The 71,557-nt window shown below is 39.8% G+C and overlaps 4 protein-coding genes across 12 annotated transcripts in view; 2 read left to right on the forward strand and 2 right to left on the reverse strand.

Annotated features, from left to right (window-relative positions):
* The window catches only part of LOC104904289 (protein disulfide isomerase pTAC5, chloroplastic), an 8,986-nt gene extending 6,639 nt beyond the window's left edge, over positions 1-2,347 (reverse strand). For 7 of the 8 annotated variants that reach the window (XM_048636002.2, XM_048636003.2, XM_048636004.2 and 4 more), the window contains exons 1-6: positions 1,611-2,347; positions 1,419-1,514; positions 1,201-1,293; positions 555-789; positions 121-158; positions 1-37 (exon numbers count right to left, since the gene is read on the reverse strand). The exon at positions 1-37 is cut by the window's left edge. In XM_048636002.2, coding sequence (XP_048491959.1) covers positions 1-37; positions 121-158; positions 555-789; positions 1,201-1,293; positions 1,419-1,514; positions 1,611-2,243 — 1,132 coding nt within the window. In that variant the 5' untranslated portion in view covers positions 2,244-2,347. The remainder of the gene's footprint in view (positions 38-120; positions 159-554; positions 790-1,200; positions 1,294-1,418; positions 1,515-1,610) is intronic. The other variant, XM_010692502.4, reaches the window with a different exon arrangement.
* Positions 2,348-7,674: 5,327 nt separating this feature from the next.
* LOC104904290 (hypothetical protein) lies at positions 7,675-15,072 on the forward strand. 2 transcript variants are annotated; one of them, XM_057391899.1, is made up of 11 exons: positions 7,675-7,844; positions 7,950-8,035; positions 9,943-10,048; positions 10,852-10,974; positions 11,217-11,282; positions 11,376-11,492; positions 11,819-11,893; positions 12,180-12,282; positions 12,948-12,995; positions 14,523-14,644; positions 14,755-15,072. In XM_057391899.1, exons 1-11 carry the CDS (start codon positions 7,770-7,772, stop codon positions 14,851-14,853), a joined length of 1,020 nt encoding a protein of 339 aa, XP_057247882.1. In that variant the 5' UTR covers positions 7,675-7,769; the 3' UTR covers positions 14,854-15,072. The 2 variants fall into 2 exon arrangements, with proteins under 2 accessions (XP_057247882.1, XP_010690806.1); XM_010692504.4 differs by having other exon boundaries at positions 7,676-7,844; positions 10,876-10,974.
* Positions 15,073-22,796: 7,724 nt separating this feature from the next.
* LOC104904291 (coatomer subunit alpha-1) lies at positions 22,797-30,729 on the forward strand. Its single transcript, XM_010692505.4, has 4 exons — positions 22,797-23,025; positions 23,613-23,846; positions 24,570-25,064; positions 27,381-30,729. Exons 2-4 carry the CDS (start codon positions 23,639-23,641, stop codon positions 30,338-30,340), a joined length of 3,663 nt encoding a protein of 1,220 aa, XP_010690807.1. The 5' UTR covers positions 22,797-23,025; positions 23,613-23,638; the 3' UTR covers positions 30,341-30,729.
* A 28,235-nt stretch (positions 30,730-58,964) lies between these two features.
* LOC104904292 (CRM-domain containing factor CFM9, mitochondrial) lies at positions 58,965-67,264 on the reverse strand. Its single transcript, XM_010692506.4, has 3 exons — positions 66,731-67,264; positions 61,214-61,615; positions 58,965-60,700 (listed from the first exon to the last, which is right to left on the reverse strand). Exons 1-3 carry the CDS (start codon positions 67,085-67,087, stop codon positions 59,516-59,518), a joined length of 1,944 nt encoding a protein of 647 aa, XP_010690808.1. The 5' UTR covers positions 67,088-67,264; the 3' UTR covers positions 58,965-59,515.
* Between the last annotated feature and the right edge of the window lie 4,293 nt (positions 67,265-71,557).

Consider the following 71,557-nt stretch of genomic DNA (forward strand, 5'->3'; position numbering starts at 1 on the left):
GGCATTTTGCTCCTTCTTCCACCCAATCCAGAAACTGCTGTCATGTTTCTGAACATTAGATCTAAAATAATAATAACTTATAATAACAATAAATAAAAAATAGTGAAATTCCAAACAAACCTGTTCTTCAATATGTGGATCCCCAGTTCCATCACACTCTGTGGCAAAAAGTTTACTAGTTTCAGCTAAAAACATTAGTAACAAGCAAAACTTCGTACTTCAATCACAAAACTATAAGAAAACTTTTGCGCAGCAATTTATCTTGTAAGTTAAGCAGGCAGCAATAGTCCCACATCTTCAAATCTAGCCTCTAATTAGGCTAGTTGAGATTGTGCAGCTTGTACTGACTAAGAAAAACGTTGAGAAGTCAAAACTCATCTACTAATTGAGTAATTGTCATCAAGTAATTGACTCTGACAGGAGGAAACATATTCCAACTTCTGTCATTCAACGATCCTCGAAATTGTTAGGAAGAACTTTAGACATTCAACTCTCGGGACCTGTTATTTCAAAAGAAAATATATATTGTTAATGAACTTGTAGAATCTACATACCCATGCACAGTAGACGACCCTCTCCTCGACAAAGAAGGCATTTTGGAGCAGAAGATTGAGCCTTGACTCCACTGCCTGATTTATCAGTTCCTCTATTTAGCCTTGAAGGCTCCTCCCACCGATTCTCACCAAGAAGGAATACTCGGTTCTCAGGTACTTCAGCATCAGCTGGTACTTTCTTCACAACTGTCTGCTGAACTTCCTTCACGTTAGTAAGAACGCCGTTTCCTTCACCCTTTCACCAAAGATACCAAATGATGGATTCAGCTGATTGCATTCACATAAAATATTATAGCTCAAACTCAACATGCACACAATCACCAGAAGAACTCGAAGAAAACCCATAGCCTTTATTTAATAACTGATGAATCAGAAAACAACTGCAAATCTCTTGTTGAAAAATAAGGAGCCACAATACATAGAAGATAATGTTGAATTCTTATTCTTTACTACACTTCAATAAGGAATCAACGCACGCACAGGCACAAACTTCTAGTATAAACATAAAACTAAATGTCTCATTCTTCAAATATGCGGCATGAAAGGAGTGATCAGCTGACAACTGTGGCATATCTCAGAACATAATCCAAATGCAGAAGCAACATTTTATAAGAAAGCAAGTCATAAATCATAATATAACACGCACTTTCGGTTTAGAACTTTGAATTTCCTGAGACGAATACAATTGTTCAAGAAGCTCGGGAGTCATCATTCCGTCTTCGCGAATGCCTATTGAGGCCTGTCAATCCAAAATCAATACAATATAAGCATCAAAAAATGTTCTCCAAACAAAACCGAACATCATTTAGGAAATTTATTAATGTTTTTGGCACAAAAGTGGATAAAATAGATGAAGCAACATACTTGCCAAGTTTTAACAGCTCTTTCAGTACCACTAGAGAAGCTACAAAACTCCATATCCTCCTCTCCAGAATAAAATCCTAAACTCATCAATGCTTCCTGCCATATTTACACAATTTTCATCAAAATCTAACAAATTACACTTCAAAAATAGAGAAATTCAGAACAAAATTAGGTTAGAGAGAGAAAACAAACCTGTAAAGCGCGAACTTCTTCTCCTTCAGCTCCCATTCTCAAACTCGAACTCGAACTTAAACTTGAAGTTGCATTTCGTACCGGCTCTTTTTTCTCCTCCTCGAATTCCATAGAATTGACAGAAGGAATTTCATCAATGGAATCCAAACTCGTTACATCCGACTCTGAATTCGAAATCGTGTCAGAAAACTCGACAATCGAACTCTTAGCTTCCAAAAGCGCCGCCATTTTTGTTAGCGTCACCTCAAAATCGGCGGAATTGCTGCGATTTTCACGAAGACTATCTAATTCCGATTGTAAATGTTGAATTTGAAGCGATAATTCGGATATTTGGCGTAATAGAGACTGACGTTCGGTATTCCAGCGAGCTTCTTCGCGAAGCCATCGTTGTTCTTCTCGTAGCCATCTCTGCTCTTCGCGAAGCCATCGTTGTTCTTCTGCTTCGTGAAAATCGCCATTGTTAGGTTTTGATGATGCTTGACATGCGCATAATCTGCGACGATGATGAGGAGGAGGAGGAGAGAGAATTGGATTTCTGCAACTAATGCGAAACTTTGTTTGATTATTGGTGTGATTGTGGAAGTAAGAATGACTGGTAATGGTGTAGAAGTTGCTAGATATTATTACCGCCATTTCCTATGTTTTTTTTTCAGATATAGTAACTACTACGCCATAAACGAGTGAGCGCGGAGTCTTGAGTATCTACAAAAGAAATATCTGTTGCAACTTCTCTAAAATATCTTTTGTCAACTAATAACGGTCTTTTCTTTCTCCAACATAAAGATAAATAATGAAATAGTGTACTTTTTTTTTGAGGGAAAAAAAAAAAAAAAAAAGTACACTATTTCATTATTTATCTTTATGAAATAGTGTACTTAAATGTTAAACATTATTCTAAAATTTCTTACAATCTACCCCGGTTCATCATTTTCAACTTTATCTTTCTTTTTCTTTTTTTCTCTTTTCCCAAACCACCACCAACCCGATTACCACAACCTCCAACCCCACCGCCAGCACCGACCTGAAATTTTTTTAATTAATGAGCGGTGCATTAGTCCCGAGGACGTGTAAAATCGTGATTTATAGCCTTCAATTTTGCCGTTTCAGGGCTCCTCCGGGCCCAGTCATATTTTTCACCCAAAACCTTCCTATGGGTGCAGAACGACTTATAAAGCATCCCGGGTTCTTTGCACCATCTGAATTGCCCAGAATGCGACCAAACGACCCATTCATTATTTGTCGTGTAGCCACGAAATGACCCGAAATGGTCGTAAAAATTGTTCTTATATCCGTTCAAAGTCGTGGAAGTCCTTAATATACCATCCCAAGTCACCTCGAGGCATCCCACGACATTCGGTGCACGTGTTCCGACGACATCTAAACGCGTGACTTATAGCCTCTAATTTTGGCCGTTTTCGGGCTCCTCCGGATCCGGTCATATTTTTCACCGAAAATATTCCTATGGGGTGCGGCACGACTTATAATGCATCCCGGGTGCTTCGCACCATCTGAATTGCCCCATGTTGCCACCAAACGACCCATCTAATATTTTGTCGTGCAACCACGTAATGACCCCGAAACAGTCTTAAAAGCTGTTCTTATGCCCGTTCAAAGCCGTGAGAGTCCTTAATATACCATCCCATGTCCCATCAAGGAATCATACGACATTCGATGGACGGGTCCCAGCGACGTGTGAAAGCGTGACTTATAGCCTTTAATTTTGACCATTTTACGACTCCTCCGGGCCCGATCATATTTTTCACCGAAAACCTTCCTATGGGGTGCGGCACGGCTTATAATGCATCTCGGGTGCTTTGCACCATCTAAATTGCCCCATAATGCCACCAAACGACCCATTCATTATTTTATCGTGCAGCCACGAAATGACCTCGAAATGGTTGTAAAAACTGTTCTTATACCGGTTCAAAGCCGTGGAAGCCCTTAATATACCATCCCAAGTCACCTCGAGGCATCTTACGGCATTCGGTGCACGTGTCCCGGTGACATCTAAAAGCGTGACTCAAAGCCTTTAATTTTGACCGTTTTCGGGCTCCTCTGCACCAAGTCATATTTTTCGCCGAAAACATTTATATGGGGTGCGGCACGACTTATAATGCATCACGGGTGCTTCGCACCATCTGAATTGCCCCATGTTGCCACCAAACGACCCATCTATTATTTTGTCGTGCAATCACGTAATGACCCCGAAACGGTCTTAAAAGATGTTCTTAAGCTCGTTCAAAGCCGTGGGAGTCCTTAATATACCATCTCATGTCCCCTCGAGAAAAACCAACGACATTCGGTGCACAAGTCCTGGGGACGTTTAAAATCATGACTTATAGCCTTCAATTTTGACCGCTTCAGAGCTCCTCCGGGTCCGGTCATATTTTTCACCCAAAACCTTTTTTTGGGGTGCAGCATGACTTATAATGCATCCCCGGTTTTTCGCACCATCTGAATTTACCCAGAATGCCACCAAACGACCCATGTATTATTTTGTGGTGCAGCAAGGGATTGACCTCGAACGGTCGTAAAAATTGTCCTTATGCCGCTTCAAAGCTGTGGGAGTTCTTAATATACCATCCCATGTCCCCTCGAGCCATCTCACGACATTCGGTGCACGTGTCACAGCGATATCTAAAAGCGTGACTTATAACCTTCAATTTTGACCATTTTCGGGCCCCTTTGGACCCGGTCATTATTTTGCGCCGAAAACATTCCTATGGGGTGCGTCACGACTTATAATGCATCCCGGGTGCTTCGCACCATCTGAATTGACCCATATTGCCACTAAACGACCTGTTACGTAGTGTAATACTAGTAATTAAATATCACAGCTCCCAATGATAGGTTCTAAAACTGGAGACTTGTGCAACAATGATTGGCTCAAATCCCAATGCAAACTTCTGACCAGCAACCTGCAAAAAAGGGGACCCACCCTGGAGGTTTGGGTGGTATTTCCCCTCCGATGCTTAATCAGATATCAGGGATGTGAAGGAACTTTTAGAGAGAGAAAGTAGAGAGAGAGAAGAATTTATGGCAGAATAACAGTACTATGCTCTGAAAAACGTACCTTTCACCCTGAAATCAAGGACTATTTATACTGTTTGAGATGGCTGTTGTACCTTGATGTCACCCTAATTTGGGAGCATCTGATTGCTAAGCAATAATATCAGGACACGTGGCAAGCGCTGATTGGTTAGTACATTTTACCTTTTAGCTTTATCAGGCTTTACTTTAGTGGGCCTAAGTACGATCTTAGGGCCATAAGGGAGCTTTTCAGTACACCTTTTCCTCAAAAAGGTGTACTTTAGCCCATGGAACCTGCAGGCCTTTGTACTTTCCTTGGCCTAAACAGATGCCACATGTAGGGCTGAGATAGCGCCACGTGCCGTAAGGGTAGCCATTGATTCTTAGGCTACAACACGACCCATCTATTATTTTGCCGTGCAACCACGTAATGACCCCAAAACGGTCTTAAAAGTTGTTCTTATGTCCGTTCAAAGTCGTGGGAGTCCTTAATATACCATCTGTCCCCTCTAGGAATCCAACGACATTAGGTGCACAAGTCATGGAGATGTTTAAAAACGTGACTTATAGCCTTTAATTTTGACCGCTTCAGGGCTCCTCCGGGTCTGGTCATATTTTTCACCCATTTTTTTTTTTGGAGTGCGTCACGACTTATAATGTATCCCCGTTTTTTCGCACCATCTGAATTACCCAGAATGCCACCAAATTAAACGACCCATTTATTATTTTGTGGTGCAGCAAGGGATTGACCTCGAAACGATCGTAAAAGTTGTTCTTATGCCGCTTCAAAGCCGTGGGAGTTCTTAATATATCATCCCATGTCCCCTCGAACCATCCCACGACATTCGGTGCACGGGTCACGGCGAAAAAGCGTGACTTATAACTTTCAATTTTGACCGTTTTCGGGCTCCTCCGGACTCGGTCATATTTTTCGCCAGAAACATTCCTATGGGGTGCAACACGACTTATCATGCATCCCAGGTGCTTCGCACCATCTGAATTGACCCATATTGCCACCAAATGACCCATCTATTATTTGTCGTGCAACCACGTAATGACCCTGAAACGGTCTTAAAAGTTATTCTTATGTCCGTTCAAAGTCGTGGGAGTCCTTAATATACCATCCCATGTCCCCTCGAGGAATCGCACGACATATGATGCACGGATCCCAACGACGTGTGAAAGTTTGACTCATAACTTTCAATTTTGACCGTTTTAGGGCTCCTCCGGGCCCGGTCATATTTTCGCCGAAAACCTTCCTATGGGTGTGGCACGACTTATAATGCATTTCGGGTGCTTTGCACCATCTAAATTGCCCCCATAATTCCACAAAACGACCCATTTATTATTTTGTCGTGGAGCCTCGAAATGTCCCCGAAATAGTTGTAAAAGTTGTTATACCTTTTCAAAGTCGTGGGAGTCCTTAATATATCATCCCATGTCACCTCGATGCATCCCACGACATTTATTGCACTATTCCCGTGGACGTCTAAAAGCGTGATTTATATCCTTCAATTTTGACCGTTTTAGGGTTTCTCCGGGCCCGGTTATTTTTTTCGCCAAAAACTTTCATATGGAATGCGACACGACTTATAATGTATCCCGGGTGCTTCGCACCTTCTGAATTGCCCAGATTGCCATCAAACGACCCATCTATTATTTTGTCGTGCAGCCACATAATGACCCAAAACGGTCTTAAAAGCTGTTCTTATGTCCGTTCAAAGCCGTGAGAGTCCTTAATATAACCATCCCATGTCCTCTCGAGAAATCCCACGACATTCGGTGCACAAGTCTCGAGAATGTTTAATAGCGTGACTTATAGCCTTCAATTGTTACTGTTTGAGAGCTCCTCCGGGCCCAATCATATTTTTCACCCAAAACCTTTTTTTGGGCTGCGACACGACTAATAATGCATCTCAGATTTTTTGTACCATCTGAATTACCCAGAATGCCACCAAACGACCCATATATTATTCGGATTTTTCACCATATACCCTAATTTTTTTTTATTCACCATATAGCCTCGATATTTTCAAAATTCACCGTATACCCCTCAATTTCTTGATAATTGACCATGTGCCCTTAATGATTAACGATTATTGATTTTTTAATCATTAAGATTTGATTTCATTACATCCTTAGTATAAAATATATTATAAAATTACATATTTAGGACGCTAGTAAGAAAATTTAAGGTGTAGAAATATAGAATAGCCAAAGGCCTTGTTTGGCAAATAGAGTTTAGAGTTTAGCTGTTAGAGTTTTAACTTTTTGTTTAGCAGATTTGACTGCTGATTTGTTAACTTTTTACTATAAATGTGTATCGTAATACTTAAGTGATTGCTAAAAGCTTATTGCCATTTTTTTGAGTGAAATGACATTTATAGACATTTTAATACAATGTGTAATACTCCCTCCGTCCCATAATATAAGTCTTGTTTCCTTATAAGGTGTCCCAAAATATAAGTCTTATTTCTATTTTCAATCAATAATTATACCCAAATACCCTCATGAAAATAGTTTAATTCCCAAAATGTCATCATAATTTCAGCTTCCAATGCACCTTATTAATGACAAAATGAAATCTTTTACCTCATTAAACTCCTCTACACATTAAATCATGCAACATTAAATGATAGTTTTTATTTTTGTTAAAAAGAAAAAAGCAATGTAAGTGTTTATCAATAAAAATAATTTTTTTTATTCAAATAAAACAAGATTCCATTTAACCTTAATTCCCGCGTAAAAACAGAATCAGGACTTATATTATGGGACGGAGGGAGTAGTATAACTAGAGACAAAAAGCCATTGAACATATTTCTACCAATCCTCTAAAGAAAAAGCTCATATTAGGAGCTTTTTCATTTTGAGAGTTTTCATTCCAAAACTCTCTCTAAAACTCTATTTTATCAAACACTCCTTTTTAAAATTTTTAACTAGTCAAAACTCTAAAAATGATCGAAAGCTTTCTTTTTCCTTCCAAATCTTTAATTGTCAAACACCCCAAAATCCGAAAAGAAAAGAGGCCAAGGCCCATCGGCCATACGCCTCAAAAACAAACTTTGCCTGCACCACTCAAAATATTTTGGCCATTGCTCCCCTCCCTCTCTCTCCTCTGCTTTCTCTCTAATGGCGTCATCCATTGCAGTGGCTACTTCCTGCTCTACCAGCATTTCTTCTTCCCATTATTGCTCTTTTTCACAGGTTTATCCGTCTCTCACTTATTAAAGATATTTGCTTAATTTCTTCCTGAACTTATCTTTATATATTTTTTTTTATTTGTGTGTGGGAAATTGGCGGGAATTATAGCATAACTTAGGACAAACATGGAAGCTTGGCACAATCAGATTGTATAAGATGATGAAGCATTTCCCTCCTACATCATTCAATCAAAGGTAATTTCATTTTTCCTATAATTTCACCTTTTGTTGTTCAATTCCCTTTATTCATTTTTAATTGGGTATCTGTTATTACGGATGTGAGAAAGAACAAATAATGAATATAGAAAAGCAATAAACAACACACATATTTACTTGGTTCGCTAACTATGGGTTGGCTACGTCCACGGGCACAAAGATAGAATAGTTTTATTGAGATGAGAAAAATCTAAATTACACATGTAATTAATGATTAATTTATAGTATAAACAAACTAGGTTTAAAACCTATTTATACCCCGTTTAAGAAAAGATATTTCGCGTCAAAGCAGCTCATCGCCTGATTGGGCGGCCTATTTTCCCAAACCCCGGATGTACTAAGGTCTGTTCGGGCGACCCTCGCCCGGTAGTAGGGTGCGTTCTCTTCAACTTATTGGCCCTGAACTTATCTGAACTGAATTTATTGAACTTGAACTGAACTGAATTTATTGAACTTGAATTGAACTGATTGGAACTTATTAAACCTGATTGTACCTGATTCAACTTATTGGACCTGATTGAACCTGATTGGAACTTATTGGACCTGATTGAAACTTATTGACCTTATTGGACTTGATTGAAACTTATTAGACCTGAATGGAACTTATTGCACCTGATTGGAACTTATTGGACCTTATTAGACCTGATTGGAACTTATTGCACCTGATTGGAACTTATTGGACCTTATTAGACCTGATTGGAACTTATTGCCCTGATTGGACATGATTGCAACTTATCTGAACTTATTGGACCCGAAACTTAATTATTTAAGTTGAAGAGAACACACCCATAGTTTGGTACCTACGCCCATCGGACGAACCCGCCCGACCTCATCGGGGGCCCTGCAATTAGCCCTTGTTCCGCCCGATCGGGCGGCCCTGCGAACAACTCCCTTGACGAATATTACCAGATTCAAGGCGTAATTCCTGCCGTATATTAGAAGGGTCAATAAACAGAAAATTTGATCTGTTAGAATTATGATTGAATTATGTGGGATATGAGGAACTATATATGTGGTTGGTTTATTTAAGACTACGTTTGGTGGGGGCGTAAAATATTTTCCTCGGAAACTGTTTCCCTCTATTTTCAATTTTACATTATTTGGTTTACAAAGGAGTGTAAACCTATTTTCCCTAGAGTAAAATTGTTCTCTCAGTTCCTTTAAAATAAAAAAATTTGTTCCACCAATGAAGAGAAAACTGTTTTCCTTTCTATTCCTTATCGCTCTTGTACACTCCTCTCCTTACTCCTTACTTTCCCTTTTAGTTTCCTTTCGTTTCATCATTTTTGTTAGATGGAACAAGACACCGGAAAACTGATTTTGAAATTGTGTTTTTCATTGTTTATATTTTTTTTTATGAAAATCATTATACATTGAAAAAGTTTTATACCTGACCAAATGGAGCCTAAATTCATTGGAGTTAAAGCAACACTTTTCCTATAATGATTTCTTTTGGTGGGTGGGTGGGTTGGAGAAATACCTAAATTATACCTTTTGAACATTTTTCTGTTTAGAACAATTTTTGGTGGTATATTCAGCAAAAATAATTATAAAAGGTAGTATATTTATAAAACAAGTAGTATATAAAAAACTAAAAACCCAAGATATGACTTGATTGTAGGTATATTATCACAATGATGTTTTTGGTTCCAATTCACTACTTCATTAAATAATTGTACTACTCTTTTTATGATATGAACAAAAAAATGTGTAGAACGGTTCTAAATCGGGCAAAGCTCGGTTGGAGAAATATGTAGGTGAAATATTCTGTACATTGAAGTTTTTTGCCCTTTTTATTAGGGTATAAGAGAGTTGTAGTTTTGTACTTGTTGGATGGGTGATCATTTTCATGGATAAAGGCCTTGTTTTGGGTATATTTAAAACAGGAGAAATTTGGTCTGTGCAGTCAGTCAAGGTGCTGAGGAAGCATTCAAGAAGACAGTTGAAGTTGACAGGTTTATTGATACGTTAAGGGATGCCAACCCGAAAGAAGTGAGTGTTATTTGCATTTTTTGTTGTTTGGCTTACTTTTATGCACAAATTGCTTGTTCTTTTTGTGGCTTTCAAGGTAGTTTTATGTTCAACTCAGTTTTTTTGCGTGAAACCCGAACATCAGCAAATGCTTGCTGGACCATAGCCTAATGATCATGATCGAAGTGCCTCCTAGCGACATTGATAAATCAGCTAACTGTCTGATAGATGAATTAACAGTCAATATACTCAAGCGTACATGATATTTCAGGCATGTTATATTTATAGTTTAATGGGGATCTTATTGTTTGCAGGGTCAAGAGAGGTCAAGATGTATCATGTATGTAGCCTTCTACTAGTTTGTGGAGTTTGATAGAGAATCTGAACCATGTTACTTGCACTGGGGAACATGTGTCAGACACAGATATTTTCAAGTGTCTATTTTACAATTAGAAAAGTTCCATGATTCTGGCAAATGAAGTGTCAAAGTGTCAATACTCATAATGAAGTGTCAAGGATCTGAGACAGACACTTAGTAGAATGAAGAGTTTGAGTATCATAGGTCTGAGTTAAGCAGAGAAGCTCTTTCTGATTTTTCTATAATTTTTGGTCATCTGTGATTTATAAAAGAGGTTATTTGATGTAAGCGTACTGCAGAAGCTTTAACAAAAATGTCTTACAAGTTTCACCAACTCACACCTAATGTGCATACTTTTGAACTGATTTGTTTTTAGGTCATTGTTCTGTTGCATGCAGAGTTGTGTTTCTACCAGTGAAGCAGCATTTCGTGTGTTTCCCCCTGTTAATAAGTTTTATTTCCGTAGCTGATACTGTTCATTATACAACAGTTACCCCAGCTTGTTGTTGAAAATCTTCTTGCTTTCAACGAGGGTTTCTGGATTCGTCTTGCTGCCAGAACCGACACCTGCAAATCAGAGGATGATAAAGCATGGTTTCTTTCATGACTGTCATTCTTTTACGAGTGAGGCTAAATGGAGAATAGTTTCGTGAACATGTGAGAGGGGGGCAATTTGGTGGATCTACTTGGTCTGGGCCCCACACCAATAACTCTCGCTTGTGAACCCACATTCTTCATTTAGTTTTCTTCTTCTTTTATTGTTTTGACCTGAGAATTTAGTGCCGGATTTCTTCATCCATTTTTGATTTGGCTTTGTTTGCATATATGCAGAAAGACTACGAAGAATTGGCGGCTACACTAATGAGCACAGTTGACCGTCTTGTTCATAAAACCAATGTACTGTCTTCGTTTAACCAAGATACTCTCTGATTTTCCTCTAATCAACTTTTCCCGATTCATGATCTTATGGTTGTTATTCTTTTTGTGAAGGAAAAAATTGATTCAGCTACTGATGTTCTAAAATCAATTCTGAAACATGTGGTGGATGAGGATGAAGAGATTACCTGGCCACCTAGAGATCCCCAAGCTCTAACTTTGATGGAACAGGCAAGTTCATCACTTCTTCATCTTCTTGTACTCTGGATCCTAATCTAGGCTCAGTCTGCTTGAGGCTTAACAGTTCCTATATCATTGTCATTTCTGAGAACTGTTTTACATCATATCCGCAATGACATACTTAAATTATACATGATGATGAAGTTATATTGTTCGGGATTGTTCTTTGTCATACTAATTTCTGCAGCATTGATTTTAAAGTCATCTGGCAGCTTGGGTCAGTAAAGTTTAATTTGAGTTTTTAGACATTGATTGTCCACTGTATATGCTTCTTTGAGGAGATTTATATAAAGGAGTTGCTTGTATATGATCATCAGGAGTTGAATCAAAGAGAGCAAGAAGGATATTTGGATGAAGGGTTCCTTTCAGAAGTCAATGCACAACTCCGGCAAGTGAGTATTCTTTTTGATGTACTCGTATTGGATGGTTGAGAATTGCATCTTGTTTTATGTCTAAGTAAATCCTAATCAACCAATATGATAGAATTCACTATAAGGACTAGTAATTATGTAATCTCAGCGGTTCCATCTTGCCACTGAGGCCACCTTCTAAGGTATGGCATGACCTGCAAATATCATGAGGTGTATCAAAACGTGACTGGTTGAAAATTTTCTCTACCTATACATTGCAAATGTCAAGAAAGCTGTGGATACTGAAGCCATTCATCTATTGTTGTAGGCAAAAGAAGACGGGGACAAGCCTGGACTTGTGGCTATGCTGCAGAAAGTTTTGCAACTCTATGCCTCTAGACTTCTTTCTAAACGTAGTTATGCAAAGAAAGGTGTAGTATCCTCCCCAGTCCCCTCCCTCCGTACACAAATACACTCCCAATCAATTAATGTTTTTTTTGGTTGAGGATTAATCTTCCATGGTCATCAGTTTATTTGCTGAAAAATTGTGAACGGTAATCCTGTACTCTGATTTTTTTTCTAAAATGACCCTCACTTATCAGGCATTCTCTTAATAAACTCTAAACTTCAAAAAAGCACTCTAGAAAACTATGGTAACCTTGGAGATATCTTGTTGTAAATTAGGATTTATTTGGAAAAGTTGGTGTAGTACTAGTACAGGTTACTCTAGATAATTTTTCTTACTGTTATATCCATAACAACAAATGAATGTCTGACACTCTGACTCAGGACTTGATGCTTTTACAGTTTTACATGATGTGGATACAAAAGAAATCCTCAATTCAGTTACTTAGTTTAGGAAGTTCTAATCTTTTTGATGAGTTCTGGAGAAATAGTAGTAGTAATCTTAACTTCTAAGGACTAGCTCAATTGTTACTTACTTTGTTATTTTGTATTGGCGACCCGGTACTTTGTGAATAGAATCTCCATCCACATTCCTTGCAATTGGCTTGCATGAAGGCACTGGATGAAGAAGTTAGTGAATAATTTCATGCTTATAATCATGAGTAATTGGAGTATATGTGTTATTGTACAGGTAATGAGATCTTGAAGACAGAGCAATTTCTTGAGACTGTTATAAAAGGTAACTTTTTTTATTTTAACATTGTTGGTGCCTTTCTATGATGTTTTTTTTTGGCGCATTTCTAAGATGTTGCTCAACTGTTCTGTCTTTGCATCGAACTATTGCCATATTCATGTTGAGGGAGATCTATGATATCTTACTTCTTATTGGAAATATTAAGTTGTTAACCGTGTATGGTTCGGGAAAATGTGGATCAGCAACTATCCCAAGCAAGTGGAGACTCTCCTACTCCCAGGGAAAAAAGAAAAGAAGTGAGCTCACTTCTTAAAAAAAAGTGAATAGAATTTGCCATCTTGCACTGCAGCCTAACTCGCTGTTACTCCAGCCATGATAAGCGGACTTGATTGGACACTCATTGGCACTTTAGCTAACGTAGAATGAAATACCTTCACTGTGGCTAATGCAGATGACATTTTGAACATTTGCCTTCTTGGTGGCACACTTTTGAACATTAACCTTGTCAAGACACTCTAGTTAAGCATACCAATTTTTACCTCTGTGAAAAGGACTTAGTCTTGTAAGAATGAGGGGATGTGATTGAGTATTTGGCTCACAAATCGCACTTCTGATATTCACTTTTACCACCCATAATCCTGTTTTTTTAATTTGCTAGCAGAGTTCATCTGTATTTTGTCTGGTTAACTACATCATAGAACTATGCTTGCCTGTTCTCTTAAGCTATTTATGTCTACTCCTATGCTATAATATTCTTGGCCTATGGTTGCAGCACTCGTGGATTTGCATCATGTGCTCTTGCACGTAAAAGGAGTCTTTTAGAGCTTCTTTCTGTAGTAGTGTGAAATAATTTTGGGGTGCTGAAATAATTTGTCATATATAATTACATCTTGGATTCCGAATTTTCCTTCCATGGTGAAGTGAGAATTGAGAAACATTTGCATAACATTAACTGACTGTTAAGTAGGCAGTAATAAATGGTGGTAGGGGATAATGATATAAAAGATTTTGTGAAGAAAGTTCACGTAGATGTACATTTTTTATTTTTTATTTTTATTTTTTGTTTGCACCTGGTTCACCCTTCGTGCTACATCCGGATTGAGGCCAAGTTCGGGGTGGTTAGGTTCCATTCCTCTCCCAAGGGTGTTGCGGGGATTCGAACACGGGTCCGTCCTACCAAAGCCAGTCCCCATCACCACTGGGCCAACACTTACTTGGTAGATGTAGTCATGTAGATGTATATGATAATGCTTTTCTATCCTCAAATACCTGTTTAGCTTCAAAAAAGTTCATTACCATTTTAGAGGTGGCATTGATAAAAAATTTGTGAAGTTTCACCTATTTAGGGTTGAAATTTTGTTACCATGAATATGGTATCAGACAATCTTTTCAAGATTACATATAAATTCATCATCATTACCATTACCACCATTTGCTACTTGCTTCCACACGGGCAGCAAGACTCTGATGGTTAATCAGCACATTTCACTTTTTTGGTGCTGCTATTATTTTTCTTTGATCTCTCTCTTTGCTGCTGCTTAGAGCTTTCATGACACACCTGAACTTATGCAGCTCCTGAAAATGAATGGAATGCGCTACTACTTAATGGTTTATCAATTGCAAAAGGAGATGTTTCACCAGAGGACTTCTTTGCCGTGATTAAGAAACGAATAGAACGAGTTTTAATTCGAACAGTAAGTAAAAAACTATTAAGCATCTCTCTTCTTTTCTAATCTCTTCCTCCCTTGTTTTATTTCAAATGCATTTTTAGATTTCTACTATCAACCATTGTTCCTATGTTCAGGAAGGAGGATCTTACCAACAGCGTATACTTACCGAGTACCTTAAAGGTATACAGTCAAGAGCCGAGGAAATCGTACAGGCCCTTCAGGGAAACCCGTAAATGAGATTGTCCAAGTCACGACTCACGAGTTTGCTGCGTTTTGGAAAGATTTTTTGTGCACCAGAAATTGTTACCACAGGATGTTACAGATAATGAAGAACTCTTATCAAGTTGAGTCCCCTCTACTCAGTTGACATTTGAGGAGCCAGCTCTTTCAATACTAGATGCTTTTCCATATGTATCACTCTCATTATTGTTTGCTGTTGCTGTTTTTCTGCATAGACTTGTTACTCCCACTCTTAAAATGACAACGGAGAAAATGTGCATTAATTAAAATGAATCTCACTTCTTAACTTAAAGGAGTACGAATCCAGCAACATGCATCCTTTCTCCGCGCTTTAAGGGCCCGATCCATTAGATTGGACTAAGAAACCATGAGGGTTGAGGACTTTGAGGTTACCAAAAACTCGATACTACTACTATTACCCTAAATTTCATCACATCGTAGTGATTATCTCCATGAAAAGGAACTTGTTTCACATGCTATAGCCTATTTGTATAAAACTATACTGTCTTATAAGTTTCTCTTGAATTTTCAACCGATTTTCTTGTCCATTTTAATCTTTACTCTCATTATAGTCCTCTTCATTCTCCACGTAACACCTGCGATGCACAAAGCCACAAACTATGTAAAAAGATAAAAGAGAAGAATGCACTGCTCAGGGAAAATTATCTTCATCCTTCTACATAACAAATAGAAGGAAATGGGAAGACTTTTTTCAGAATGTAAATTTTCTTCAAAACCTGGCCTTCGAATTTTGTGATAGGCCTTCCTTTTAACTATTATAGTTATGTAATTACAAAAGGATGAGGAGTTAGCTTATGTGGTAGAGCGTTCCCCTCTGATCTCTGAGGTCAGGGGTTCGATTCTTACCTCAACATTATGTTGGGATATTTCCTTAGCATGCTTTGCATGCTTTACCAGCCAATGTGCTGGTAGTTCCTACATGGCTAGTAGCCTTTGTACGGGTTAGCCCTTGGGCTAACTTAATTTCCTAATTAAAAAAAAAAAATAGTTATGTAATTACAAAGAACCAGATAAAGACTTGTCAAGTCTTGAGCAATTTGCCATAAAGTAAGTAGTACTCTCTCCGTTTTTTTTTTCCACTACATTGTTGCTTTGGAAATGAAGACATTAAATTTGACCAGTTATTTTGATTATTTTATAAGTGAAAATATAGTCATGTGTGGTCTTGTTAGATTTGTTTCGACGTGTAGATTCATAATATCAAATCTTCATAATTTTTACTTCAACAAAATAAGAGATAAAGGGTTAAATCATGCCTTAAAAATCATGCACAACAATATAGCAAATAAAAAAAGCAGAGGTAGTATATGTGAGCCATGGATGATACAAACAACCAAAGCGACATCGGTTCGTTTTGATTGTAAAAGATATGTTATCAATTTATATGTTTGTAAGTACAACGTTGGTTCATTTGAGTGTAGGAGGTACTATGTTATCGAAATTATTTATATTTATATGTTTATACATAAAAAATCTTGGCTTAACAATAAATTTGAGATCATACAAGAGTCTAAAATTGGTACAGTTGTCATGCAAACACTATGGTCCGCTTGGTTAATGGTCATAGATGGTGGTAATGGTAAATTGGTAATGTAATTTAGTGTAAATTTGTAAAGAAGTTTCCATGTCAATGATCATGGTAATAAAACATCATAATAAAATATGGGTTTCCCTATATAAATTTTCGTTACCTCCCAATACCACCTTCCCAAGTGGTACTGGATAGTAATGAAATTTTGAAAGTTTTGGGATCAATTAGCATTATCATATCCATGGTAATGATGTGAGATTTCTTTTACAAATTTACACTATAATGCATTGTCATTACCACCATTTATGACATCTAACCTAACAAGATGTAAGTGTCTAAACTTTATTTCAATCAAACCAAAATAATTATAAACTACTATTTTTATCAAGAAATATTTTGACCTTAGAATTAGGTTGTTGGCTAATTGGCTTTGTCATTAATGACACGAACTCCTATCTTCCTCCAAAAATCAAGTCAATATTATACTCAATAAGATCCCATAATATATAAAAAAAAGAAATAAAGTATTGCTTTTATGGGAATGATCAAAGTAATGTACATAGTTGTTTTTAGTTTAATCAAAATAATCTACCCCCGTCATCTAAAATTGAACATAAATACTTGGAAGCAATGAAATTCTTATGGTTACATCATTGTTATTTTTTTTTGATCTAATATGGATACTCCCCATACTCTCTCTCTCTAAATCCTCTGCCTTCTCTCTAAACACAAAACCCCAATCTCATCTAACCCTAGGAACTCGCCGGAGCTCCGGCGCCGCATAGGTCTCCGGCGGGATCTCCGGCGAGTTCCTTTTTCAATTTATTTTCAGTTTTCTTCGTGGATTCGCATCATTCGACCGCCCTTCGTAGTCGTTCGGTCGAGTAACTTTTCCGGCTGCCTTCGGTTTTCCCCTCCCCTTCTTAGTGGTCTGTTTTCGGTAGTTTTGGGTTCCCCCTCCCCCATCCCCGTATTAGCCGTTATTGTCTCCCCTCCCCTTTTTCGTAGTCGGTTTCGTCAAGTCCGGGCTCCCCCTCCCCCATCCCCGTTAGTGTTAGCGGTTAACGATTCCCCTCCCCCTTCCTTGCTTAGTGTTTTAATAGCTTAGATCTGGGCTCCCCCTCCCCCTTCCCTGTGGTACCGGTAAGTGTCTCCCCTCCCCTTCCCCTGGTTAATTTTTCTTAGTATAGTCTGGGCTTCCCCCTCCCCATCCCCACTTTAGTGTCCGTTGGGCTTCCCCTATCCCCTTCCCCTACTTAACTGTTTAGGTGTCCCCCGTCCCTCTAGTAAATTGAGTCAGTGTCCCCCTTCCCCTTTTCACTTACTATTCTGTTTGTTGTGTGTCTTGCAGTTTTCTGAAGTTTAATCGGAGTTGATAACGGCGTAGAATTATGTTTTGGGATTATATCCTTTGTCTTGTTTATGTTCCTAGTTTAAGTTTTAGTTTAGGTCTTTTCAGATCCAGTTTTGAATTGGTAGGAGATCAAGTATTGGGTAAAATGAGAGGTAATGGTTCCAGTAATCTTGGTTTGGTTCGATCTTCTAGAGTAGAGAGGCCGTGGTGGGATCTTCGGATCCTCTTTTTGGGTGAATTATTTTATTATAATTCACACCAAGTTCTTGTGATGACTTCCATAGTCATCACACTCAAAAATTGCATCTTGTGGGAGGCCCCCCAATCTAATTTGGGGCAAGTTTCGACCTCCACCCCCTTAGAGTTTCAGTCTCGTGAGACTAAACTCTCAGTACCCTCTAAACAGGGTCAGAAGTTACCAATGGACGTAGCTTCTTGGTTTCTTTTTTCGGATCCGCGGCAATCTACTTCGGAAGATCGTATGGGTGTCGTCTCTCATCAGATTTCCGTTCATTTTGTGTCTTCTTCATCAAGACTTTGTCCCCAATTCCTCCTATCATTGTTTATGCTATTCTTAAGTCAGCCTGGATATGTAATAAGTTACTCATGTTCCTTAGAATATGTACACAAAGAAGCTCTTCTAGCTTCTTTTTGTCGTTTTTTATGTCCGGTTGTAATACCGCTAGGATGTAATTTCTCTTTTATTTAATGCAAATTTTACCCGTTGTCAAAAAAAAAAAAAAAAAAAAAAAAAAAAAAAAAAATTCTTATGGTTATAATATTCTCGAGTAGGATGTTTGATTATTTTCATAATTCTATATCATCATATATGTATGTTTCTTTGTGACTCAAATCTTGGGATTCATCCTATTTGTTTCTTTTCTTTTGAAAAAAAATATGTGTTTTTTTTTTAAAATCAACAACAAATGGTTTCTTTTCTTAAAAACATAAAATAAGGTAAAAAAATAAATGCTCCAAATAGTTTTTTTTTTTTACTCTTGGAAACCTTTCTTCCCCTCAAGAAATCCACAGCTGGCAAAAGCCAAAAGGAGATACTACTATATATATTGACTTGTTTCTTCCCATGTTCTTTATTGAATCTTGCAGAATCTACGCCGTTGACAGGATTTCCCCCGTCCCCAGCTTTGCTTGACATTGAAGACTTTATAATGGCAAGTTGGCAACATCCAACCGTCGAATTACACTGACTCCAGCGACTAAGATTAAACTTTTTAATAAAGAACCTAGTGATCCACCTAGTATAGCAGAAGTATTACTCACTCGAGTTTAGGGATGAAAATGGATGGTGGATCATTCATTATCCGCTTAACTCAGTTAATTAAGCGGGTAAAAACTCGAAATAAATGGATGAAAAGCAAGTGGCGGGTGAAGTGAGTGATGGATGCAGGTTGGACGCGAGTGAGATTGAGTTCATCTGTCACCCGACTCATCACCCGTTTAACACCCAATCATCCATATTATCAATTACTCATGTTTTTTTACTTGGTAAAATTTTTTAGTTCAATTTTGAATAGATATGTATATTATGGCATAATTTTTTGTAAAAATTGTTATATATCTCATCACACGTTAATCACCCGACCCACCCGTTCAGCTGTTGGATGACGGATGGATGGAGGCAGGTGATCGTTTATGCGGGTGATGGATGGATGCGGGTGACGCTCCACCCATTCCGAACACGATCCATTTCCATCCCTTTTTGGGTTTCTATTGTTTGCCTCAATTTTCAAAAAAGAAAAGGAAAAATTGATGGTAGAGTGGTAGTAGATTAAACTTTCTAGGATTTTTTGTCCCAAATTATATTTCACTTTCAAAAAAAATTTGCGACAAACTACCTTATTAAAAAATTATTAGCGCAAACTACTTTACTTTTACCATTTTGTTGTTGATATCTACCTAATGTTGGTTTTCGGCGTTGACTTGTTTTTTCAGTTTAAAATTGCGGGAGAAAAACAAAATTAACCTTAGGAAATTGCTTGAGATTCGAGGAGAGAGAGGGTGATTGTTTCAGTTTTAGTTTAAGGGCCTGTTCTCCCCAGCTTATTTTCAGTTCAGTTCAGTTCAGTTCAGCTCTAATAAGTTCAGTTCAGTTCAGTTCAGCTCCAATAAGTTCAGTTCAGTTCAGTTCAGTTCAGCTCTAATAAGTTCAGTTCAGTTCAGTTCAGATCAGTTCAGTTCAGTTCAGTTCAGTTCAGCTCTATTCTTTTATAACCATTTTGTTAAATATTATTATTATTATGTTGGTATAATTTATTTTACTAATTACTATTATTATTATTATTATTATTATTATTTAAATATATATCATTACTATTAAGTATTATTATTATTATTATTATTATTGTTGTTGTTGTTGTTTCTATATATTTTTTTTATTATAGCTTTACTAATTATTATTACTATTATTATTAGGAGGAACATGGTTTAGGTCAAAGCACAAATAAACCCACTTTTTTTAGCCCATAAACCAATCAAATCGCGTCAAGACGGTTTATGACGTAATTTAACCCAATCATTATTTTTATTACTAAATATTTTTAAATTATTAAATCTAATTATTAAAATAGTAATATTAATTTACTTCTTAGATATTATTGTTATTATATATCATCGTCAAGTATTAATATATTAATACAAATAATATAAAATAATTATTATTAATTATCATTACTATCATTAATTATTATTATTATTAATTTATGATTATTAATATTATTTATTTATAACTATCATTTAAAGATATTCAAAATACTACTATTATTATTATTCATTATTATTACTTATCATTATAATTATTATTTAATATTCATATTATTATTGTTTAAAATATTATTTATATATTTATTACATTCAATTTATTTCAATGTAATATAATTCAATTCAATTTAATTCAATTCAATTCAATTCAATTCAATTCAGTTCAGTTCAGTTCAGTTCAGTTCAGTTCAGTTCAGTTCAGTTCAGTTCAGCTCTGATAAGTTCAGTTCAGTTCAGTTCAGCTCCAATAAGTTCAGTTCAGTTCAGTTCAGCTTTGATAAGTTCAGTTCAGTTCAGTTCAGTTCAGTTCAGCTGTTTTATGCCGAAGAGAACAGGCCCTAAGTAGTAGAAGAGAGATTTAACGGTAGACTGGTGGTACAAAGTGTCGACATAGATAAATGAGACAAAAAGCGCACAGGAAAATGAAAAAAACGAAAAAAAATGTTTGAATAGGTCAAGTGATATTGTGTGACATTAAAAAAACTGGAAAAAAAAGTCACCGCCAAAAAAAAGACATAAGGTAGATGTCAAAAGGTATTTAGAAGCTAATCATGGTGCCATAAATAAGCCTCATGTGTATATTATGTTCAACCTATTCATCCTGTATAATGTAGATATATCTATTAACCAAATATGTCCTCTCATATCTAGATGGGACGAGGCTACTTGACAATTGCTTAGCTCTTGGACTAACTAGGGTATTTACATAGCTCCACTTAGGAATTTAGGATCCACAACTTCTTATTGTTTCTTTTTCTAACTAAATTATAGCTATATGTTTTTTTATCCATGTGAAGGTATTTTGTTACTATTGTTCTTTACATCATATCTTTTTGTTTCTCATACAGAATCACAAAAACCTCCTTGCCATATTATTCATTCATCTTCACGATATTTTAGAATATGCATGTCAGATTGTCGACTTGTTATACACCACTGATTTATTTGTACATGGAAAATAAATTGGCAAACTAAGTAAATTTAGATAGTAAATGACAAAAAAAGAAAATGTGACCGAAAATAAAGGTATTTTGCTAACTATTGCTCTTTACATCATATCTTTTTGTTTCTCATACACTTTCAAACAACCTATACCTCCTTGTTGTAACCTTCCTTATCTTCAAAATATTTGTATCATTTTTTATAAAATTGGTATCAGTTAACTGATTATATTTTTTTAGAATTTATTAAACCAATATTATTCTTCCTCCTCTTTCTCTATCGTCCTTCCTTCCCTCTGCCTCCTCCTCTACCATCCCCGAAATCCCTTTCCCTCCCTTACACCAGTCTCCACTTCTCTATAGCAAAAGCCCATATCCACGACTTGGGCTTCGATTGGGTCTCAGCCTACCAATATTGATGGTTTACCCGGTTGCAGATGATATTTTTATGATTTGAAGAAGAAAACAAACATAAAATACTAAATCAAACTCAATTGAAGGTAAATCCTAAATAGAAGAAACTGTAATTACTAACATAAGAATAAGTCGAAATTAAAACAAAATATTGAAGGAAAATACTAGTGATATGTTCAAATGCAATTTGACCAACCAAATATTGAGCTTCTTTAGAAGATTTGGAGAAATAGTGTGAAGTCTATACACTCATCGGTTGCAATGTCGGTGGTTTCGGGGCATAGAATGGTTGGGCGGGGGAAGGGAGAGGAGGGGTTTTCAGGGCAAGGGAGAAGGTTTTCGACGGCGATGGAGGAGGTGGCGGTGCAAAGGAGGATGTTTAAAGGGCGGGAGAGAGGGAGACAATGCAGGGGGGTGGCGAGTCCGGATCCTCTAGAGTTTTAGTGAAACTCTACAAGGTGGAGTTGTATCTGAGCTATTTATTTTAAAATCAAGGGCTCATATTGGTGGAAGGAAAAGATTTAGGGCTGAATTTTGATTAGAAAAAATAGGGGGATTTTGGAAAGAGAATATATGAGCCCTTGATTTTTTATTCAATGGTTGATATTATTCAAACTCTATGTTATAGAGTTATTTTACAACTTTAGAGGATCCAAGGGGTGGCAAGAGTGGTGGTTTCAAAGGTTTACTTATTAGCATGTTAGGTGAGATCATTCCTGTACAGCACCAGTTAAAGTCAGGACTGAAATTACGGAACATCCATAGTTAAATTGTTCCTGTTAAAACTTTTTTTTTAACTTGTAACATTGGAGAATGACATAAGAATTTAAGCAAGGATATATATATAAAAAAAAAGAATTTAAGACAAGAGAGATTAAAATTTTTCACCCAATTACACCCCTCTCATCTCTCAAATTGAACACAGAAGTGACCAGTGAGTTGTGAAGGCAGATCTACGGGACTGCTGAAAAGGGGAAAAATAAATACAAAAACCCTCCTTTCTCTATATTTTCTCTCTCCTAAAATCCCCAATTATTTTATCTCTCTTGTTCATCTGTCGATTTTGGATGCAAATCGAGGGCTTCACTTGATCTAGCCCTCATTTCCTAATTTATCAGATCTGAAGGTAATTTTCTGCAATCTCTGTCCTTTTATCCGATCCTTTCTTCGAATTCGATCTGTTTCGAATTAGATTATATAAGTTGTCGATTGATTTCGTTGGTTTTGATTTGATTTCGATTTGATCTAGTGTGAGCATTTTATGAAATTAGGTCATTTCTCAATTCGATCAGATTTTCTGTTCAATTCTGATTTATACTGAGAAACTTTGCTTAGAATGCTTTAATAAGTAACAGATTGAGGAATTGGAGAAACTACAGTGCACCAGGTGTGGTTCTTTTAATGTTGTTTGTAGGTTACGGTTAAGTATTTTTTTTTTTTGCTGTAATCATTTGCCTTTTTCCGTTGATTTGTTTTTTTTTTTTTTTAAATTTTTGTTGATGAGGTTGAAATCAGGTATTATTTGAAAATGTTGGACCAAATTCAGGATGCTAAGCAGCAGGAGTTTGGCATTTCTAAGTTTTGACATGTTTGAGTAATTAGTGAAGTACTAATTATGTTGAAATTCTGATGTTTTGATTGATAATAATATCATCAGGATACTTGAGCTTAGTTGCACCCTATTTGTTGTAATAAGGGTATGATTGTTTGCAGGGAGCAAGATTGTGAATTTTTGAGAGATGTTGACGAAGTTTGAGACAAAGAGTAATAGGGTCAAGGGACTCAGTTTTCATACAAAGAGGCCATGGATCTTGGCGAGTCTTCACAGTGGTGTGATCCAGTTATGGGATTACAGAATGGGTACACTTATTGATCGATTTGATGAGCATGATGGCCCTGTTCGTGGTGTTCATTTCCATAAATCTCAGCCACTGTTTGTGTCAGGAGGTATACAATCATTTTACTCACTTTGTTTGTTTTTATTTGCGCGGCGTTGAATAGCATTGTGACCTTGATGCCGTTGAAGAGGCTTGTTTGCTCGTTGGTGTTTTTAAAGTAAACCCATACTATACATTTTCGGAGTATGCTACATCTACCCCTAACCCCAGTGGGTAATCCACCCACTAAGTGATAGACATTCAAGAAATTATGTTTTATAGTAGAGTTGGATACTTGGATGCCACTATCCAGTGGGTGTTTACACACTCTATATATATTTTTCCCTACTTTCCGTGTCCAAAACGAATTGTCACATCTACTTTTTTTCTGGGATGTACGGAGATTATAATCCCCTTTTTCCAAGATAGTACCCCCTTTAGTTGTAAATAATGGTTCCACTTTGACTTTCACAAAAATCTAACACACAACATTGACCATTGATATTTTTAAACTCACTGGGAAAGAGAGAAAATAAACATTAAATAAGGTAAAAATGCAAGTGTTTAAGGTTATTGTGAAACGACCTTTATACCGGAAGTGTTAAAACTTATTAAGAAATGGAAGTAGTTGTTAAAATTGTAAAAAAAACAATATTTTGGAAATATACATGTTGGATTGACATAACATCTCACATCTGCATGTTGAACATCTTTAATTGTGGTCTTTGTATCATGACTGCATTAATTGTCTACTGTGTGAGTTATTGTGTATTTAACTTCCTTTGTTTTTCAGGTGACGATTACAAGATTAAAGTTTGGAATTATAAACTTCACCGGTGTCTTTTTACACTACTTGGACATCTTGATTACATTCGTACAGTGCAGTTTCACCATGAGAGCCCATGGATTGTGAGTGCCAGTGATGACCAGACTATTCGCATATGGAATTGGCAGTCACGGACATGTATCTCTGTCTTGACAGGACATAACCATTATGTTATGTGTGCCTCATTTCATCCTAAAGAAGACCTTGTTGTGTCGGCCTCCCTTGATCAGACTGTTCGGGTCTGGGATATTGGAGCGCTAAAAAAGAAAAGTGCGTCTCCTGCAGATGACCTATTGCGGTTGAGTCAGATGAATACTGATCTTTTTGGTGGTGTTGATGCCGTGGTCAAGTATGTCTTGGAAGGTCATGATAGGGGGGTTAATTGGGCTGCATTTCATCCTACCCTTCCCTTGATTGTTTCTGGAGCTGATGATCGCCAAGTGAAATTATGGCGTATGAATGGTGAGTCTGCTGTATGACCTCTGTATTGGCTTCAGTGCAGATTGTTGTCAATCACATGAATTTTCTAGTATATTTTTCTTAGCATTTTATGTTGTATGACATGCCAGACCACACCATCAGTTTTGTGGCTTTCACGAATCTCCCTCCTATAAAAATAATGAATTAAATTGTCTGGAGGAAGTTGTCTTATGCTCTTATTGCCTGATATGGAGTCGAAATTAGTTTCATCTGCTGTTTATACCTGCTTTCAGACAAGTCACAAGTGGAGCTTTCTTTGCTTCTTTTACCTAGACTTTTTCTTTCTTTCAGATTGTTTTGATTTAGATTTTTACATGACAGATGCATCGTTTTTTCTGTCAATATTTGTGATGGTGTATATATTTTTTATTTGGCATTTTATACCTTTTGTCTGCTTAGGGAAGACTGAAAGAGTGTAATAACGTAGTTAGGTGCTTGTTCCAAATTTAGTGTTGTAGTTTTGATCTTCCGGAACAACCACCAACTTCCTAAGTAGTAATTCTGGATATATTATGTTCTCATACTACCCCTTCTCCGGAGGCTTTTCCTAAATAACTGTTGCTTCTAAAGTCAAGTGTTGATATTTGAGCAGCTTGGAATTACTGTAGCTTGATCTTTGTTTTTTTTCCCCCAGTTTTACTTGGATGTGGTAAGGAGAATAATTAACTATTGGCATCTATAAGAATTGCTTTGTGAAGTTGATAAAGTCAATTAGATAAAAGAAGAGGACATTGTTGATTGTGATTTTATAAACATCAAAGTCAATTCCAATGCTATTTAGTATTCCCATCTTCCATTAAACAAATTACTAGCTTGCGAATGCATAATATTGACAAGTAATAATTGTAATTATCAATAAGTAAAATTTATAAATAGTTGATATTTTGAAAATATATATTGATAATAATTTTACATGATCCTACTTGACTATGTTTCCCCAAATCTATAGGTTGCCAATGATGGTCAAAGTTGAGTTTAAGCGCAAAGTATGTAGATTATATGAAATGGAGTTTCTTCCCCCCATTTCTTATTATAAAAAATTCTGCCTTTCTTGCAAGAGTTTCTTACATTTTAGTTTTTCATAAATTTTAGTGTAATCATTTATGCATTTGATCTATGAACATTTGATATTGTAAGTGTTTGGGAGCGAAAATAAGAGCAGCTAAGATATTGATGTAGATTTTATGAATCAAGTGCTTGATGATGAGGGGTGATTACTTGAAAATTCTGTAACTTGAGTAATTCCTTAGGAAAGCAACATGAAGTATTGTTATGATGTTGGCTGATAGTTTTGATTTCTGAATACAATATTATCATTCCAATAAAAAAGAATCAATCGATTCCTACATACATTTTTGAATTCTGCATGAAACTTTTTCTATATCTTAAGATTATGCCCACGTTGCAAACATAAACCAACACAAAGTATATCCCAACTAGTACTAGCCAACTATCCCAACTTTGAACCTGGCGATGATGGTGATACCTCCCAACCAAAGCATATCCCACCAATAAACGTAAAATCTCCACCCATATAATTCTTCACATTTCCTTACATGGCTCCAACTCAAAAATACGTCTTCTTGATACGTTCTGGAAGTTTTATGAGAGATGTTTTGTGATGATAGCCAATTTTGATTTGCCTTTTCTCCTCCTGTTTTGGGAATAGTATGGTGTGATCAAATCCTCTGTCATGATAGCCATTTTTAGACTTATATTAAGTGAACATAATATTGTGAATTGTGATATATAATTAGAGATAAGGGTAAGATGAGTTTATTTGCTTTCTGTTAAGCCTGTAGCTACTCGTATCCAATGTCTCAACTAAACAATGGATTGATAACTATTTGCATGAATTTGGATAAGGGGGTGCCTTTTTTTTTGTTGTTGTTGAACCCTTAAGGTTGCTTTCTGCTTTCATCTGTGTGGACTGCACATCATTCAGTGCTTTTCATTTAATCAGAGGTCTTTATTTTGAAGAGGGGGGGGGGGGGATTAAATTGAATTAGAAAAATAAAGTATGTACTCAATTACCAACTATATCTAATTAAATATTCTTTTGATTGATGAGTAATCAAAGATTAACATACTGGTCTTCTATGTGGCTGGCTTTCTAGATAAATATTGCCATTTGTGTGTACCATGAGTTAAACTTTCAGGTTCGAATGTAAAAGGAGTCGATGGAATCTAAAATTACTTTCAGTTATTGTGATATTGGAACTTTATGCCCGCCCTTGTCATTGGTTTCTGCTGTGATTTACCATTGACATGCTCTTACTAGTGCAATTCTCTTATCAGATACAAAAGCTTGGGAGGTGGACACTTTGAGGGGACACATGAACAATGTCTCCTGTGTTATGTTCCATGCCAAACAAGATATTATCGTTTCAAATTCGGAAGACAAAAGTATTCGTGTATGGGATGTAACAAAGAGGACCGGCATTCAAACATTCCGTCGGGAGCAAGATAGATTTTGGATTCTTGCAGCTCATCCTGAGATGAATCTCCTAGCTGCTGGCCATGACAGTGGGATGATTGTCTTCAAATTGGAGAGAGAGCGTCCTGCATTTTCTGTGAGTGGTGAAAGCATGTTCTATGCGAAAGACCGTTTTCTGCGTTTTTTCGAATTTTCAACTCAGCGAGATACCCAAGTTATCCCGATTCGCCGGCCTGGAACCGCAAGCTTGAATCAGGGTCCTAGGACTCTTTCCTATAGTCCTACAGAGAATGCGGTCCTTGTATGCTCTGATGTTGATGGTGGATCTTATGAGCTTTACGTTGTACCAAAGGATGTGTTTGGCAAGGGTGATGTGGCTCAAGAGGCAAAAAGAGGTATTGGAGGATCTGCTGTTTTTATCGCTCGTAACAGGTTTGCAGTGCTTGATAAAAGCAACAACCAAGTGCTAATCAAGAATCTTAAAAATGAGATCGTGAAAAAGAGTGTCCTCCCTATTGCCACTGATGCAATATTCTATGCTGGTACTGGTAATTTGCTCTGTAGGGCAGAAGATAAGGTTGTTATTTTTGACCTTCAACAAAGGCTTGTTATTGGTGAACTTCAAACCCCTTTTGTCAAGTATGTTGTCTGGTCAAATGACTTGGAGAGTGTTGCTTTGCTGAGCAAACATGCTATAGTGATTGCAAGTAAAAAGCTTGTGCATCAGTGCACTCTTCATGAGACAATTCGAGTTAAGAGTGGATCCTGGGATGATAATGGAGTCTTCATCTATACAACTTTAAACCACATCAAGTATTGCCTTCCTAATGGAGATAGTGGCATAATTAAAACGCTTGATGTGCCTATATATATCACCAAAGTATCTGGAAATACAATTTTTTGCCTGGATCGGGACGGAAAGAACAAGGCCATAGTTATTGATGCAACAGAGTATATATTCAAGCTATCTCTGATGAGGAAGAGGTATGACCATGTTATGAACATGATAAAAAGCTCCCAACTCGTGGGGCAGGCAATGATAGCTTATCTGCAGCAGAAAGGATTTCCTGAAGTTGCTCTGCATTTTGTAAAAGATGAAAGGACTCGTTTTAATTTAGCTCTGGAGAGTGGAAATATTCAAATTGCCGTTGCTTCAGCGAAGGAAATTGATGAAAAGGATTACTGGTATAGACTAGGGGTGGAGGCTCTTCGCCAGGGTAACACAGCTATTGTTGAATATGCATACCAGAGGACCAAAAATTTTGAGAGATTGTCGTTCCTCTATCTTATGACAGGGAATGTGGAGAAGTCGAACAAAATGTTGAAAATTGCAGAGGTAAAGAATGATGTCATGGGTCAATTTCATAATGCCCTTTATTTGGGTGATGTGGAGGAGCGTGTGAAGATTTTGGAAAGTGCTGGGCATTTGCCCCTGGCTTACATCACAGCTTCAGTCCACGGGCTGCATGATGTTGCTGAGAGGCTAGCTACGGAGTTGGGAGATGATATTCCCTCCTTGCCTGAAGGTAAGGTGCCCTCCCTTTTGATACCTCCAGCACCTGTCATGTGTGCTGGCGATTGGCCCCTGTTGAGAGTGATGAAGGGGATCTTTCAGAGTGATTTTGATGGTGGTGACAGGGGTGGTGCTGAAGATGAAGACGAGGCTGAGGCCAATTGGGGTGAAGATTTGGATATGATTCATATAAACGATGATGAGAATGTAGAAAATGGAGACACTGCAGAAGATTTGGATGATGCAGATGTAGCTGATGATAATGGGGAACAAGGAGGATGGGACTTGGAGGACCTGGATCTTCCTCCGGAGGTTGATACTCCAAAAGCATCTGTTAGTACCCGTTCGGCAATATTTGTTGCTCCAGCTCCTGGAATGCCTGTCAGCCAAATCTGGACACAGAAGTCATCCCTTGCTGCTGAGCATGCAGCTGCCGGAAATTTTGATACTGCAATGCGGTTGCTAAGTCGACAACTTGGTATTAAAAATTTTACTCCTCTGAAACCCATGTTTCTCGATCTTCATAATGGTAGTCACAGTTATCTACGTGCATTTGCATCTGCTCCTGTTATATCTGTGGCCTTGGAAAGGGGGTGGACTGAGTCGGCTAGCCCTAATGTGAGAAGCCCACCTGCCCTAGTGTTTAGTTTCTCCCAATCAGAGGAGAAGCTGAAGGCTGGTTACAAGGCTACAACAGCCGGTAAATTCTCAGATGCTCTCCGTATTTTCTTAGGGATATTACATACCATTCCTCTGATAGTTGTGGAGTCCAGAAGAGAAGTTGATGAAGTGAAAGAGCTGATTGTCATAGTGAAGGAGTATGTCTTGGGTCTTAAAATGGAAACGAAGAGAAGAGAGTTGAAGGATGATCCAAAGCGTCAACAGGAGCTTGCTGCTTATTTCACTCATATCAATCTTCAAATCCCTCATTTGAGGCTTGCCCTTCAAAATGCCATGACTGTGTGTTACAAGGCAAAGAATTTCAACACAGCTGCTACCTTTGCCAGACGGCTCCTTGAGACGAACCCTACTAATGAGCAACAGGCAAAGCTTTCTCGGCAAGTTATACAGGCTGCGGAGAAGAACATGAATGATGCAGTTGAATTGGACTATGATTTCAGAAATCCATTTGTGGTTTGTGGGGCCACGTATGTACCAATTTATCGGGGTCAAAAAGACGTCTCATGTCCCTACTGTAGTGCACGGTTTGTGCCAGGCCTGGAGGGACAAATCTGTAATGTATGTGAGCTCGCTGTGATTGGAGCAGATGCTTCTGGTTTGCTTTGTTCCCCGTCTCAGGTAAGATGAGCAACCTCCCTGCTGGGCTCAGACCATTTGTAAACTCAACTCTGTACCGGCTCTGTTCAATGCCATTGTTATTCACATCTCCCAGAAAAATCAGTGATATTCCTGAGGAATCGACTTCTGCCGCCACATGGGTAAGGATATTAGGCAAGAACAAATGTTCCAAAACTTGCTTTGTGATATTTTTATATGGTTTTTAAAATTTCTCTCTTGATTTTAGTTTTTATGAATTCAGATGTAATAAACTCTGGAATTTTGATTTTGGTCATTCATGTTAGATGTTGATAGACAGGGATGGCCGAAGGGCTCTTGTTAAACTAGATATGGTTATAGGTAAGACGACTTTGAACATTCAGGTATTCAGAGATTTGGAGAATTTTTTTACCCTTTAATATGTGATGGATTATGACACGTTTGGTTGGTGGTAATAAATAGTGGTTGTTGTCAAAATAAAATAAAATAAAATAAATGGTGGTAATGTAAATTAGTATTTAGTAAGCTTATGGATAGTTACAATAATGTTTTTGTATAAGACATTAAAAGTTACGTCTGGAAACCACCTAAAAATGTTATGCTTGGAGAAAAACTAAATTGTAACCTGTTCAAGGTTTTAGGGGTAGTATTCAAGATTTTAGGACATAAAAAAGTGCTACAGAATAAATCTAAGATGGATTATAATCCATGTTCCGGTGATTACTCCTGTTTTACTGTCTTCTTTATGTGGTTGTTTATATATTCATCCAAACTAGGTTTTGGCCCGTGCAAAATGCACGGAATTTTTTTTTATTTATAAATTTTATTATTTTATGGTGTTTCTCCCAAAATCATGGGGTGAATATTAAATCGTGATTTAAACTTTTTATAATCATATCGTTTATGAAGAATATTTTAAAACCGACTTATAACCCGTGCGTTCAATGACTGATGTAATTAATATTATTTTTGCGGTGTTGACTGAAGAAGTCTTTGCTATACCCATTGCTTCACATTGAGGACCAAATAAAATCACAATTCGCTCCATTATTGGGATTCAATCATGCAACCACTTATTTTCCCACTTTCTGTCGTCCCTACTTTCCACAGTCCCTCTCACCCCCACTCTTTTGTTGTCTTGATATCCCGTAATCTTTATCACAAGTAAAATTTCAAACCCTAATGCTTGTAACTCTTGATATGGCTAACTGAACCTGTGCACATTACAAACCAAAAATAGAGATTTAAAACATAGCTAGTATTGTTATATTTAATTGAACCTTTCTCCTGAATTTGGGCAATATCATATTTAAATAAAATGGAGATTTATTTCAAAAAATTGCTACATTCGATCAATTGAATCTTATGTTATTAAAGAAAAAAATTCCCGTTCAATTCCAGATTTATTCGAAAAAAGTTATCCAAAAAGTTTGACCATAGATTTATCGAACATACTTGATATTTTCGAAAATGAAGAAAAAATGAATTTGATCGTGTTTTTATCCATTAACGTTGGATGTGTGAGATTCAGATGTTATCTACTTAAGTTTTTTACATGAAGATGATGATTCACTTTCTTGATGTTCAAATTGAGATGGAAAAAGACAGAATTTTTATGACAGTGAAAACTGAGAGTTCTAAGCAAGGGTTGTTACAGTTTGAAACTTTATTAGCAAACTTAAATTTTGTTAAGATTATATTCGGCTTCTAGATAGAAGTAAGATTCTATGCACCTTTCTTAGAATTTAAAGCTTGTAAGTTTCATACTATTTGACCCATTTTTTTATTTATTTTGGAAAGTAAAATATAGAATAAATTGTATTGTCAATTATTTGTTACATGCACAATTCACCCTTTTTTTCATTTTTATTGTGAGTTTGTGATTAGCTCACCGACCCATGTCAATAATACTTGTTCCAAATGAACGGTAATATATAGAAATATAAATCAATTTATATGTGGAAATATATTATATGACATTTTATCTTTTCTTTGAGATGAACACCTAGAAATTATGAGCTCTCAAATTTCATATGTATGGTAATATTATTTTTTTTTAGTTGTGATTCGGTTGTTGCATTGTTGTTAAAATCCCGATCCGAATCTTACGATTCTACGATTTTACGATCTTGGAGGACCTCACCGATCCCGATCCTACGTAGGATCTTAATTTTGTAGGATCTTTCAATCCTGCTCAACCATAAAAAATCACATGATAGGATCTTAACACGATTCTACGATCCTACGACTCTACGATCCGATCCTACCATATTAAAATCATAAAGTAATTTCGCATATTATATTTCTCCTATTAGATTTTGATCGCATGTTACTTCAATCTTATTGTATTGAAAAACTATTATCATTTGCTAACTAAGAAAATCATTATTAATATGTGTAAATTTTTAACATGAGGTTCTCACCATATTTTTGTATAATTATCTCTATTTCACCGAATTGTAGGATCTTACGATCCTACGATCCGATCCCACCGATTCGATTCTACCAGCCGCTACGATCCAAAGTAGGATCCGATCCTGATAACATTGGGTTGTTGTGAATAAACTAAACAAATATACTTCCTCCGTTTCAAATTACTCGTTACACTTTGACTTTCACACTTGTCGATGCACTACTTTGACTACTAATATCTTTAATTATGTATTAGAATAAAGTATAAAATTTTGATTTTCTGAAAATATACGTTGAGACAAATCCAACAACATGTTAATTACATAACATTTGATTTTATCTAATAGTAAATAATGCATGGTCAAACCTCATTCATTAATAGTGAAATTTCAAAGTGTAGCGAGTAAATCTTATAATTTGAACTTTTTAAAAAAACCTATAATACAACTTATTGTATGATTAATACGTCCCTTGGTAAACTTTAAGTTTAATACTATAATCTGTTAAGACTTTTGTTTTAATTTGGGTTTAAGAAGAGAGTACAACATGTTCATTTAAGTAGTTGTAATAGCTTAGTAGGACCTAAATTATCAGCTTCTTGGTATAAATTTATTTCTTAATTAGTGCCAAAATATATGATTAGTAACTCAAATGCCGAATTTAGGGGATATGAATTTTTAATTAGTTTCTTAAATGCCGTATTTAGGGGATATGATTTTTTTAATTAGTGCCTAAAATATCGGATTTAGGAAATATATTTTTTTTGGCAGTTCTATGATGCATAAGTAATTACTAATTAATAGCAATCGATCCCCTCAAAAAAAAAATTAATAGCAATCGATTCCTAAAATTTAGTTGATTTACATTCTATAACAGAGAACTTTCTTAAATAGCTTTCCAATTATATGCCTAAAAAAAGTAATGCATAACCAAAATATTTAAAGACAAATACACGTGGCAAAAAATTGTAAAAGATATTACAAAGGATTGACACATCAACAATTCAATTTGCTCTTGACACGTAAGCAAATCCTTATTGCTTTATAGTATTATATATGTTTCTGTCTAGAAATTAAGGTTAATGGTCTGTGCTGAACAAGTCCTTAGGTCTGAGCTGGGCTGGTTATCAGTTCACCGGAAACCTGCAAAACACAGAAAAACTACCCCGGGGGTTGTTCCGAGATCGCCCTTCCGACGCTCAAGTCAGTTGATGATTGAGGTAGAGAGAGAATCTAGAGTGAGAAGCTCAAGTTAGTTAGGTGAGTATTCAATACCTTTGCATTGATGGGACAAGAGGTATTTATAGTGGTGAGAATTTCCATAAAGTGGTGTGCTGGACATGACAGCTCACTTGGGGATTGGTGATACCTTTTCATTGGATGATTCTGGTGGGCCCACGATCCTTAGGTGGCGGTGCCACGTGGCATGATTTCCTTGGAGGGATTTAATGGGCCCAAACATTTAGCCCCACGCCGGGAAGGGGCAGAAGGGCCGTCCGACCGGGTGAAGCCCCTTGGTGGCGTAGAATTCTCTCCTGACCAACCTTAGTAGGGAAAGCCAGAAGGAGACCGGGTCGGACATGTGCCGACCAGGTCTTTGATCCGCAGGTCCAATTAGACCGACCTCCATGGAGGGAGATCAGAAGGAGACCAGGTCGGGAAGGCGCCGACCAGGTCCATGACATTCGCCGGTTCAACTCGGCCGACCTCCTTGAAAGGGGGGTCAGAAGGAGACCAGGTCGGGAAGGCGCCGACCAGGTCTGGGATATTCGCCGGTTCAATTAGGCCGACCTCCATGAAGGGAGGCCAAAAGGAGACCAGGTCGGGAAGGCGCCGACCAGGTCCATGATATTAGCCGGTTCAATCAGGCCGACCTCCATGAAAGAGGGGGTCAGAAGGAGACCAGGTCGGGAAGGCGCCGACCAGGTCCTCTTAGACCCAAGTAGCTCGGACAGGGGTTAACAAGCCCTGGAGAGACTGACCAGGTGCTCCCCAGCACTTAGCAACATTGGCTAAGTGAAGGGAACAAGAAGAGACCTGGTCGGGCAAAGGGTGATGGAGCCCCAACTTGACCGACCGGGTTCCGGATTGGAGGGTGCTGCTCGGACAAGGGCTAACAAGCCCTGGAGAGACCGACCAGGTGTTCCCTAGCACTTAGCAACGTTGGCTAAGTGAAGGGAACAAACAGGGACCTGGTCGGGCAAAGGGTGATGAAGCCCCAACTTGACCGACCGGGTTCCGGATAGGAGGGTGTTGCTCGGACAGGGGCTAACAAGCCCTGCAGAGACCGACCAGGTGTTCCCTAGCACTTGGCAACATTGGCTAAGTGAAGGGAACAAGCAGAGACCTGGTCGGGCAAAGGGTGATGAAGCCCCAACTTGACCGACCGGGTTCCGGATTGGAGGGTGTTTCGGACAGGGGCTAACAAGCCCTGGAGAGACCGACCAGGTGTTCCCTAGCACTTAGCAACATTGGCTAAGTGAAGGGAACAAGCAGAGACCTGGTCGGGCAAAGGGTGATGAAGCCCCAACTTGACCGACCGGGTTCCGGATAGGAGGGTGTTGCTCGGACAGGGGCTAACAAGCCCTGGAGAGACCGACCAAGTGTTCCCTAGCACTTAGCAACATTGGCTAAGTGAAGGAAACAAGCAGAGACCTGGTCGGGCAAAGGGTGATGAAGCCCCAACTTGACCGACCGGGTTCCGGATTGGAGGGTGTTGCTCGGACAGGGGCTAACAAGCCCTGGAGAGGCCGACCGGATGCTCCCTAGCACTTAGCAAACTTGGTTAAGTGAAGGGTGCGAGTAGAGACCTGGTCGGACAAAGGGTGATGAAGCCCCAACTTGACCGACCGGGTGTTGAATTGACGCTTGTAAAGCCCGAGAGGGTGGCTTTGAGCTGGAAGCCAGTGGCCTGCCACATGGCGCTTCTCAGCTGGGTAGTTGAGCTGGATGGGACTTTCTGGAAACTTTGACGTTTCATCTTCCATTGGCCATGTGGAGGCATCTGATAGGTTTATGGAGAGACGCGTCCCGAGGCACGCCTATATATTTGTACGGAGAGGAGAGAGAATTCATTTGTGCAAAATCTTCTAAAAAATTCTTCACTTTCTCTCTCTAAAAGCTCTCGCTTCTCTCTAAGTTTCTGCAATTTCTCCGGTTTCCGTCGTCCGACCAGGTACGCTCTTGCTTTTTTAGTTTTATTTCGCTTTTTCTTTTCAATAACCTCGGCCGACTCCCTTGTCAATACAATAATGGGAGAATCGTCCGAGTCGGTGACACCTCCGACCTCACCTCCCTACAATCGGTTCGAGGAGGTGAGGGGGATGGGAATAACGTTGGTGTCGACCTTAATAAGTTGCCCCGACCCCTCGGCCGTTCCTGACGCGGTTCTGCTTCCGAGCCCCTCATCGTCACTAGAGGAAGAGGCCGAGGACGCTGTTCCCTTCCCTTGGGAAGTGTCCCTGGCCTTTTCTTCTAAAGCCAGTTACTTAGATAAATACCTTGCTGATGGTGTAGTGAGGGTGACGATGTCGGATAGCGAAGATGTGTCAACTTCTGGCCGACCGGAGTTTCCTGACCCGGATCCGAAGGGAGGACCGGGGTCCAAGTTTCCGCTCCCTGCTTTGATGAAGGCCATCCTTGAGGACCCGAGGGGGCAGGCTGCAAGGTTTCAGATAAGGGACCCCTACATGCTGGTCCGACCAGAGGCCCATCATACTGTTCTCACTCCCCCTCCGGGCTGTACCGCGGTTTATTACAAGTCTATGGAGATGGGGCTCCGGTTTCCATTGACTTCCTTTGTGAAGGAACTCCTCAACGCCTACAATCTGTGCATAAGTCAAATCTCTCCGAACTCTTGGGGAAGTATTGTTGCTGTTCAGACAGTATGCGCTATGTTGAGCGTCCGGCCAACTATCAGACTGTGGCGCAATATGTTCAAGCTGGTCGAGATGTCGGCCGGAGACAACGGTCCAGGTTGGTGGTATTTCCAGGCCCGACAGGGGTACAAGGTAGTGCTCGACCTGCCCACATCTCAAAAGGGCTTTAGGAGGGAGTTTGCCTTCGTGTTCTTTGGAGGGGACTGGGGAATCCCCACAGTCCGACCGGATGTCGAGCCCAATCACGAACTTAACTTCAGGGTTCCAGAGATGTCCGAGGAGGAAGCCATTGCGGCATTTACTACAAACCGAGGCCCAAATGTTCAAGGGGGGAGGTTTATGTTGCCAGCAACTGGATACCGAGCTGCCGCTTGTTCAAGAGCGAGCACTTGCTGTCGGCGGTCGGGCTAAGCCGGACATTTCCCAGGGGTAATCGGCCGAGGGGGTTGTTTAACTTGTTTTTGTTTGCACTTGCAATTTCTCATATTTGGTTGTTTTTGCAGCTTGCTCTTTGACACGCCTCCTCGAATCCGATCCCGAAATGGCGAGAAGTTGAATTATGCAGCAATGAGGGCGGCCCAGCTTAAGGCTGAGTTGAAGGCAAAAAAGATCGGAGTCCCCAACCCTCCAAAGGTATGTCTCGGGTTTTGGCCGAGTACTCTTTCTTGCTAGTTCCGAGCTGATCTTGAAACTTTGCAGGATCCGTCGAAGCCCAAGGCTTCGAAGAAAAGGAAGGAGCGGGATCCGCATAAGGTGGCCAAGTCCGAGAAGGCGCTGGCCAAGGCTCAGGACGAAAAGGCTAAAAAAGCCAAGTCGTTGAAGTTAATAGTCCCCGACCAGAGGACCGGGTGGAGAAGTCCGAGGGGACCCACATTTCTGTTCACTCGGAGGACTTCCGACCGGTTCCGAGTCCTCAGTACACGCCGGCCGCTCGCGGCCCCATGACGACCCGGAGGAGCTTAGCCTTGCCTGGCTAGGCCTTTTGGCGAACTGGATGCCCAAGGCTCGACACTCGCTGGACCAACGCTGTTGAGTGCCTGTACAGCGCTCCGACCGGGAGTACATCGCTCAGACCAGTGGTCCGGAGGAGACCAATGACTTGTTTCGCAGTTGGGCTGAGGTGAGTTACCTTCGGCTGCTTTGTGAATTTGCTTAAGTTTTTACACTGACCATTTGTTTTGTTATTTAGTTCTCCGCTCGGCTGGTCAATGTGGCCAGGAACAAGGTCCATTTGGCCGAGAAGGTTTCTGACTTGGAAGCCAAGGGCAAGAAACACTTCACTGCGCTCCACGCCGCCGAGCAGGCTCAGAGGGTAGCCGAGGCGGATCTCGCCCACGCCAAGCGATGTATTGCTCGGGATCAGGATGATTTCAAGGCCGAGCGGGCGCAATGGAATGAGGCCAAGCAGAAACTCATCAAGGAAAAGGATGAGGCTGTGATCGCCAAGGTTGCTGCCGAGGCCCAGGTAGCGGAAGCGCAGACCAAAATCACTGATCTGCAATTCAAGTTGGCCGAGCTGGAAAAGGCCTCGAAATCCGAAGATGAGTGGTTCGCTGGCTGGAAGGAGACCAAAGCCTGCGAATTATTTGTCAACGAGGTCGGATCTACCCGCCCAACAGATGGGGGTAGATGGCGCCCTAAGAGGATGAAAGCGGCCCTGGAGAGATCGCATCCTCTCTTCCTTGGTCCGAGGTCATGGGGAGCTACAAGCTCTTCTGAAGGAGGAGGATCAGGCCATCCTCTCTGAATGCATATTGCCTCTCTGGATGATGACGATGATGGTGATGAAGAGGATGTGGAGGAGAGGTGGTGGCTGAGAGGGACAAGACCAAGGGGTGGCCAGGTCCGAGGAGCATCATGGAAGCACCAATGATCAGACCGACCCCCTGCAGCTTAGGCTTTGTTTGACTTGTATTTTGTTTTTCTTTTCTCTTACCTTGGTAGTACCAAGGTTTTAGGATGTAATATTTTTCTAACTTTAATGAAAGTCTTCTTTATTTTATCCGAGCACCTTTTATATTGTCAATTGCAATTTTTGCTTCAAGAAATTCTCGAACTGGTTAAGTTTTGCTTGATAATGCTGGTCGGATTTAACTCGAACAGCTTGCGATCGAAACGTCAAGTTTCGCAGAATATAGTTGGTCGGACTAAATTCGAGCAATTAAAACTGGTTAAGTTTAATTCGAACAATTGAATTGACTGGTTAAGTCTTTTTATAACATAGAAGATTGACTGGTTAAGTCTTACAAACCGAGTGACTACATGCCACGTCTGGCCAGTATCTCGGCTATATGCCCCTAATTGCAATTGACTATACATAGTATTTCTTTAGATTGTCCAGATTCCATGGCCGAGCAAGTGGTATGCCTTCAGGATTCTCGAGCTGAAATGTACCAGGCTTGATGACTTTGGTTACTTTGTAAGGACCTCCCAGTTGGCCCCTAGTTGCCTTTAGATGTGATAGCCCCGTAGCTTCGACTTTCCTGACCACCCAATCTCCGAGCTGGATCGGCCTTGACTTGACTCGACGATTGAACTGCCGAGTTACTCTTTGCTTGTAGCGGATCGACCTTAACAATGAGTTGCCCCTTGTTTCTGGCAGCAGGTCGAGGTTGACAGGCTTTTCTTCTTCATTTTGCTCGAAGTCATAAAAGGTGATCCGAGGCGATGGGATACCGACCTCTACGGGAGTACTGCCTCACTACCATAGACTAGTCCGAACGGGGAGTGTCCCGTTGCTTCCTTTACGCGTTGTCCGAGCAGACCACAAGACTCCAGGAGGTCGTCCACCCAAGCCCCTTTCGCTGCGTCAAGGATTTTTTGATCCCCTTGAGCACTATTTTATTGGCCGCTTCGCTTGGCCGTTAGTTTGTGGTCGGGACAAGCAGAGAACCTGGTCTGTATCCAAAACGGCACAATATTCCCGAGTTGGTCCACTATTAAATTGCCGACCATTGTCCGAGACCAGGGCTCGGGGACTCCAAACCTTGTGATTATGTTCCTCCAAATGAAGGCTTGACTTGTTTGTCAGTGATGGAGGCAAGGGGTTCGGCTTCAGTCCACTTGGTGAAATAGTCTATGGCCACTATCAAGAACTTCCGCTGACCGATGCTGGTGGGAACGGGCCGAGCAGGTCCATGCCCCATTTGTCAAATGGTAGAACTGCTTGAATGGGATTGAGGGGGGTAGCTGGGGATCTGGGAATATCCGAATGGATTTGGCAAGATGGCATCTCTTACCAATTCTTGTGCATCTGCCTTGAGGTAGGCCAGTAATACCCAGCCCTTAGAGCTTTTCCTGCTATGGTTCTCCCCCCTTGATGGCTACTAACGCCCCTTGGTGTATTTCCCTTAGGATGTAATTTCCTTCTTCAGGGGTTACACCATTCAGCAATGGGTGCGTGTATGACTTCTTGTAGAGCTGCTCGTCATGCCATAAGAACCAACCTGCTCGGTGCTTGATCCTTTCGGCTTCTTTGACATCTGTTGGGAGGACTCCATCCCTTAAGTATCCGACCACCTCATCCATCCAAGTGGCCGTTCGGTCTAGAATCAACTGTTCCTTTGTATTTATGCTGGGCTGGCGAAGCACCTCCCACATGATAGTCCGAGGGGCTGACCCCTCAGCCGAGCTAGCCATACGAGCCAGAGCGTCGGCTTGTGATTCTCCGACCGGGGTATGTGGCTGATGCGGAAATGGGAGAGTTTTTTGATGAACTCTTGTGCCTTGGCCAGATACATTCTCATATTGTCCTCCTTGGCCTCGTACTCCCCGAGACCTGACCCTATAAGCTGTGAGTCTGATCGGGCCTCAATGGCCGTGGCTCCTGCAAGAATGCACAGCTGAAGTCCGAGGATGAAGGCCTCATATTCCGCTTCATTGTTCGACCCAGGAACTCGAATTGATTGCATACTCCATTTTTTCTCCGACCGGGGGCTTAAGCACTAGCCCCGCCCCCATCCTGACTTGGTGGAAGAACCATCCACGTATAGTTCCCACTCTTCATTCTGGCCGACCGGGGGCCGAGTTGTGCATTCAGTTATGAAATCCGCCAAGGCTTGAGCTTTGATGGCCCTTCTGGGCTCATATTCCAGGCCGAAATCAGCCAACTGGTCAGCCCAATCAGTCATCCGACTGGAGTGGTTCCTGCTTTCTATGACCTTGCGGAGAGGCTGTCCGGTAAGGACCTTGATTTGATGGGCTTGGAAGTATGGTTTCAGCTTTCTGCTGCCATGACGAGGGCGAAGACCATCTTCTCCACCTCACTATATTTGCTTCTGCCCTCGAAGGCATGGCTTATGAAGTAGACCGGGTGTTGCGTCCCTTCCCTTTCGGCTACCAGAACACACTTAGGGCGTATTCGGATACGGCCAAGTATACAAACAATGTTTCCCCCCAAGGGGGACATGAGCTTGGGAGAGTTGATAGATGAAGTTTGAGGGAGGCGAAGGCTTGCTCAGCTTCTTCGTCCCATTCGAACTCTTTTCTCTTAAGGGCCTTGAAAAAGAATAGGCTCTTATCAGCCGACCGTGATAGGAACCGTCCAGGGCAGCTAGACATCCGTTAGGCGCTGCACTTCCCTGACGTTCCGGGGGATTTCATTTCCAGAACTGCCTTGATCTTGTCGGGGTTGGCCTCAATACCCCTTTCATCACCAGAAATCCGAGGCACTTCCCCCTTTCACTCCGAAGACGCACTTTTTAGGATTGAGCATCATACGATACTTCCTCAGTGTGCTCAGCGTCTCCCTCAGTCGTCTGGTGATCAGAGTGGGCCTTGCTTTTGACGATCATGTCGTCAACATACACCTCGATGTTCCGGCCCAACTGATCACTGAAAATTTTATTAACTGTCCGCTGGTAGGTGGCTCCGGCATTTTTCAGTCCGAATGGCATCATTTTTAGCAGTATACCCCTTGCGGGGTGGTGAAAGCGGTATGAATCCGATCATGTTCCGCCATGGGAATTTGGTGATAGCCTGCATTAGCATCCATGAAGCTTAGAAGGGCATGACCAGCTGTCGAATCGACTAACCTGTCTATTTTGGGCAGAGGATGGTTGTCTTTCGGACAGGCCTTGTTCAGGTCTGTGAAATCCACGCACATGCGCCAAGCCCGCTCGGCTTTTTCACCAATACACATTAGCCAGCCATTCCGAGTACTGGCATTCCTCAATGAATCCTGCCTCGAGCAGTTTTTACCTCCCTGCGGCAGCTTTGCACCTTTCCGGACCTTGATGCCTTAGCTTTTGCTTGACCGGCTTGTATCCCTCCTTAATGTTCAGCTCATGACACATAATTTTGGGGTCAAGTCCCGGCATCTCTGAGGCCTCATAGGCGAACACGTCCTGGTATTCCCTGAGCACTTGCACACTTGTGCTCTTGTTTCTGGGTTTAGGGCCTTGCCCACTCTTACAGTCCGACCGGGTTCGTCCCGATCTCTACTTCTTCGTCTTCCTCAGCTGGCTGAGGTCGTTCGTACTGTTTGGGGTTTTCTGTTATGTACACCCCCAAGTTCCTTGGTGAACTTTCTTCCCTTTTCTCTTCTTCGAGTCCTCTTGGACGTCGATCTCAGTTCTGCTCTTTAAGCTATTAACATAGCATTCTCGTCCAGCCTGTGATCTCCCTGAATTTTTCCGACCTTCCCCTCATCTGTTTCGAACTGCATGAGGAGTTGGTACGTGGAGATAGCAGCTTTTGTTTTGTTCAGAGTGGGTCGCCCCATTATTATGTTGTATGGGAGGGGATGTCGACCACTAGAAAGTCGATCGGTAGGCTTCTGCCTTTGCCTTTCTCACCCATCCGAGTAGGGAGCTTTATCGATCCCACGGGTTGACCGAGTTACCCCCGAAGCCTATGAGTGGCTGGTCGAGTGGTATGACATCCTCTGCTGTATTTAGCTTTTTCAGGCATTCTAGAGTTATGATGTCAGCGGACGACCCACTATCAACCAAGACTCGCCTACCCGGGAGTTGGCTACCTTGAGCTCGATGACCAGGGGGTCATCATGGGGTACGCTGACTGGTCGACTGGATTCCCCGAAGGTCATCACAGGACAGTCCGACCGGCTTGGTTTGACCTCGAGTACTTGGTGCTTGAGGTTTTGGAGATGAGCTTTCCTGGCTCGGCCGGTTAGGCCCCCGAAGCGAAGCCACCCGAGATGACCCCAATGTAGCCTTCAGTGTCCCCGCTATTGGACTGACCGACCTTCTGCTTTCCCTTCTCTTCACTCGTGTGCTTGAGGTAGCGGTTCAGCTTCCCCTGGTCAGCTAGATTGTCCAATCCTTTCTTCAGCTTCCCTACAATCTTTTGTGGTATGACCACATTCCCGGTGGTACTCGCACCACTGGCTTTTGTCCCTCCGGTAAGCTGAGGTCCGGATGGGTTGGGGATTGGGCAGCATGGACTTGTGCTTGATGTCCAGGTATATTTCTCTTCTGTTTTTATTGAAACGAGGGTCGTTTCCATGATCAGTGAACCTATCCGACCTACCGCCCGTTTTCTGCTGTTTGGGCTGATCTCTGTTTTTCCTTCTTCCTTTCTCTTCTTACTTCCCTCTTCCGAGTGGCGGCAAATATCCGCCGCTTGGATAAATCTTTGAGCCTTTGCCATGGCCTCTGAGAAGGTTTTGACCTCACTTCAGCCAATGTCCATCTTAGCCGGCCAGGTTGTAATCCGGACATGAGAGCAGCAAAGGCCACACATCTGCAGGTCGGATACTTTCAGGACTCCTCATTGAATCTTTTTATGTAGTCGGCAAGACTTTCATTCTTCTCTGCTTGACCCCCATGAGGTGCAAGCTAGTTTTCTTTGCCTCTTTCCGGCCACGAACTGATGGGTAAACATATCCTCGAGATACGGTGAAGTCGGTGATGATTCCGGCCGGCAATTCTTGAACCAATTTAGCGCGAGCCTTTCAGTGTGGTAGGGAAGAACCGACACCATGTGGCCTCGCAGCTGGTCTGCACACTCATCTGGGCCTTATACGTGGCCATATGATCTTCCGGGTCGGTTAGGCCCGCGAATGGTTCAATAAGTGGCGTTTTGACTTTCCCTGGGTAGGGTGTCAATAATTTCTCGGCTGAACGGGGTCATGAACTTGAGCTCCCGTGCCGAGCTTAGGGTTTGGACTGAGCGGAGTCCACGTGCCCCTCACGCTGAGCAGCCTTCGATCTAGGAACTGACGAGCATCATATCCCTGACTGGCGTTTCTCGTTAAGGATATTCCGAGCTCTTCCGGTTTCGGCCAGGATTCCCCTTGGCGATCTGGAGACATGGGTCTCCTCCCTCGGAGAGCTGCTTCCCGAGGTGCCGACCTCTCGCCCAGAGGTGGGCGCTCATCTTGCCGAGAGGGGGGCCGTTGAGACTGAGTTCTCTCCTTAGCAGCTGACCTTTGCCGGTTAGGCTGGTCACGAAGGGAGCGAGGGTTTCGCTCTTCCCTATGAGAGGGCCTCTGGATATTGTCCTCACGTTGCTGGAGGTTGAGCTGGTTATGCCCTTGCCCCTGCTGGAGAGTGGTCAGCATCTGCATAATGCTTTGTTGCAAGGTTTGTTGCAGCTGAGCTGCTATGAGTGCAATGTCAGCCGTGAGTAGAGGTTGGGGGTCAGCGCGTTGTATTTCTCGAGAGGGAGAAGGCTGAAGTTCCTGAGAGAGCTCCAGGTTAGGGTCCAGTGTATGAACCGATGGGGATCTAGTTCGTGTTGACCTCCTTGGTTGGGGTGAGGGTTCCCTCTCAGTTTGTTGAGGTTGGGTAGATCTGTTACGGGCGTTCTTGGAAGGTGCCATGGCTGACTAGAACTGAGATTAAGTCCTGAGCAGCAAGAGAGGCTTTCGAAATGGTGGCGAAGTAACTTTTTGTACTATCCCCACAGACGGCGCCAAACTGTTTCTGTCTAGAAATTAAGGTTAATGGTCTGTGCTGAACAAGTCCTTAGGTCTGAGCTGGGCTGGTTATCAGTTCACCGGAAACCTGCAAAACACAGAAAAACTACCCCGGGGGTTGTTCCGGGATCGCCCCTCCGACGCTCAAGTCAGTTGATGATTGAGGTAGAGAGAGAATCTAGAGTGAGAAGCTCAAGTTAGTTAGGTGAGTATTCAATACCTTTGCATTGATGGGACAAGAGGTATTTATAGTGGTGAGAATTTCCATAAAGTGGTGTGCTGGACATGACAGCTCACTTGGGGATTGGTGATACCTTTTCATTGGATGATTCTGGTGGGACCCACGATCCTTAGGTGGCGGTGCCACGTGGCATGATTTCCTTGGAGGGATTTAATGGGCCCAAACAATATAGATTTTGAATATTATTTTGGATTTGCACTGTTTTTGATTTATTAGAAAACGGATTTTGAGTTTTGTCGTTCCGAAATCAACTAAGTATTCATTACTATTTGATTAATCTGGTTATTAATGTATGTTTATAAAACAAGGCAGGTAACCTAAGTTGGCCAGAATTATCAGGAAAAAAGAACTGTTCTTGCTAAAAACGGGGTAGAGAAAGATAACAAATTTATGAGGGGAGAGATTGTGAAGCCAAGTACTTGCATGAGTTGTATCATTCCTAATTAAATTTGTTTTGCTATAGAATTTTGCTTTGGGAAGATGAAGCTGGATTTCTTGTCAAAATTCCTGTTGTCGGCTAAGTTATTAGCTCCTTGTTCATATACTATGAAGTACTGCTTATTATCATGAACAAAATTATCATCCGCACTCTTATTTGTTGGCTTTTCGATGGAATTTGACCGAAGGATGTATTGTTGCATCTTGTCACAAGCATAAGTCATAGTTTGGAGATTGATTAAGGACTTGCAAAGTTAGTCGAAAGTTTGAAACCTCTTACGTATATTGATGTAATATGACTTTTCTTCATTTCACGAGTAGCAGAAATTTTTTCAAAAATATGTCATATCATGAATCACGATAAGACTCTAATATGAAGAGAGTGATAATTCATATGTTGTAATTTTCACTCACATTTTTTTATTAGTAATAATAGATTATATCTCTATATCTTTTTACTTGCTATATTTAAGATCTTCAAATCATGCTTAGACTATTCATTTTTTGTTAAACAATTGATATTGTCAAAATACTTAACAAGATTTCTCATCTATTATGTCGTTTCCCTTATCTCTACGGGAACTCCTAATCTTTTGGTGTCCACCCTCTTTACCCAAAATATCCTTAATAATCAAACAAAATTATTAATTGCATTCTCTCCTTTTTTTTTTAAAAAAAAAAAAAGAAAAAAAAAGAAAAAAATGATCCCTACAAATACAAAGCAGTTACACCTTACATCTGTACCAGTAAAAATATAAAGTGAAAGTATTGGGTCAGACCGTCTGACCATAAGTTATGGTCAGACCAGCCCAACCCAATACTAAAATTCCTTTCAGTTAGCTCTACTTTCCTTTTAGTTAGCTGTGTTTTTGTTTCAATTAGCTGTGTTTTGGGTTCAGTTAGCTTTTTTTTGCTTCATTTGGGTATTGTTTTGTTTTAGTTAGGTACAGTTTTGTTTCAGTTGGGTATTGTGTTATTTCAGTTGGAACTCTTTGTGTTTCAGTTGGAACCACTTGAGTTTTAGTTGGAACCACTTGTATTTTAGTTGGAAGCACTTCAAGTTAATTGAAAAAAATATTTCAGTTAATTGAATAAGACTTTCAGTTAAAAGAATTATTGTTTCAGTTAGTAGAAAAAATGTTTTACTTAATTGAAAAAGTCTTTCCGTTGACAAAATTAAAGCTAACTGAAACACAAATATACCTAACTGAAATAAAACAATAGCCAACTGAAACAAAACAATATCTAACTGAAATAAAACAATACTCAAATGAAATAAAACAAAGCTAACTGAAAGGAAAATATAGCTAACTGAAAGAAAACGAGAGCTAACTGAAGAAAAATGTGTCAAGTGAAAATTACAAAAAAAGTTTGATCAAATATTATAGTCAAACACGTCTGACACAATACATTTTCAAATATAAAATAGAACAACATTACTTGGCCGATCATGAAAATAAAAACTTCTACAAAATAGGAACAGGACTCTTTGCTGATAAATGAGCAACCGATATATTGAAACTTGAAAGCACTTATCTGACAGGTGTTAATATCATAGGCATTCGGTCATGCAGAATTCCCTTTATAAATAACTTGTATTGTATTACCATGCATGAAACATTAGTTATAACGTAATTAAAATTCTTCGACAGGAACGTTCAACAACTGCTTACTTTACTCAAAATTCAGATGGCACAAGTACACTGTCCAGGTGATTTTTAGTCTCACTTTTTGGTTAGTTATATTCAACTTATTTTTGCTAATTTAAATTTATTATTTTATTAGTTCTTATTAAAATTTATTTAAACTTATTATACCTTATTTTGTGAAAGTATCGGATTTAGTTTTATTAAGCTGAAATCATCTAAATGTATCTAAACTCAATGTCTCAATATACCTTATCTAAACTTGTTTTTTTCCTAATAAAATTTGAAAATAAAATAAATAGAACAAACCTTCTATTTGTTTCGTTTAGGTATGTGTTTTTCTTCTAAATTGCAAAAGTTTAAGCTAAGTTTAACGAAATAATTGTATGTTACTGCTTCCTTATATTCATTATTTTGTTTTTTTTTTCTTGCTTGAGGGTTTATATTTGTTTCTATTACTTCAACTTCCTCTAGTTATGCTTATTCATTTTTTATGACATCATGAAAATTTGCATTAATTAAAATACGGAAAATTTGCTTATTCAGATGGAATAGCTCTCACCTCCTAACTATAAAACTGAAGACTAGATCCTCATTTCCTATAGCTAAAATTTTGAATTTTGGTGGTATTTAATCCCCTTTAATATACTCATTTTTAGTTATACTACCTCCATTTTATAATAATCTTTATATAGGACAAAATACGTTGTTTAAGGTGTCTATGTAATGAAAAGAGATAATAAAAGGCTCATATTATAAAGAGGGGTTCATGTCAATTGTCATGTGTAGAGATATAGAAAAAAAATACAATAATCGGATAAGAATGGTTGCAATTATTTTGAAACTTTACAATATGAAAATTACTGTTGCATTTTGCAATTTATAAATAGTAAAATTTGAGGATTTCTTATCCCATTTATGTACAACAAAACATTTGAAATGTTTTTCATTACTATTGATTGTAATGGTTACATCTGCCTTCACTTAATGATTAAGATTGAGAAACTGTAAATGATAGGTCACAGGTTCGAATCTCAAACCGTACCCCTTCTTTAATCTGCTTTCGTGGTTCATATGGATATTTTTTTTGTAATAGTTAATAAATAGAGGCGTTCATGTACTGATTGATGCAGGAAAGGAAGTTTGGCCAGAACTACTTGGGAAAAAAGCTCAAGTGGCAAAAAGAACAATTGAGAAAGAGAATCATCTTGTGAAGGGAGTCATTGTGAAGCAAGGAAGTTTTGTAACTCATGATTATCGTTGCGATCGTGTTTGGATTTGGACTAATGATGCTGGAATTGTTGTCAAAGTTCCTCATATTGGATAAGCTAATTAACCCACCACCAACATAGTAAAATATACATAAAAAACTCTCTCTCTAAACTAAACCCTCTGCCTTCTCTCTACACCACAAACAACTTATAACCCTAGAACTCGCCGGAGATCCGGCGCCGCGCTGGGCTCCGGCGGATCTCCGGCGAGATCGAAATTTTTGCTCGTTTTTGGTTTTGTTTGTTTTCGACGCGTTTTCATCTTCCTTCGATCGGGTTGTTAGGGTTTTCGGCCCTTTAATTCCCCGCCTTTTCCATCTTCTTTTCCTGGTTATTCGCGGCGTCGGCTTTCTTCGCCGGCTTTTTCGTTCGTCGGTGCGTCCCCGTCGCCATTTCGCACCACCATTTTTCGTTTAGTCGGTCGCCCCAGTCCTTCGTCGTTTCCCCCCGGTCTGTGCGTTTTTCCCCCTCTCCCCTGTTTTCGTTCTTTGGTCGTCCCAGTCCTTAGGCGTTCTTCGAATCTGTGCGGTTCCTCCCCCTCCCCCTGTCCGGTGCATTTCCACTTCCCGGTTCCCCTTGTTTGTGGTCTGTTGCTTCTGCCCACCCACGGTTTTGGCTCGGCTCAGTGGCTCTTAAATCCAGGTTCCTTGGTCAAGGTCTTTAGGTTTTCCCCTCCCGAACCCTTTTACGAAGGTTAGTCTAAGTTCCCCTTCCCCGTCCCCTGGTTAGGTTTAGGTGTGGTCGCGTATCCCTTCCCCGTCCCCCGCTAGTGTTAGTTGGAGTCAGTGTCTGTAGTATGCCAAGGATGTCGTTGGTGCAAGTTCATGATGGTGTGGTTTGCCGGAGCTCTCTGTGTTGGTTGGCAGTTTATGTTTTCTTTATTTTTCTGTTGGTATGTTTCAGCTCTGTTGTTTGTCGATCTTCTGATTTCGGGATTGTCACTTTGGATCTTAGGATCCGTCAGTGGGGTGTAGTTCATCAAAAGAACTTGCCCCAATTTCTCGTGATGACATCATGTGTCATCACACCTAAAAAACGCATCTTGTGGGAGGCCCCCCAACTTGTTTTGGGGCACGTCAAGACCTCCACCTCGTTTTTCGGGTTTCAGTCTAATGTGACTGATTTTCGAAGACCCTCGCAGCAGGGTCCGAAGTCACTCTCGAAAGTGACTTCTTTGTTCAGCGAATCAGGAGAATCCCAGAAGGCTCATCAAGGACCTTGGGATTTCGTGCCTAGTGGACTGGATCTACTAGCAGTTGTACGGCAATCTCTCTATGAAGATCGTCAGAGTTGTGGCTTTCAACAGTTTTTCAATCACATCCATCTTCACTCCCCATCGCACAAGACAAAAGTTGTTCGGCCTGGACTTTTTCTAGTTAATGTTTATGTTACTTTGTTTTTATGCGTTATGCTAGTTTTTCATACTGTCTGTTGTTTCTTCTTTCTGTTTAGTTTGGTTGTATTACCATTAGGTTGTACTCCCGATTTTCATTAATGCAAATTTCCTTGATGTCAAAAAAAAAAAAAAAAACATAGTAAAATATACTTCTCACTATGTACTCTACATATTAGTAAATATTACTCTTCAACTATTATCTTTAGATAGAGTGTCTATATCTTTTGGACACAAGTATTAAGAAGAAATTATATATAGGATCTTAGTTATGTTAAATCATAATTAAATATAGAAGTGGGTATAATTTTATGAATTGTTTATTAAGGAGAAAGAATGTAGATCATATGGGAAAGTGGGTGATCTTATAAAAATTGAAAGCAAAATAATATTTTAATTGGTGGACTCATACCAAATCAGGAAATGAGAAATTTATTTGATACATATAAATGAAAAAATGCGCACTCTATTTAGAGACGGAGAGAATATTATTTAGCTGCAAATTGAACTTCTTTATATTGCGTTTCATGTCCTCCGGGACGAAAAGGGTCTTTTTTGGTAAGGGTGCAAATTCTCTATAGTTACTAAAGTGCAATGGTGGATCAAGAAATTTTAGCACGTGGCTTCAGATAAAAGACGGTTAAACTAATTACATGAAATAAAATATTAGTATTTGGGCTCGGGCGTTGCCCGGATTGGTATTGTATTTTCGAACTTGATATGCATTTTTTTTCATTCCCACTAAAATATATTAAGTAAAATTCAACATTTAAAAGATACAAATATAATAATATGGATACTTAAAGCATGATTAAAAGTTGGTTGAGATGGTAATTGTGTCATATTAGAATAGCAAGAGGTTACGGGTTTAAATCTTGTTGCAAGCTAATGCTTTCTTTGATTCCACATTCGCCATCAACATCTTACTTATTTTAGGATAGATGATGTATGGTAGTATTAAATGGTAAAGCACTAAAGCTTCTATAATACGCAAAAATTTACATATTATAGATTCGTACATGAGATGAGGTTACAATGTACTTCCTCCGTTTTTTTATATTACAATAATTACTATTTTGGGTAATTTCTCATCTATTGCAACAATTCCAACTTTGGTATAAAAAGAAACTTTAATTGACAATATTGCCCTTACTTTATCTTATTAAAACCATCATTAATTACTCACTTTGTCTTATAAAATTGCTTTAATTTTCTAAGGATGATTTTTCTACTATAGTTATTTGAAGAGCTACTTTTATGCTGAACTACTCATTTGTTCTAAATCCTTAAAAATTGTGTCCAAACACACTGTTGAAATAGAAAAGGAACAGAGGTAGTATTAGTTCGGCTACATTTTAATCTGATGGGGTCACCTTTACTTTTTACTACTTATAGCCTTCAATTTTGGCTGTTTTAGAAACATTTTTAGATTTTTTCGGGTCTGGTCATATTTTCTCCGGAAATATTCCTAGGAATGCCGAGGTGACTTGTAACGTTAGGCGGGTGCTTGACACCATTTGTGTTGCCTCGAAAAGCCTCTGAATACCCCATTTGTTCATTTCTCGTGAAACCCAAAATTGTCTCCAAATGAACGTAAAGGCATCCACATATACGTAGCAAGCCACATGACTCATTTTCAATGACCTTCCATGTCCCTAGGAGGCATCCCGTGGCGTTCGGAGCTCGGGTCCCGGGAAAGTCCCAAAACGTGTATTATAACCTTCAATTTTGACTGTTTTTGGGACATTTTGGGATTTTTCCGGACCTCTTCATATTTTCTCCCGAAACATTCTTATGAAGGCTGACGTGACTTGTAACGTCGAGCGGGGGCTTGACACGCCATTTGCGCTACCTCAAAAAGCCTTTGAACACCCCATTTGTTCATTTATCGTGAAAACCAAAATTGCCTCGAAATGAACGCAAAGACATATACATATTCGTTCCAAGCCACGTGACTCCTTTCCAATGACCTCCCATGGCCCTAGGAGGCATCCCGTGACGTTCGGAGCTTGGGCCCCGGGAAAATCCAAAGGCGTGTCTTATAACCTTCAATTTGGCTATTTTTGGGACATTTTTTGATTTTTCGGACCTGGTCATATTTTCTCCCTAAACGTTCCATTGAAGGCCAACGTGACTTGTAACCTTGGAGGCGGGTGCTTGGCACCATTTTTGTTGCCTCGAAAATTCTCTAAACACCCCATTTGTTCATTTCTTGTGAAACTCAAAATTGCATCGAAATGAAAGTTAAGGCATCCACATATTCGTTCCAAGCCACATCACTCCTTTTCAGTGACCTCCAAGGTCCCTAGGAGGCATCCTGTGGCGTTCGAAGCTCAGCCCCCGGAAAAGTCCGAAAGCGTGTATTATATAACCTTCAATTTTGGCTGTTTCATGGGACATTTTTGGATTTTTCCGGGCCTAGTCAGTTATTCTCCCAAAACGTTCTTATGAAGGACGACGTGACTTGTAACCTTGGGCGGGTTCTTGGCACCATTTGTATTGCCTAGAAAAGCCTCTGAACACGCCATTTGTTCATTTCTCTTGAAACCCGAAATTGCCTCGAACGGAACGTAAAGGCATCCACATATTCGTTCCAAGCCACATGACTCCTTTCCAATGATCTCCCATCGTCCTAGGAAGCATCCCGTGGCGTTCGGAGCTTAGGACCCTGGAAAGTCCAAAAGCGTGTATTATAACATTCAATTTTGGCTGTTTTTGGGACATTTTTCGATTTTTACGGTCCTAGTCATATTTTCTCCTGAAATGTTCCTATGAAGGCCGACGTGACTTGTAACGTTGGGACTGTGCTTGGCACCATATGTGTTGCCTCGAAAAACCTCTGAACACCCCATTGTTCATTTCTCGTGAAACCCAAAATTGTCTCGAAATGAATATATAGGCATCCACATATTCGTTCCAAACCACATGACTCCTTTCCAATGACCTCCCATGGCCCTACGATGCATCCCGTGGATTTCGGAGCTTGAGCCCCGGGAAAGTCCGAAAGCATGTATTATAATATTCAATTTTGGCTGTTTTTGGGACATTTTTGGATTTTTCGGGTCTCGTCATATTTTCTCCCGAAACGTTATTATGAAGGTCGACGTGACTTGTAACGTTGGGCAGGTGCTTAGCACCATTTGTATTGCCTCGAAAAACCTCTAAACACCCCATTTGTTCATTTCTCGTGAAACCCAAAATTGCCTCGAAATAAACGTAAAGACATCCACATATTCGTTCCAAGCCACATGACTACTTTCCAATGACCTACCATGTCCCTATGAGGAATCCCGTGGAATTTGGATATCGATCCCCGGGAAAGTATGAAAGCGTGTATTATAAACTTCAATTTTGGTTGTTTTTGGGACATTTTTGGATTTTTTCGGGCTGCTCATATTTTCTCTTGAAACGTTCTTATAAGGACCGACTTGACTTGTAACGTTGCGCGGGTGATTGACATCATTTGTATTGGCTCGAAAAGCCTCTGAACACCCCATTTGTTCATTTCTCGTGAAACCCAAAATTGTTTCGAAATGAACGTAAAGATATCCACATATTTTTTCCAAGCCACATAACTCTTGTCCAATGACTTTCCATGGCCCTACGAGGCATCCCGTGGCGTTCGGAGCTTGGGCCCCAGGAAATCCAAAAGCGTGTATTATAATCTTCAATTTTGGCTATTTTTTGGACATTTTTGAATTTTTTTCGGGCCTGGTCAAATATTCTACCAAAACGTTATTATGAACGCCGACGCGACTTGTAACGTTAGGCGGGTGCTTGGCACCATTTGTGTTGCCTCGAAAAGTCTCTAAACACTCCATTTGTTCATTTCTCGTGAAACCCAAAATTGCCTCGAAATGAACCTAAAGGCATCCTTATATTCATTCCAAGCCACATGACTACTTTCTAATGACCTCCCATGGCCCTAGGAGGCATCCCATGGCTTTCGGAGCTTGGGCCACGGGAAAGTCCAAAAGTGTGTATTATAACCTTCAATTTTGGTTGTTTTTGGGACATTTATAGATTTTTTCCGGGTCTGGTTACTTTTTCTCCCGAAAAATTCCTATGAATGCCGCCGTGACTTGTAACCTTGGGCAGGTGCTTAGCACCATTTGTATTGACTCGAAAAACTTCTAAACACCCCATTTGTTCATTTCTCGTGAAACCCAAAATTGCCTCGAAATAAACGTAAAGGCATCCACATATTCGTTCCAAGCCACATGAGTCTTTTCCAATGACCTCCCATGGAATGAGGCATCCCGTGACTTGGGCCCGGGAAAGTACAAAAACATGTATTATGACCTTAAATTTTGGTTGTGTTTGGGACATATTTTCTCTCGAAACGTTATTATGAAGGCCGACATGACTTGTAACCTTGGGCAGGTGTTTGGCACCATTTGTATTGCCTCGAAAAACCTCTAAACACCCCATTTGTTCATTTCTCGTGAAACCCAAAATTGCCTCGAGATGAACATAAAGGCATCCACATATTCGTTCCAAGCCACATGACTCCTTTTCAATGACCTCCCATGGCCCTATGAGGCATCCCGTGATGTTCGGAGCTTGGGTCCATGAAAGTTCAAAAGCGTGTATTATAACCTTAAATTTTGGCTGTTTTCGGGACATTTTTGGATTTTCCCGGGCCTCGTCATATTTTCTCCCGAAACGTTATTATGAAGGCCGAAGTGACTTGTAACGTTCGGCAGTTGCTTGGCAGCATTTGTATTGCCTCGAAAAACCTCTAAACACCCCATATGTTCATTTCTCGTGAAATTCAAAATTGCCTCGAATTGAACGTTAAGGCATCCACATATTCGTTCCAAGCCACATCACTCCTTTTCAGTGACCTCCAAGGTCCCTAGGAGGCATCCCGTGGCGTTCAGAGCTCAACCCCCGGAAAACTCCGAAAGCGTGTATTATAACCTTCAATTTTGGCTGTTTTTTTAGACATTTTTGGATTTTTCCGGGCCTAGTCAGATATTCTCCCAAAACGTTCTTATGAATGACGATGTGACTTGTAACCTTGGGCGGGTGCTTGACAGTTGACACCATTTGTATTGCCTCGAAAAGCCTCTGAACACACCATTTGTTCATTTCTCGTGAAACCCAAAATTGCCTCGAAAGGAACGTAAAGGCATCCACATATTCGTTCCAAGCCACATGACTCCTTTCCAACAATCTCCCATTGCCCTAGGAGGCATCCTGTGGCGTTCGGAGCTTAGGCCCCGGGAAAGTCCAAAAGCGTGTATTATAACCTTCAATTTTGGCTGTTTTTGGAACATTTTTCGATTTTTCCAGGCCTAGTCATATTTTCTCCTGAAACGTTCCAATGAAGGCCGATATGACTTGTAACATTGGGCCGGTGCTTGGCACCATTTGTGTTGCCTCCAAAAACCTTTGAACACCCCATTTGTTCATTTCTCGTGAAACCCAAAATTGTCTCGAAATGAATATATTGGCATCCACATATTCGTTCCAAACCACATGACTCCTTTCCAATGATGTCCCATGGCCCTACGATGCATCCCGTGGATTTCGGAGCTTGGGCCCCGGGAAAGTCCGAAAGCGTGTACTATAATCTTCAATTTTGGTTGTTTTTGCGACATTTTTTGATTTTTCGGGCCTCGTCATATTTTCTCCAGAAACGTTATTATGAAGGTCGATGTGACTTGTAACGTTGGGCAGGTGCTTGGCACCATTTGTATTGCCTCGAAAAACCTCTAAACACCCCATTTGTTCATTTCTCGTGAAACCCGAAATTGCCTCGAAATAAACGTAAAGGCATCCACATATTCGTTCCAAGCCCCATGACTTCTTTCCAATGACCTACCATGTCCCTATGAGGAATCCCGTGGCATTTGGAGACCGGTCTCCGGGAAAGTACGAAAGCGTGTATTATAAACTTCAATTTTGGTTGTTTTTGGGACATTTTTGGATTTTTTCCGGGCTGCTCATATTTTCTCCCGAAACGTTCTTATAAAGGCCGACTTGACTTGTAACGTTTCGCGGGTGATTGACATCATTTGTATTGCCTCGAAAAGCCTTTGAACACCCTTTTGTTCATTTTTCGTGAAACCCAAAATTGCCTCGAAATGAACGTAAATGTATCCACATATTCGTTCCAAACCACGTGACTCTTTTCAAATGACTTTCAAAGGCCCTACGAGGCATCCCGTGGCGTTCGGAGCTTGGTCCACGGGAAATCCTAAAGCGTGTATTATAATATTCTATTTTGGCTGTTTTTTGGACATTTTTGAATTTTTCCGGGCCTGGTCAAATATTCTACCAAAACGTTCTTATGAAGGCTGGCACGACTTGTAACGTTAGGCGGGTGCTTGGCACTATTTGTGTTGCCTAGAAAAGTCTCTAAACACCCAAAATTGCCTCGAAATGAACCTAAAGGCATCCTTATATTCATTCCAAGCCACATGACTCCTTTCTAATGACCTCCCATGGCCCTAGGAAGCATCCCATTGCTTTCGGAGCTTGGGCCACGGGAAAGTCTAAAAGAATGTATTATAACCTCCAATTTTGGTTGTTTTTGGGACATTTCTGGATATTTTTCGGGCCTGATAATTTCCCTCCCGAAAAATCCTATGAATGCCGACGTGACTTGTAACCTTGGGCGGGTGCTTGGCGCCATTTGTGTTGCCTCGAAAAGTTTCTTAACACCCCATTTATTCATTTCTCGTGAAACCCAAAATTGTCTCGAAATGAACATAAAGGCATCCACATATTCGTTCCAAGCCACATGACTCCTTTCCAATGACCTCCCATGGCCCTATGAGGCATCCCGTGATGTTCAGAGCTTGGGTTCCGGGAAAGTCCAAAAGCGTGTATTATAACCTTCAATTTTAGCTGTTTTTGGGAAAATTTTGGATTTTTCAGGGCCTCCTCATATTTTCTCCCGAAACGTTATTATGAAGGCCGGCGTGAGTTGTAACGTTGGGCAGGTGCTTGGCAGCATTTGTATTGCCTCGAAAAACCTCTAAACACTCCATTTGTTCATTTCTCATGAAACCCAAAATTGTCTCGAAATGAACGTAAAGACATCCACATATTCGTTCTAAGCCACATGACTACTTTCCAATGACGTACCATGTCCCTCGGAGGAATCCCGTGGCATTTGGATATCGGTCTCTGGGAAAGTCCGAAAGCGTGTATTACAAACTTCAATTTTGGTTGTTTTTGGGACATTTTTTAATTTTTTCGGGCTGCTCATATTTTCTCCTGAAACGTTCTTATGAAGGCGGATGTGACTTGTAACCTTGCGCGGGTGATTGACATCATTTGTATTGCCTCGAAAAGCCTCTGAACACCCCATTTGTTCATTTCTTGTGAAACCCAAAATTGCCTCGAAATGAACGTAAAGGCATCCACATATTCGTTCCAAGCCACATGACTCCTTTCCAATGATCTCCCATGTCTCTAGGTGGAATCCCACGGCGGCGTTTGGAGCTCGGACCTCGGGAAAGTCCGAAAGTGTGTATTTGGGACCTTCAATTTTGCTTGTTTTTGGGACATTTTTGGATTTTTCCAGGCCTCGTCATATTTTCTCCCGAAATGTTATTATGAGGGCCGGCGTGACTTTTAACGTTGGGTGGGTGCTTGGCACCATTTGTGTTGCCTCGAAAAGCCTATGAATAACTCATTTGTTCATTTTTCGTGAAACACAAAATTGTCTTAAAATGGTCATAGGCATCCACATATTAGTTCCAAGCCACATCACTCCTTTTCAATGACCTCTCAGGTCTCTAAGAGGCATCCCATGACATTCGGTGCTCTGGCCCCGAGATAGTTTGGAAGCGTGTACTATAATCTTCGATATTGGCTGTTTTTGGAACACTTTTGGATTTCTCTGGGCATTGTCATATTTCTTGAAATGTTACTAGGAAAGTCGACGTGACTTGTAACGTTGCGCGGATATTTCGCACCATTTGCATTGCCTTAAAAATCCTTGAACACCGTGACATTTCTAGTGAAACTTAAAATTGTCTCAAAATGAACGTAAATGCTTCCATATATTTATTCCAAACCACTTGACTCCTTTCCAATGACATCTCATGTCCCTAGAAGGCACCGCGGGCCGTCTGGATCTCGGGCCACGGGAAAGTACGAAAGTGTGTATTATAACATTCAAGTTTTGGATGTTTCGGGACATTTTTGGACTTTTTCAGGTCTGGTCATATTTTCTCCCGAAACATTCCTAGGAAAGCCGATGTAACTTGTAGCATTGCGCAGATGCTTGGCACATTTGTGTTGCCTCGAAAAGGCCTCTAACACCCATTTGTTCATTTTTCGTGAATTCCAAAATTTAGGATTAAATAACTATTGTTGCATAGAATCTTTTGTAGTTTTGTTTATTACCGACAAAAGACGTATATAATAGGGCGTATACTATAGATTTTGCTAAGAGATTTTTAGCTGGCAAAATATCATTTTATGACTGAAGATCATTAAGGCGGGAAACTCGTTGGTCTCTCAAAAAAAAAATTGTCCTCTCGAGTTCCGAAAATGGGAAACATTGATCTTCATGAGAGTTTCAATGCTAAATAGATTCTTAGATTATTTTTTTTATTGTTTATTAATTTACACATCCTGACTTCCACTCATGTAGTTTTGTAAGTGAAGTTTTTTTTTTCATAATGCAAAGCAATGGCCTCTGGGTATATTTTTACCAAGAGGGTTGATTCTCTGGTGGCTTCTTAAGGCCCGTTTGGTTCAATACCCAAGAAGGAAACGGAATGGAAACAAAATTAATGGAGGAAAGGAATCAGATTTGATCCATTCCATTAACTTGACAAACTTGTTTGGTTAGTGATTTGTATTCTGTATCCAACAAATCACCCCTTCCTCAGTAACCAAGAAAAAAAGATAAAAAAAAACATTGAAAACCAAAAACCAGATTCTAGATCTATGAACATGATGACCTCATCTTTCCTCGTCATTATTTCTATCACAATTTGTGTCTAGTGTTAATGAATGGGACACATTTCTCTGTTCTCTCTCTTCTCTTCACTATCTCTGTAACCTTTTTTCTATCATTGGCGGTGGTAATCTAATGGTTCAACGTTCTTGTGATGTGAGTGAGGTAGTGAAGCTGCTGCCAAGTTCATAACAGTGAGGCAGAGACCTTGGCTTCTCAAGCCTCAATTATTTGATTCCCTTCTGAATCGGTTTTGTTACCGCTGGTGGAGGTAGGGTTTTATATGGGAGGATTCATATAATGCCAGGTAACAGATTGAAAAGAAAATATTATGAAACAAACACCCAGAAACGTCATTTGGCTTTTCATTCCGTTTCTGCTAGTACCAAAAGCTTCAACCAAACAGGGCCTTATTGTATTATGTCTTTTCCTAGATAGTAATTTAAATTTTATTATGGATACATAAAGCATGATTAAAAGTTGGTTGAAATGATAATTGTGACATGTTATTATACCAAGAAGTCTAGGTTTAAATCTTATTGCAAGCTAATTTGAAAATTAGGATAAAATATTGGGGATGCAAAAAAAATTATATAGATTGGTACAGAGGAAAATACAAACTGATTCAAAGATGTTTCTGATAGGTATTACCTTAAAAGACGAACTAATTTTTTTGGCAAATGCAACATGTTATTACCTGAATAACAGGCTTCATAAAGAATCTCTCCTATGAAACATGGACCAAGACCAATAAATTTTGAAAAAAATAAGGCAAGCGTATTATGTGAATTTCCTCCCACATTCAGTCATGATACACATACATTTGATCCATATATGAAGATTCCCTTCGAAAGTTTTCCTGATCCATAGTTTACTTCAACCTGTTGAACAACGCTGTTGATACCAAAGTATAGTACCCATCTCATTGATACGGTTTCGGCTGAAAATGTCATAATGCCAGAGCCTAGAAGGCAATGTATATGTTTTACCTTCGATACTTCCATCTTTAATGCATGAGTATGAGACAGTCAAGTCATCATAAAATTTCATCCTTTCTCGAAGCATTCTGCTATTTTTCTTCTTTCACTGATGCTATCACCCATAGATTCACCTTTACTAGGATCAATCACTATCCCAGAGTTCATCGTCCTTGTGTTTTCGAGACACTTGATTTCCCCTAGGAACTTCTTTACCCTCCGCCTTCGCATGATGATGTGGCGGCCCACCAAAGCCGCTATAGTCCTCGTCAGCTGCTCTTAAGGCAGTGGATTCAAGGGCATCATCATCTGACTCATAGATGGGTATTTCTGAATCGCTAAAATGTTCAATATCGGAACCATCACTCCCCCATTTTATGCCCATATTATCAGCCCTGCCTCTTTTATCCTGGTTTTTGGTTCTACTTCTAAATCTGGGATACCCATCACCTTCATCAGAATCATCACTATTCATTTCAGGAGAACCTGCATCATCTACCCTATTGTTCTTCTTCTCTCTACCTGAGCCGTAGCCACCACGATCTTCATTTGTGGAAGTCTTTGGTGGTCTTGGTGTATGTCCTTCATCATCAGATTCCCACATTATGTCATTGAGTTCCTCAAACATATTTCCTGACCCTGATTCTTCTTCGATTATCTTTCCTTTAAAACTAGTATCAGTTTGCTTAAACCTTTGGTTCTCACGTGGTCCTCTTGGTCTTTCTGGCTTCCGTGTTTCAACTCTGGATGGTGGATGTTTAAATTTATCATCATCAGAATCAGAAGTGTGCCTTTCTTCTTCACTCACGCCATCCTCGTCAATAAAATCTTCATCTTCACTGTCTTCCATTCTTTGCCTTGGATGTCTGTCCGTCGAACCTCTACCTCGACCTCTATCCCCGTTTGAAGAGTAATTGTCTACGAAGCGTTCAGGTTTGGATCTTCCACCAAAATCTTCCTTATCCCGGTACCTAATTCTTCCATACTCTTCATTTTCTGCAGCCTCCTCCTCGGCCCATTCCTTATCAACGGCATCTTCTATCTCTGCTATAAATTTGTCAAGTTCTTCTTGATCACTATCCTCACCAGGTTCAGGCTGTTCTGAGTTTTTCTGAGGCTCATTCAGAGATTCTCCAGCCTCACGGAAGACATATGGGCTCCCTTCCTTCTTGTCAATTGCATTAAAGAATGTTGATGCTACCCTCTGGATGCTTGCCATGGCAACAGGATCATCTGGACTTATTCCCTTCTTGCGAAGTTGCTGCTCGGTTTTCTTTATATTGAGTTTCTGAGATTCAAGTGCTTGCTCAAATCTTGCCTTAAAAAGAGCCTGCATTTTCAAACCAAATCACATTGTATCAGTGTGAAATTCCTGTACATGGCATCTCCAGAAACAAGCAACTATAAAACAATGGAAAGAATCTCATTGCACTCAAGTACACATAAGAAACTTCAATAGTGGAATTGCACCTAAGCCCCAACTGACCAGACTGCCCTCTTAAGAAATATGGACCACATGAATAGAGATGTTGAATTGAAGTCCACAATAGTGTAGTCTGATACAGCTATTTTGAAACTCATTCAACGTATTCCAAACCAATGAACAAAAGAGTTAGTGAATCAGGGCACTTCAACTTTCAAGGCCCCTTTCTTGGAGATTGTCCTGCTTGAGGCTTTAATCACCAACTTGGATATTTGGGGAAAGAATGAAGCGAAAGAGGTAGGCACCTTTAGCTTGCGTATCAATTCAGACAGAAAGCAAAATTATATAATGACCTACCATAGCCGATAGACAACTAACCATGCAGACTTTTTGGAAAATGACAAGATTAGATCCACATACCTTCCTCTTCGTAAGGGTGTTCATAGGTATCAGGTTTTTCGGTTGCCTGTAGTTTCTACCACGAAACATGATGATTGTTTTCACATTATGTAAATTAACCACAATACCACCACTGAGCCTTGCAAGCATTGTTGCCATCTCCTTGATCTTCTCCTTGGGGAAGTTATCGCAACAAACTTGCACAGTCTCATGGAACTTCCAATGAAGATGCATATTCTGGACAACTCCTCCGAAGACTCCACGAACACCAACCTCACAATAGTTTTTGTTTCTATAACCAATCTTCTTATAAGCCTGAAGCTGCTCAGATGTCAGCAGCTCTGGGTCATGTCTAGGTGGAGGTAACTCAGGTAGTTCGTATTTCTTCAGCTTTTGCAGAAGCAACGCAACTTTCTTTTTGGCCTGCAAAAATTAATAAAGGATCAAATGCTGAAAATAAAAATTTTGAACTGCACCAAGTTAATATAATTATGTCCAGACAACTTGTGCTGAGGCTTGTTACAGAGCCACCCGATACCGAAAGATATTTTTCTTGCATAGAGCTCATAAATTAACACAACTATTAGACTGTGAAAGAGTCCCTCTGCTATCATGAACCACACAGTTTGAGTGTCCCATTGCTGAGAAACCATTTAGTGGGGTTCTGAACAAAGGAGGAAAGTAGCTTTTACAGCCACTTCTTGATGGGACATTAAAACTATGGATAACTTTTGAAGTAAATTGATAAAACACCAACGATTCTGTGTTTAATAACTACTAATAGTTAAATATGTAATTCACATGTTGATAATGATAAGAATTGTCGATTGTTATTGAACCATAAGTGTTAGCCACAGGACAAGAGCTACACCATAAACATGATCCAGGGGATTCAACAGATGATCAAAAGTCAAACCAGAGATTGTCAGTAGCCACTAGTTTCAAGTGAGAATACCAACAGCTACTTCAGGCGACAATCTAGTAGCAATGTAGCATAGAAAACATTACAGTCTACAGCCCTGTGTCACACATTCAATGAGACACCAGGCATGCTTAAAAGAGAAGTAAAGATTCATAGCACAAACTACTCCCTCCGTTTCTTTTTAATCTACACTCTTTTTTAGTCCGTTTCTTTTTTATCTACACACTGTTGCTTTTTCTATTTTTGTTAACATATCCAATCTACTTTCTCCTCTTTTTACACCCATGTCATCACTTTTTTATATTTTAACCCACTCTTTTGTTTCTTTCTCACTTTTCAGTTTCTCTCTCATTTGCACTTCCTCCTTGGTTCTCCCCCAAAGTGAAGTGAGTAAATTAAAAAGAAACGGAGGGAGTATCATTTTGGGTGGACTACAGGCACAAGACCAGTGGTGAATCCAGGAATTGAACAACGTGGATTCGTACTTGTTTAAACATAGAACAAAAATTAGTCTTATACGCACATGAAGCGTGCGGCAAATTTTTACTGTTAATACTTATATTTAAAGGTGTTGAAAACACTTATACATGTTGACTAATAAAATATTTGTGAAGAAGGAAAGCTAGAAAGTGGAGGATCAAAAGAAAAATAAAAACATAAGTTGTATTAATAAAAAACAAAACGAGGGAGGAAAAAAAAAACATTGTCTTTGCTGGGATTCAATCCCGCGACCTTGCATGCCAAGGCATTAAAGCCTCACGAGGACTACACCGCTGAGCCAACTTCACAACCTTTTTATCACTTTGGCACTTTTCCCTTATAACTGAGTTTTCTTTGTCCTGTAAATGCCAGTTTCTTTCGCGGATCCGTGTGGGTTCAGTTGAACCCACTGAACCCACATTGGATCCGCCACTGCACAGGACAATGCGACTCCAAACAAGGATAAACCAGGCCATGTTAATGACCAACTGCTCAGGGTACTTTTTGAGTGAGTAGTGGTACGTAAATTGGCATCACGGTCAGTAAATTTTGAATAACATCCCAAAACCTGGCAATCCTTTCAGCAACTTTTACTAGGTAAAAAGCTCAGGGCTCAATATTAAAATTGTAATCTGCAATGTATATGATTGGCTATCCAATAGTCACATTCCACAGGAAGAAAGTGAAAATGTGAAACTATCTGATTGCTCTAAAGACTGCATGATTCTTTTGTTCACATGAATAGTGGATCTAGCTTAGAAGCTTACATGAAGTCAGCACTGTGAGAAATGAAAACCAACAAAGTATTAGTGTTTAAACCACTAATAAAATCATTCATACAGCCTCCAGTAAAGCAACAATATTTTCCAGCTGCTACAGTAACCTTAAGTAGTTCATATGGATTTAGACATAAAAGGTTGGTATCTCAATTGAGGTTCGGAGATTCCTAGAAAAGGTTGATGGATTGGTTTAAAGTATTATTAACACAATATCAAGGACAATTGGAGAAAAAAAAGTACCAATTATAAGAGCAAAAAAAATGCTCAGGACTACTCAGATTAGTGAGGAACAAGGCATAGGAGTCCTACCACGAATTTGAGAAAAATAGTGATACAACACAAATTAAAGAAATGTACAAGCAGCTTGGAGAAGCAATTCGTGTTTATGCCGGTAAGATATATTATAACAACACAAGAAAAAAGGATAGACACATAATTTTCATTGACCTAGAGAATACTTATGATAAGGTACCAAGTGGTAGGCAAAATCGATGAAGGTGATATCACGTACATTAATTGACTAAAATGATATGCATTGAAATGCGAAAACACATGTCAGGAGCAGCGGAGGATAATATCCCGAGTGTTGTTTGAGATTGTACTTGTGGCCGAGACTAGAGATGTGTATAATGTTAGATTCGACCGATGGAGATGGAAGTTATAATGACAAGGGTTTAGGCTAAGCTGAGCATAACTGAGTACATGAAGTGCAAATGTCGTAATGAGGAGTCAATGATGTAGTAACATAAGAAGGTATGGAGTTTCCCATAGATAAGTAATTTAAAGTAAACTCCTATTGTAGAAATATACAGATATTGGCCAAGATACAGCTCAAAGGATATGGTGGGGGTAAATTCAATGGTGGAGAGAAAAGGATCTAGTGCGATCGTAGAGTATCTCTAGGATTATAAGGAAAATTCTGTTGAACACTTAAAAATGATTGTATCAGTAAGATGGGCATGTCAGATGTATATATTGAAATGAATTTAAGGGAACACCTAAGAAGATAACTCGGAATGAAAATTTCTGGTTGAAGGTCTGAGTTGCGGATATCAAGGATAGGATAAAAGAGAACCGATTACGTTGGTTTGAGCATGTAAGACCGCGACCAGATGATGCACTGATAAGTGTGAAGATGTGGAATAATGAAATTTTGTGGACGTCAAGGGAGGCCAAAGATGAACTGGATGGGAGGTATTAAGAATAATATAAAGAAATTAGGTTTGCAGGGGATAACACTACACATAAGGCAATGGAGGCTCGGGATCTACGTGGACAACCATTGAAGATAAAATTTGGGCTCATGGAGCCCACCCCATTCTGTTAATGTCCTTTGGCATTGCTTTTGTACAAGTAATTAGTAACCTCAAGTCACAACTGACGTGCAAGAACAAATTGCATTCTTGAAAGTTGATGATCATCAAGAGCTGACATGCAAGATGGTCAAATTGTTTTGTTCACAACAAGGGTTGGCATGCAAATCAAACTTCAGAAACCTTTAAACCAAATATTGATATCATTTAATATCCTCTACCCTTCAACACACAATACAGGCCCTCCACTATTTCCTAAGGTTACTAGTCATTCATACATATCTATGAGGTCTAATTCAGATGCCTGCCTATAGCTCTTCTTTTCTTTCTGCACTATGAATACGAGGTCTATATTTGAGACAAAAGTATAGAACACACGGAATAATATCACATTTACCAGTACAACGCACACAAAACAGAGCCTCTTAACAGCACATCTAGATTCTTAACAAGCAACAGAAATAAGTGTTGCGAAGGTAAACTTTTCTAACTGTCCACCCCCTTAAGAAAAATTAAAGGTCTGCATGAGAGACAAAAGCACACATCTCACAAACTCTTCAAGAATACCACAGCATGGTCTAAAGATTATAAAATAGGCAGAAGGCTAACATTCAGCTAGAATGCATAGAAAACTAGGATACACATGTTACTTTGAAGTCAACAACAATGTTTTGTTTAAATTCTATATTCAGAGAGCAATGAGAGAAATCTTGAATGCAATCTCAAAGCCGTCAATTTCTTAGAAGGAAGAATCAAATAGGAACTGTCAATTGTTTATAATCTAGAAATTGTACCTAAAAAACTTCCCATCCCTACTCAAATCTTCATACACATCTCATCCGTTCTTTTTCTTCCCCTCTATGGTAGCCATACAATTAGATGATCAACTGGTCTCCAAGAGAATATGGTTACATCCTCAAAAAAGCAGCACAAAGTCCAGACTTTCCATGACATTCAATACTTAAACTCAAACAAATAGCTGGCTAAATCAATTAATTTCCATTAGTTAAACAGGTGAAATCAGCTGAAAGATTTCCATATGTTTCTTAGAAGAAAATAACTCAGCAAAGCTCTCTGAGGAAGAAACTAGCTATCCACGTATTTCCATTATTACAGTCTCCCAATTACCAATATCTCCACCATTGTTACAATTTACAGTTATACTCACATGATCACAGACACATAAATTCAGTCAAAGTAACCAGACCACCTCATGACCGCCTGCAACAATCCTAATATCAACTAACTTACATACACCAAATCTTATGTGAAACCCTCCCCACAGCTCTAAACATCCCCATCATCCCAAATCTATACAATATACTACCAAAATTATATCCCTTCAACAAGGAAAAATCAATCAATACAACCACAACAAGTACCCACCGATAAATCACAGAATAAATAATCTCAACAATATAAAATGTCAACAGAAATTGCTACAAATAATGGTATACCGTATATATCAAAGCTACCACAAACAATAGTATATGTGACAGAATGTAATGAAGGCAAATGATCTACGTCAACAACCATCGAAAACAAAATCTTAACTCATACAACCAACCTATGTAGCATGGGTACTTCTTCGAGGTCACTACTTGTACCTGTACCCGTGCCCGATACGATACATATCATATAAGGGTACGCGTGCCCTTTATAAAATTTAAAAATCTTGTCGTTCTTGGTCCTCTTATCCAAACCCGTACCCATATCCGTCTCTATGCAACCCAGCAACCAACCCTATCCTATTGGGATTAGGACTTCATGCTTTGCCATTGTTGCTGTAGTGTTCCCACAATTATTCAACTCCTAATAAAGTTCTATAGCAAAATTATGTCATTTCCTTATTTTTAATAATTTCATTCACTTTTCATACACTCGGGTGTACCATATACCTATAGTTTGTTTCGTGGAACGAAACAAGAATGATCATATAAATAGCTTCTCACAAACTCAAAAGGATTAACTATGATGTTAATATGTTATATAGAGTATATACCAAAAATGCAGCAATATCAAAATGACGAAGTTAAAAATTTACCCTTCGAAGATTGTAAATTAGGCGTTCTTCTTCAGTCATAAGCTTAAGTTTAATCTTCTTAGCTTGACGAATTTGTCTTTGAGTTTTCCCAGATTCTCTTTGCATTCTTCTCTCTACTTTACTCCTCATACTTCGCCCCTTTGACGTCGACATCAACCGACGAAAAACATTGAATCCCAAATCAAAATTGCAAGAAGAAATTGAAGAATTAGGTGAAGAACTCTTCGAATTTGAAGATTCTTGTTGAATTTGAACATTTAATGGAGGAATTGAGTTTCTTAGAAGATAGTGGTTATGGTAGAGAAGAGAAGTTAGGGTTTTGAGGGAGTTCTTATGGAGATTTCTAGTGGCAAACATTTTGATTAAACCCTATTTTTGTTTCTATTAGTTCAGTAGTTTACTACCTCCATTGAAGAGGATTTTGGGGTTTGCAAGGGTTTTAGTTTGACGTACTATTACACGAAATTTTGGATTCCCGTTTTCCCCTGTTTTTCAAAGGTTTGGAGTTGAGATAAGTTTCAATCAAACTAGTTGTTGATGTTGCCAAAAAAAAAAATAGTTGTTGATTCAGACGATATTTCGAGTTTAATTTATATTTTGTATTACATTTTAATTATGGAAAATGATATACATAGATCTTAGAAATAAAAATTTGAATCAAACATTTATTACCTCGAATTATGTGAAATTTTGTTATCAATTTATAAACTATTTTCATTTTAAGACATGTATTTAATGTTTATATGTAGCCCTTAGGGCTACAAATAACATTACCCTATATGTATTACTAGTCCTACATGCACGCAATGCGTGCGAACGCGTGATAACAAATAAAGTAGAAAAAATAAAATTAATTGGATAGAAAAACTATCTTTACATTTTATTTTCTCAAAAAACTAATGTTGAGTTTAAATGTCCTACTTTCCCGGATCCCTTTTTTCGTTCAAATAAAACAGTTAGTTATCCTCTTTTCTTTTTTTTTCTTTTTTTACTTTTTTTATTTTTTTGTGTCCCTCATGTGTTGCCTTATATAATACTAGTCTTACATGCACGCAATGCGTGCAATAGCGTGTAATAGAATGTGAAGTAGAAAATGAAATTAATTGGGTAGATTAACTCTCTTTGTATTTTATTTTCTTAAAAAATTGATGTTTAGTTTAAATGTTCTACTTTCCCTCCTTTTTTTTCATTCAAGTGAAACAGTTAGTAAAATAAAATTTTAAGCAAAAGTCTCTCTCTAGGGTTCGTTAGGGTTCTCTAGGGTTTGAGTGGTAAGTTTTGGGTTTCTCCATCAGGATTTCTCGAATTTTCGGGTGGTGATTCCCTTTTTGGGGTTGATTGTCAGCCTCATGGCTGATGATATAGCGTCTAGGGTCGCAAGTTTGCAGATAACTGAAGAAGAAGACGCTGCGGTTAATCTCGACAGTGTAGAAAAGTCCGAAAATGATCTTGATCTTGAACTGGCGCTTGTAGGCAAGGTTTTAACCATTAGAAACTTTAATTTCGAGGCTCTAAAGAAAACTTTGAACCAAATTTGGGCGATAACCACTGCTGCTTTGTTTCGGCCAATAGAAAACGGATTGTTTGTTGTGCAGTTTACGTGCCGTCGCGACAAAGAAAAGGTATTGCATGGGAGGCCATGGACGTTCGATCAAAATCTTGTGATGCTGCAAGAAATTGATGACTCGCTGCAGCCGTCGACTGTTAAACTCGAACATTGTCCTTTCTGGGCAAGAATTTATAATCTACCATTAGGGTGCCGATCAGAGGGCCACATTCGAAGAGTAGGAGAAAGTTTGGGTGAAGTAATGGAGGTGGATTCGGATGGGGTGTAGTGGGATACGTCGGCTCGCGTTCGTATTCTTATGGATGTCAAGAAACCTCTAAGAAGGGTGCAGAGGGTGTCGGCTAAGCAAGGGGTTTCGACTCTCATTGAATTTAAGTATGAAAGGTTACCTACTTTTTGCTATGGGTGTGGTTTGATCGGCCATATCGAACGGGACTGCCCGGTGCAGCAAGTTGAGGATGATAGGGTGGAGAAACAATGGGGAGCTTGGCTTCGAGCATCACCAAGAAAAGGGCGATTGAGGTTAGAGGAGGAGACTAGGAGTTTTTTGAAGCAGGCCCGTAGTTTGCGGTTTGATGATTCTGTAGCAGTGAGTAAGGTAAGAGAAGATCATGTGGGGTGTCATAATATCACCGAAGAGACGCCACCAAGCTCTTGGGAGCAGCCGCAAGTGACATTGGTCGAACCTGAGTCACGCATGGAGGAGGATTATGAGAGGAGAAGTTCCGAAACTGTTGTCCAGGACATGGTACCATCCCATAATGAATCAGGTGAGGTCCCTTTTTCTAGCTTTTCTTTTAATGCTTCTAAGGCTAAGGGGGTGGGTAAAAGCAAAACTATGAAGGTGAAAGTTCATAAAACTAAGGTGAATCATGGTGATAAGCCGTCCGTTTATAGTAAATTGGGTCATGAAATGAACAGTGGAGAGAAAAGGAAATGGCCTGACCCAATGATTGTTAATGAGGGTATTTGTGATGAGGTGGAAAAGAAGCGTTTTAAGGGTGCAGAGGAAGTTGCAGTTGGCAGTGTGTCTCAAACTGTCGAGGCGGAGGTTGGTGATGACCAACCCCGCCGGGCGTTATGAATATTTTATGTTGGAACTGTCGGGGGATGGGTAACCCCTGGACAGTTCGTCAACTCAGAAGATGGAATTCTTCTGTTACCCCCGACATCCTGTTTGTGTCGGAGACAATGATTAAAAAAGAGATAGCAGAAAAAGCGAAGGATCGTATTGATTTTTCAAATGCGTTTGGTGTGTCGAGTGTAGGTCGTTCTGGAGGCTTGTGTATTTACTGGAAAAATGATACTATAGATTTCACGTTGGTGTCGTTTTCTCATAATCATATTTGTGGCGATGTGGTTAGTAGAGGAGGAGTGAGATGGAGGTTTTGTGGAATTTATGGTTGGCCGGAGGAGTCGAATAAGCACCTAACATGGGAACTTATAAGGCGTTTAAGTGCTGAATGTGATGGTCCAATAGCTTTTGGAGGGGATTTTAATGAGATATTGGCGTATGGAGAGAAAGAAGGTGGGGTATCGAGAGATCGCAGGGCAATGAGGGGTTTTCGAGAGGTTGTCGATGATTGTGATTTACATGATTTACGTTATGTGGGCCAATGGTATACCTGGGAGAGAGGTGATAGCCCGGAGACGAAGATTAGAGAAAGACTGGATCGTTTTCTCGTTTCTCAGACATGGGTGCAGTTATTTCCGGAGGCTTTCATTGAGCATCTTGTTAGATACAGATCGGATCATGCAGCGATTGTGCTTAAAAGTGAAGTGCCTAGTTCCTCTAGGCATCGTGAGAAAAGTTTTAAATTTGAGGCACGATGGCTTTTGGAGGAGGGTTGTGAGGATATTATTCGCGAGGCTTGGGAGGGCTCGATTGGTGAGACCATTCAGGGACGGTTGGGGGCTATTGCTCGCAGGTTAGTTGGGTGGAATAAGGAGGGGGCTCGTAGTTTGACAAAAAGAGTTGCAAAAGTTGAGAAGGAGCTTCATAATGCTCAAAAGGAGGGGATTTCGGAGAGTACCTGTGAGAAATGTGGTAAACTTGAAGGAGAGCTTGATAGTTTGAATGCGAAATTAGAAGCACATTGGTATATGAGATCGAGGGTAGCGGAAATAAAAGATGGGGACCGTAACACATCATATTTCCATCATAAGGCATCGCAGAGGAAGAAACGAAACAGAATTCAAGGCCTTTATTACCCTCAAGGCACGTGGCGCGTTGAAGAGGAGGAAATTGAGACTGAGGTTGAGAATTACTTTCGAGACATTTTTTCGTCGTCTGAGCCATCTAGAGAAAATCTGCAAGAGGTTTTGAAGCACGTGAGGTCGTCTGTGACCCAGGAGTACAATGACATTTTGATGCGCCCATACACAAAAGAGGAGATTTATGCTGCATTAAATGAGATGCACCCTTGTAAGGCTCCTGGCCCTGATGGGATGCATGCTATATTTTATCAGAGGTTCTGGCATATCATTGGTGACGAGGTATTTTCTTATGTTAGCAACATTTTACATAACTTTTCTTGCCCAGGAGATGTCAATTGTACTAATATTGCTCTTATTCCTAAAGTTAAATCTCCTACTGTTGTTTCTGAATTTCGGCCTATCAGTTTATGTAATGTGTTGTACAAAATAGCTTCAAAAGCTCTTGTTTTGAGACTGAAAAAATTCCTCCCTGCGCTTGTAACTGAGAATCAAAGTGCTTTTGTTCCTGGAAGACTGATTTCAGACAACTCTCTCATTGCCTTGGAAATTTTTCATACTATGAAGAAGAGGAATAATAGCAGGAAAGGCTTGATTGCGATGAAACTTGATATGAGTAAAGCCTACGATAGAGTGGAGTGGGGTTTTCTCAGGAAGCTCTTGCTGACAATGGGTTTTGATGGAAGATGGGTTAATTTGGTGATGAGCTGTGTATCAACTGTCTCGTATTCCTTTATTATTAATGGGCGAGCATGTGGTTCTGTAACTCCCACTAGAGGATTGCGTCAAGGGGATCCTTTATCACCGTTCTTGTTTATTTTGGTTGCTGATGCATTTTCCCAGATGATTCAACAGAAGGTGACTACGAAAGAAATTCATGGTGCGAGGGCAAGCCGGAATGGTCCAGAAATCTCTCACCTTCTTTTTGCTGATGATAGCCTCCTCTTTACCAGGGCTACTCGACAGGAATGCCTGACAATAGTTGATATTCTCAACAAATATGAAAAGGCATCTGGACAGAAAATTAATTATGAAAAGTCGGAAGT

This window comes from Beta vulgaris, chromosome 9 (assembly GCF_026745355.1).
Source record: "Beta vulgaris subsp. vulgaris cultivar EL10 chromosome 9, EL10.2, whole genome shotgun sequence".
Taxonomy (NCBI): Eukaryota; Viridiplantae; Streptophyta; class Magnoliopsida; order Caryophyllales; family Amaranthaceae; genus Beta; species Beta vulgaris.

Excerpts from the sequence above, each read along its gene's own strand:
- LOC104904291 (XM_010692505.4), top strand. The coding sequence starts at position 23,639 with ATGTTGACGAAGTTTGAGACAAAGAGTAATAGGGTCAAGGGACTCAGT. Across the intron at positions 23,847-24,569 it reads GCCACTGTTTGTGTCAGGAG|GTGACGATTACAAGATTAAA; the intron begins GTATACAATCAT and ends TTTGTTTTTCAG. Across the intron at positions 25,065-27,380 it reads GAAATTATGGCGTATGAATG|ATACAAAAGCTTGGGAGGTG; the intron begins GTGAGTCTGCTG and ends TTCTCTTATCAG.
- LOC104904292 (XM_010692506.4), bottom strand. The coding sequence starts at position 67,087 with ATGTTTGCCACTAGAAATCTCCATAAGAACTCCCTCAAAACCCTAACT. Across the intron at positions 61,616-66,730 it reads TAATTTACAATCTTCGAAGG|GCCAAAAAGAAAGTTGCGTT; the intron begins GTAAATTTTTAA and ends TAATTTTTGCAG. Across the intron at positions 60,701-61,213 it reads ACACCCTTACGAAGAGGAAG|GCTCTTTTTAAGGCAAGATT; the intron begins GTATGTGGATCT and ends TTGAAAATGCAG.
- LOC104904290 (XM_057391899.1), top strand. The coding sequence starts at position 7,770 with ATGGCGTCATCCATTGCAGTGGCTACTTCCTGCTCTACCAGCATTTCT. Across the intron at positions 11,493-11,818 it reads CTCTAACTTTGATGGAACAG|GAGTTGAATCAAAGAGAGCA; the intron begins GCAAGTTCATCA and ends TATGATCATCAG. Across the intron at positions 14,645-14,754 it reads AACGAGTTTTAATTCGAACA|GAAGGAGGATCTTACCAACA; the intron begins GTAAGTAAAAAA and ends TCCTATGTTCAG.